Genomic DNA, 72,089 nt, shown 5'->3' on the forward strand with positions numbered 1-72,089 from the left:
ACCTCCAAGGTCCCTTCCAACTCTGCTATTGTATTGTATAACCAAATAAACATATTATATATATATTGATAACATGTTCCTTCATTTTTCAATTAAGAAGACAGAAAAGTCTACATTTTGAACAGAGAGAACCACTGGTTTGAAAGAGGGCTCAAAGATAAGCCGCCCATAAAGGAATGAAAATATGATATTAATAGTGTGCGATAGAATAATCAGCTTTGTTTCTGAGCAAAAGAAAAGTAAATTTATTATAAAGATGATGGTTGTTATGAAGAAGCAGGTGATTTCTCCTCTTGCAGATAGAAATATGGGCACTGGAAGTACTTACCGGTATCTGCTCATTCTGATCAATTGTTGTATATCTTCTTACTGACTCCATCTCTGTGACTTCTCAGCATCTTTCACATGAGGCCATGCATCCAAACTCTGCATGGGTTCCACAGGGGAGGCTTTCTCACACTAAACATGGGTGAGATGTGGCAGAGATAGCCACAAGATTGTTGTGGGCTCTGGCCTTTTGCTGTTTAGGTGCCCATCTATATGCAAGCACAGCTGAGTTACTCCTTGTATTGTGACCAGGCATTCCGTTTGTGTTAATTTGTGAAGAAATCTCATCTATAAATCTTTCCTGAAATTAGTCACTCAGGGCAACTTCATTCTGCAAAGGGTGTTTCCTAAAGAGGAGTGTGCAAAAGAGCTCCAAGGCTCAAGAGCAGGGTCACGGTTCTCAGCCATTTCAATGACCTAAGGTTCAAGAGTGAAATTCATACACAGGGATCACACTGTGTCATTTCCAGCAAAGAGAAGAGAGGGAACAAAGTCTCTTCTATGGGCTAACACTCCTCAGAGTGTTGCTGCAACCAACTGTCACTGATCGGAATCTTGACCCTGTTGCTAGGCAACTAACCTAATGGAAACTCCCCTTCTGCTCTCCTTTCTCCTGGGCCATGACATGTCAACACCTCAAGAGCCAAAATAAACAACAAAGGAATACAAAAGGCAACCTTGACTTGTCCCCTTCTAGATATCACATGGTTTAGTTAGATCACCATTAACCATAATTTCAGTGTTCCGACACTAAATTCCTTGAATAAAATTCTCAGCAAAACTCATATCCTCCAGAACTTTAAGCAAAAAGGGTCAATGCAAATTATCAAACGCTTTCTCTGCATCTAAGAAGAACTATGCTGCTTGTTTTTTTGTCTTTTGTCATTTAAGTAAAAAGCCAAATTGATCTTTATGAATAAACTCTTGGAAAATATTTTAAACTACCAGCTAAATTTAATCTGAACAGTAAATAATTACCATTCATAGGTGAATGGTGATACAATCATGCAATCGGCATCAACTTGGAGGTGATTTTGTAGGACTCAGAGGAAGATGCATCCCTCATGGCTCCTCCAGACCCTCCACCCAGACTCTCCCCAGCAGCTGCTGCTCCCAGTTGTCCCAAAGCCTCCACTTGGGGAGAATCTCTTCACAGCAGCCTTTTTTATTTGGGGGAGACCTTCTAAGACTTAAGCCTCTTCTTCTGCATTTCTGGGAGCCTTTTTCTCATCACCCAAAACCTTTTAATTTTATCCTTATTTGATGCCCTACCCTCCCTTGTCTGTATTTATTCAACATCTTCTCTATGCAGCTAATTGGTGGCTGAGTTCCCAAGCAACCATTGTCTCTTCCCCCCCCCCCCTGTTTGATTTGCTGCTGTTGGGTTGCCATGATGACGGTGGCAGACCAGGAATAGAGGCAGCCACTAGGGAGAGAGAAAGGTGGGTCTTTTGTTTCCCCTCAGAACTGAAGGATTTGATGGGGAAAATCATTTTCTCTTTTAGGAAACTCTGATTAGATGCAGCCCAGAATCAGAAGATTGGGGGGGGGGGGAATGAAAAAATATTTTTAAAATATTTTAAAACAAGGAAAAAAGCAAGACTTTGACACAGAGAAAATAGATAACAAAAGCAAAAATATAAAAGGTAAGAAGATGGAGTAAAATTGGACATTAAAGAAAATACAAGTGTATGCGGGGAAAAAAATAAGTACATCCTCTTTGAGTTCTATGGTTTTATATATCAGGAGAGAGTAAAAATCATCTGGTCCTCAACAGTTCTTAAAAGTAAGATAAATACAGAATCAGATGAATAACAACACCTGACATATTACAATCCTGCCATCATTTGTTTTACAAAAAGAAAGCCAAAATGGAGAAGCCAGGTGTGAAGAGAACTCCAAAGAGGGTATACATTTTTTTTCACATGACTGCAGTCGTAGACTGTGGATGAAGAATTTACAGAAAATAGCTAAAATTGAAAACAGTTTTAATATTATGATTAATTTTTCATTAGTTGAAAGCATTTGTAATTTACAATTCCTTTTTGAGAAAAAAATGTGTGAGCTTTTCTTTTGTGAAATGAAATTGTCTCCCCGGCTATTTCAGACAGAAAAGCCAAATCAGCTGTTCAGGTTTTCAGTGATTTTGGAGTATTGAGTCTGTACCCATTTACTTATTGGTGGTTCAAAAAAAGAAAAGAATAAACCTGAATTTTCAACAATTGGTGGCAGAGGTGGGAATGCCTCAGATTCCAGAGACCTCTAAGGGCCATTAGTGAAGAGGAAGAATTAATTTTCTGTTAGAAGGAGGGAAATTAGTCCAGGGAGATCTCAAACCTTCCAGGCACTAACCTCAGAAATCACCTGAGCTGCGACTAGGTTATGGCATTCACATAGCAGAATGCTGAAAGCTTCCTATTTGGGGACAAGAGGCTTGTTTGGATAAGGTTCGATACAGGTGAGAAGAATTGAAGGGTTCTTTTTAAGTATTCATTGGAGTCCTGGATGATGGGCCAAAGCTGGAAAATCCAGCGAATACTTTAAAAAAATCATATCCACAAGGAGGAAGGAACCTGATCTGGAGCTTAAATGAATAGAGGTGCTGAGAAGGAGAAAATCAGGAGGAAAAAGGAACACCAATCCCAGTTAGAGCTTGTTGCAACATCACATTGGCCTGATCAACCTCCCAGCCACCCCAAGTACTATCCAAACCTCAGAGAAATGAAAATACTAATTCCAAAAGAACCATGAAAGACCTTCTAACTAACTTTGAAGGAACCTGCCCTGTTTACAGCACTCCAAGACCCAGGTTGTAACTCACATGTGTCCACTCTGAAAAGTTGCCTAAATCAAATATGGATTAACCTGAGTGATGAGAAATGGGATGACAACCAACAGTTTTAAAGATGTGAACATTAATCATTCCATTATGTATTGTTTGATATTATTTTTGTTTAATATATGTATTAGCTTATCTGAGTGTTCTGAGGACAAGAAGGACAACCAATAGTTTAAAATACAAATAGTAATTATTAATTGTTTATTTAATGTTTGAGATTATTTTAGAGTTTAATTTAATTAATCATACACTAATATTTTTATTAATTTTGATTTCAAATATCTCTAATTGTAAATTAAATGAAAAGGAAGCATACAAGTCAATAATAATTACAATAAATAATTAAATGATACAAATCTAAGAAACAATTTATTCATCATTTTCCTATTTTTATCATTAAATGTTCCTTAGTGTTTAGCTCTGGTCGGAGGAGGATAATGTAACACTTGGGGAAGAAGATGCAACACAGCAGTCCAGCCCCAGAGGTCAAGATGGAGAAGATTTGAACAGTATTTTCCTTTGGTGCTCAGGTAGGTGGGCAGAAAGGAGACCCAGACACTGCAGAAGACCAGCATGCTGAAGGTGATCAGCTTGGCTTCATTGAAGGCTCCAGGCAGATTCCTGGCTAGGAAAGCTACAGTGAAGCAAATGGCAGCTAGGAACCCCATGTATCCGAGGACAACATAAAACATGGTGACTGAACCTTCATTGCATTGAAGGATGATCACTTCTGGCTGGGAGTGAAGATCAGAATCAGGAAATGGAGGATAAACTCCCAACCACATGACACAGATGAAAATTTGAACACCAGAACAAGAAAGGATGATGGAGTTCGCCAAGCTCTTCCCCAACCATCTTCTCACAGTGTTCCCCGGTTTTGTTGACAGAAAGGCTAGCACCACTGTGATTGTTTTAGCTAACACAGAAGATACGGCTACTGAGAAGACAATGCTGAATACTGCTTGTCGTAGAAGACAGGTGGCTTTCCTTGGTCGTCCAATGAAGAAAATGGAGGACAAGAAGCAGAGTATGAGGGAGACCAGGAGAATGAAGGAGAGATCCCTGTTGTTGGCTTTAACAATGGGAGTTTCTAGATATTTAATGAAGATGATTAAAACAAGGCTTGTGGTTAAGAATAAGAGTAGAGAAAAAGAGACCAGGATGATACCCAGATTTTCCTCAAAGGACAGGTAGCTTATTCCTTTGGGGATACATTGGACTCTGTCCTCATTTGGATATTGATCGTTAGGGCACTCGGTGCATTTTTCAGTATCTGAGAAAACAGAAAGTATGATTGCTTTTCTATCTCTTGTCATGTTTCAATAAATACCTTCTTTGGATGAGAGATGATGAATGACCGATGATACTGAGAGACAGGAAATCCATAGAAAATGGTTAAAATATATAACCTTTGTCTGGTTTCCTATCTTAAACCAGTTTATTGCAACTGAAAGCCCAACATAAAAACCCAAATATATACAACAATAAAACCAATAACAAAATCCCCCCTCTAAATATAATACCTTTCCCCACTATGTTTATTTATTAAAAGTTTAATATAGTTTAGCTTTAATTGAATTGCAGTTGAAAAGACAGTGGGAGTCTAAGGAGCTGACATAATAGGGGTGAATATAGGGAAAACTCAGCAAACTGCATGATATTGCATTCTGGATCATGAGTACAGTCTAGGTAGTCTTCAGCAGCAACCCTATGCAGAATACATTAAAGTACATTATGAATGCTATTCAGTACATAGGAAGTAACCAAAGCATGAAGAAGGCATCCTAAATCCAGGAGGAATGATCTGGATGAATCCAGCACCCTTTCCACCAGTATCACCCACCTTCTTGAATGGAGATAGTCCCTTCTGGACAAGGAACACAGTCATAGCAGCAAACTGGCTTTTCTTCCTGAGCTCGCTTGACAAATCCAGGGCGACAATTTTCCACACATTTGGACTGAGGCAGAGACTAAGAAGAAAAAGAAGAAATGTCAAAGAAAATATGTTGGGACTCACCATCCATGCAAAATTGTGGTCGGCATTAATATTAGACAAGTAGTTTTGGAGCTTCACTTAGATAAATATGAAATCTCTTTCAAGTTCCAAATGTTTTTATGAGATCTAAAATATGGAAAAAAAATATTATTAGTTATATTGGAGCCTCCTATTTGTCCCAAGAGACTTTAAATAGTAACCATAAATTTAAACAATATCAGGGTTCCAAATAGCATCCTCAAACAAATAAGGATCCGACGCTTGTGCTTCCTCAAAACTCCAATGTATTAATAGCTTCCAGGCCTGACCCAGTTGCACTGAGGAAGAAGAAGGGCCATGCTCTGTATCCTGAAGAATTGTCACCTGGAATTACATGCTGCGTATGGCTGAATCATCTTAAAATAGTGCTCCATGCTCCAGCATCTAAAGGACACTTGGCTAATAGTACTAAAGCCTACAAAGACATAGCAATAGCAATAGCAGTTAGACTAATATACCACTTCATAGGGCTTTCAGCCCTCTCTAAGCAGTTTACAGAGTCAGCATATCGTCCCCACAGTCTGGGTCCTCATTTCACCGACCTCGGAAGGATGGAAGGCTGAGTCAACCTTGAGCCGGTGAGATTAGAACTGCTGAACTGCAGATAACAGTCAGCTGATGTGGTCTGCACCCTAACCACTGTGCCACCACTGCACCACATCTAAGAAAAGCATAAGGGTTCTGCTCCCCACCTCAACTCTTAGTGAAGGTCATCCAGCATGGTGACAAGGCTTAGCCTACCTTAAATATGTTTTATGGCTTTGGAAAACAGAAACAGACACAAATATATATCACATACCTTGTTGAGCAACTTTAGACGAGACAGAGCATCTTGGTTGAAAATCAGCCTCTGGCTTTCAAAACTCCCCATTTGCATTTTGGGGGGATTCTTGTTTGAAAGAACCACCCAGCTCAGGATCTCCAGATCTGCTCTCACATCTCCATTTTGGTCCACATACAGTCTATCCAATGAAACATTGAAAAGCTCCTTCTTGTCCAGAAATTGATGAAACTAGGATTAAAATATTCACAAATATTAAAAGTAAAAAAACAAGTTTCTTAGAAATGAGAAACATGGGCAGATGAGGAAATTACACCTTTAAGTTTAAAACACAACTTGATGGTGTCTAAAAATTGGGTGAGAAAAAACAGAGAGGGGGGTGAAATGTTCTTCACCTAGAAGAAGGAAAATGAGAGGTAAGAAAAGAAGGATCATGGATATACTAAACTTGATAAATACATTTGTGAGAAGGATTGCAAAATAGTAGCTAATCACAAAGCGAATGACAATTGGCTATATGATGCTCATGGAAAGAAGGCAAATGCCTCCATGAGTTTCTCAGAAGTGCATGTTCTGGTTTGGGAAGACCCCAACTCAAGGATGATTAGGAGACTGGAGTCTAAAACATATGAACAATGGTTGCAGGAACTGTTCATGTCTAGTTTAATAAAAAGAAGAACTAGGATAAACATGATAGCAGTGTTCCGATGATTTTCTTTTAGTTTACTAATCCATTCTTTCAATTTAATCTTAGGGAATTGCTCCATTTCCACCATTGGTGTTAAAGGAGAGAGTCCTGGTATTAGCCGGTATCTCCATTTATCAAAGAGAGAAGCAATTTACAACTAAGGAGGAATTTCCTGACAGAAAAATTATTGACTCCAGAAGTTGTGAATGCTCCAATACAGGAAGTTTCTAAGAAGATGTTGGATAACCATTTGTCTTAAGTGGTGTAGAATGCCTACTCTAATCTACTCTACTCTGCTCTACTCTGCTCTGCTCTGCTCTGCTCTGCTCTGCTCTGCTCTAAGTATCAGGTAACTTTTCAGAATATAAAATTCGACCATAATTAATTGGAAACATACAAAAATTATTTTAATACATCAGAAATTTGTTGAAAATGCATATATCTTTTTAAATGTTGAAATGTTAAATATCAAAATATATCTGGTGCCAGAATCTTTGTAAAACATCTCCCGAGCAACTAGATTAGCCAAATCTGTTGTTGATAGGTTGTGATGGTTCTCCTCCTTCTACTTTTGATTCCTTCTCCAAAGGAACTAAGATTAATGGATTCTTGTCAGGACTCCATACCTGCCATGGCTGAAGCCTTGGAGCTTCCAAAATCCCTTTGTTCTCCTTCAGTCTCCTCCTGGATCTGGAGGAGTATGCAGCATTCAAGATGTGGCCCAGAGTCTTAACAACATTGTAAATTTTTATCGTAATTGGGATATTGATCTGTTTTGATTTCTCTTTGGTCTGCAGTGGTGCTTTCTGGGTGCATCTTCTCCGACCTTTGATAGAAATGATGTTCTTTGAAAAAGAGCAGTGAAAAGACTGATCTTCAAACTGGTGTTGTAGAAGGAAAGAATTTTTGATGATATCATCTTTTGGCTTTTTTCTCGTCATAATATCAAAGCTCCAAAAACTATGGACATATTTGAAAATTATGTTTTTTCTAATTGTCAGATACGCCATATGTGCTAAAATCCAGACTTTTCCTTCAATGGGTCCTGGCAAACTCATAAGTTTTAAGAAGAAAGGAAGAACTATCTCACCAAGGGAAACATATTCCATGAAGTAAACATAGACATTGACTTGCTTCCACTTAGAGATGGCATCTCCAAGAAGGTGTTTATAGTCAGTCATTGAGAATTGTTGCGATAGAACAACACAAACTCCATGCTTGACAAGCATAGGAGTAAAAATCCTCATGAAATTCTCTCCTTCATCTGTATCTGAAGTAAAGAGACCAATCAAGGTCCATCTGAAATGCAGGAGCAGCTGGACAATTTCTGGGTAGTAGAACCCTATTTTGGGGTGTGTCTGGTGGAAAAAAGGGAACTGACTTTTATCACTGAGAGCCTCTGAAACAATTCTATCACTGATCTGTAAAAGCAATGAAAAGTCCTATGTTATATTTGGGATCACATCAAGTCCAAAATATTAGTTATTAATAAATCTAAGTTTGTTCTCATGAACATATTAAAGTACCTTATTGTTGAGTAGTTATTAGGCCATATCAAGATACAGAATATAAAACACAAAACATTAACAAAGCCATACACAAATATTGAAAAGATGAAAGAATAACATAAAAAGAATAACAATAAAGAATGCAAATAACAAACCCTAGAATTTGCTATCATTAAACTTATTTATCAAATTGTGATGCATATCTTAACTGTTTGGTTTAAATAAAGGCCCATAATTAATAGCATTTTAAAAAATTTGAACACACAGGATCCCAATACATCATTTGTCTAATATGCAGTCCAATATACTGATCTAACTGTTATAAAATTGATATTCAAATAATAAATGCATTATGTCTTTTATCTCCTGAACTCTACAAATAGAAGTATCTTCTTTTTGTTAAATCTTCCATATTTAACCATTGTGTCCAGCTGCTCAAATTTTACACAAGTAAATAACACCCTAAGATGTTTAGGGACGTCTCCAATGAAATATGTGGCAATTTGGAAGGAACATTTCTAGTGGCACATCCATTTCAGAGTGCCAGCCTTACTAAGGATAGTTGTATTTTTTCTATGCTTTCATATCCCACATTATTTTTTCAGCAAACTTTTAACTTGGTTTCCACTTTTAACTTGGTTTCCACGCATACAAGAGGCAAGGAGCCTACAGCTGTTTATATATCAATGTATACAATTCAAGAGGTCTTTAATAGAATCTTGGGTACCTGTCATTTTATCATAGCTTTATTTTTATTCTAATAATTGTTTTTTGGCAATGAACAAATTGCCTAAATTTCCAGTTCAGCTCTAAGGGCATAAACTGAAGTCATTTTAAACCAAGATACTTCTTAGATACTGTAATTGAGTCTATATATATAGAATCAAAGTTTGATATGAGGCCACAAGCGTAACCTGTGTGTGTATGGGAGCAGGGGTCAACTTATTTTCCAAAGCACCAGAAGGAAAGGCAAGAAACAATGGATGGAAACTACTCAAAGAGAGAAGAAACCTGGAATAGATAGATGATAGATAGATAGATAGATAGATAGATAGATAGATAGATAGATAGATAGATAGATAGATAGATAGATAGATAGATTTTACACTTTTAGGGCCTTTCATTAGTCCTAGTAAGTTGATAATGTCTAGACTGAATAAAAATGATCCATCCTATCAAAAACAGTACTGTAAAAAACAGATTAGGAACACAAGTTAAAATAGGCAAGAAAATGGTAGTCAAGTTCCAGTCCACCCTAAACTAGGTCAAATCACCAGGACAAGATTAAACCCCAAGGTTCTGAAGGAACTGGCAGACATGATCTCAGAAACACAGAAATATTTCTTTCAAAGATCCTGAAGCACCAGGGAACTATCAGAGAACTGGAAAAGATCTTTAAAAAAGCGGTAAAATACATCCCAGAAACCTTAGACCTATCAGGCTGACTTCAATACCTGGGAAGAGTCTGGAAAAGATAATCAAGCAAGGAATCAGCAAACATCTAGAAACAAAGTCATAACCAAAAACCAAAACGGGTTTGGCAGAAACAGATAATGCCAGTCTAATCTTATTGCATTCTCTGCACTTCTTGACCAAGTGACAAAAATTATGGTACAGGGGAATGTTGTCGATACAATTTACTTGGGCTTCTGTAAGGCATCTGATAAACTAGACTACAACCTGCTACTTGATAAGGTAGAAAAATGTGGGTTAGATACCATCACCACCACATGGATTCATAACTGGCTGACCAGCTGTACTCAACATGTAGTCCTCACTGGAACTTCATCTATATGGAGGGAAGTATGTAGTGCCGTACCCCAAGACTTTGTCTTAGATTCAGTACTCTTCAACATCTTCATCAATGATTTGGATAAGAGAATAGATGGGGAAATCATCAAATTTGAAGATGACACCTAGTTGGCAGCAATAGCCAACACTCCAAAAAAATAGGCTGAAGATATTGAAGGATCTTTGCAAACTTGGGCTCTATCTAACAAAATGAAATTCAGTGTATGGTTCTACATTTAGGCAAGATAAACCAAATGTACAGGTCTGGTATAGGTTGCACATGGCTCAATAGTAGCAACTGTGAAAGGGATCTTGGAGTTCTAGTGGACAATCACTTACAGATGAACAAGGAGTGTTCTGCAGCTGCCAAAAAAGTAAGTTTTAGGCTGCATTAAGAGAGGGACTGAACCTAGAACTAAGAAGAAATTTCCTGACAGAACATTTAATCATTAGAACAGCTTCATTCAGAGGTTGTGAATGCTCCAACATTGGAGGTTTTTAAGAAGAGATTGGATAACCATTTGTCTGAAAACCTTTAGGGTTCCTGCCTGAGCACCAGGTTGGACTCGAAGACCTCCAAGGTCCCTTCCAATTCTTTTATTCCATATTTTGTAATGTTAATGGTCCCATAAGAGGTATAGTGTTTATAAATTATAATTAAAATAATATATTTGTGAATCTTTATTCTGGATATGATTATGTACAAAATATAATTTTTCCGTTATTTCTACATGGTCCCTTTGTAAAGAGGGCTCCTTGATTGGATATAGAGCCTGTCCTCCCACGCACATGTTGCAGCAGAAACCTCCCCAAAACCGAGATGCTTCATAAGAGGATATGTCTGGATGTGTTGCTCACCCACCATTACCCCACTCAGTTAACAGATAGAGAAACATTCACACAAACAGTGGGAGGCACTGTTTTGTGGTGGTTCTCCTCTTACCTCTCGGACAGGTCGCAGTCGGTGTTAGTTGGAGGGCAGAGATCGACCCCTAGGCCCCTAACATATGGGGTGCCGCAGGGTTCGGTCTTGTCCCCCCTACTTTTCAACATCTACATGAAACCGCTGGGTGAGATCATTCGGCGGCACGGGATAAAATACCACCAGTATGCGGACGATACTCAGTTGTATCTGTCCGCCCCGTGCCAACTCAATGAAGCGGTGGACGTGATGAATCAGGGCCTTGAAGCTGTTAGGGACTGGATGAGGGCTAACAAGCTTGTGCTCAACCCAGACAAGACCGAGTGGCTGTTGTGTTTCCCTCCCACTAATTCAGCAAGTATTCCATCTCTCAGGCTGGGGGGTCAAACACTATGCCCCTCAGACAGGGTCCGCAACTTGGGAGTTCTCCTGGACCCACAGCTGGCTTTTGACCATCATTTGTCAGCTGTGACCAGGGGGGCATTTGCCCAGGTTCGCCTGGTGCACCAGTTGCGCCCCTACCTGAACCGGGAGGCTCTCACAACAATCACTCGTGCCCTTGTGACCTCTAGGCTGGAGTACTGCAATGTGCTCTACATGGGGCTGCCCTTGAAGAGTATTCGTCGACTTCAGCTAGTCCAGAATGCGGCCACGTGAGCGATTGTGGGTGCACCTCGCTTCACCCACATAACACCTATCCTCCGCGAGCTGCACTGGCTACCTGTTGATCTCCGAGTACGCTTCAAGGTGCTACTTGTCACCCACAAAGCCCTTCATGGTAGTGGATCTGGGTACTTGAGAGACCGCCTACTGCCAATCACCTCCACCCGACCAATTAGATCCCATAGATTAGGCCTCCTTTGAGTTCCATCTGCCAGTCAATGTCGACTGGCAATCACGCGGAGGAGAGCCTTCTCGGTGGCAGCTCCGACCCTATGGAACGATCTCCCCATGGAGATTCGTACCCTCACCACCCTCCAGACCTTCCGCACAGCCCTTAAGATCTGGCTATCCCGTCAGGCCTGGGGTTAAAGACTGTAACCCACCCGAATAGTATGAATGTTGTGCTTTTAATGATGTGTCTTATGTGTTAAATGTTTGTTTCCCCCCCCTTCGAGTTGTAAGCCGCCCTGAGTCCCCCCAGGGAAAAGGGCGGCATATAAATAAACTAAGACTAAGACTAAGACAAACCTGTGGGACTTTGTAGGGGCACACTAATGTTGACATCTGGATGGAGGTGTCATCAAAAGCACTATCAAGAAGAGCCAAAAGATTGTCATTCCTTCCACAGCTGTAGTTGGGAACATTGGCTTCTCCAGTAGACACCATCTCCAGCAAGGCCTCTGAAGTGAGAGGTATGTTCAAAAAACTGTCATGAATGTTGTAGCCAAGTGTGAGATTGTGCAGGACCTGGAGATTCTTGTTCATCATTTCAATGGTACCAATGAATCGTATGATAGTTTGATGATTAAAACGTGAATCACTGTAAATAAAAGTTCACCTTATCATCATCAGGAATAATAAAATGATGTATTTGTTTCTTTTTCATCTCCTCAAGCCTACCCAGTTTTAAACCAACACTGATACAAACCTAAAAATTAATCAGTCAGCCATCACCATTTAATTTTTATGACTGTTGACAAGATTGGATAGAGATCATTTTTACCAGGTTCAATATTAAAATATATCAACAAATATATCATTACTTGTATTAGCACTATATTTTTCATTTTCTCAACCACAAGGATTAAAATCACCCAATCATTAAGGTAATTTATAAGTGATCAAGAAAACAAGTTAAAATAATCTCTATTTGTATAAGCATCAGTCACTGAATATCAATGAGCACTGATAAAAAATAAAGAAATAAGTATAAGAGCAACAGCAAACATTCAACAAGGTATTTTAAACAAAAATTACTATTTAAGTGATGAATTCAGGACTGGATTGGGAGAATAATTTGAATTTATTTCAGAGTTGTCCTGCCCTTTCTTTGGATTTGAGTCTCTTCCACAAAATAAGAAACAGGAGGGAAGCCTTGGAAATCAAATGATTCTGGAAAGCAGACAGTTTTTCCAATATAGGAGTCAGCGTAATAAGAACAAGAGAATGTTAGTACTTCAAATGGAGAGAATTAAACTCCATCACACTGTATGACTTACTAATGAATAGAAGGCGACACATTGAAGGGCAAGATTTCAGGTGACATTTTTGCTGCAGTGATAATCGTACTAATGAGATGGTCTCCTGGACTGTAGTAGCTCCATGGTCTTTTGCTGCCCTCCAAATTCAACAGGCATTTCATTCTAAGCTTCCCAGAGGCTGGCTGGGACACATGTAGCATCCAAAGCAGAAGCAAAAGATTCATAAGGTTAGGGTTAGGGTCAATCAATCAATCAATCTCCTTCACACTTCTAAACAAGAAAAAGAGAAGAATTGTAAGAGGGAGAGAATCAAGATCTTGTGAAGTGGTAGTACTACTTTACAAAGCCTTAGTAAGAGAACATATGGAATACTGCAACCAGTTCTTGTCACAATATAAAAAAAGATGTTGGGACTCTGGAAAGAAGGCAGAAAAGAGCAATAAAGATAAAGAGGGGGCTGGAGGCTAAAACATAAAGGAACATGCAGGAATTGGATGTGTCTAGTCTAGTGAAAAGAAGGACGAGGGCTGGCATGATACTAGTTACAATATTTGAGGGGTATCCACAAAAAAGAAGTGGGGGGTCAACCTATTTTCCAAAGCACCAGAAGTCAAGATGAAAAACAAATAATGGAAAATAATTGAGGAGAGAAGAAATTAGAGCTGAGGAGAAATTTCCTGACAGTTAACAATTGATCAGAGGACCAACTTGCCTCCAGAAGTTGTGAATGCTCCAACAATGGAAGTTTTGAAGAATAAAGTGAATAACCCTTTGTCTAAAATGATATAGGATTTCCTTCTTGAGCAAAGAACACCTCCAGGTTTCCTTCAAACTCTATTATTCTATGTTCTAATTCAAGGCACTCTCACAAGATGGAAATGGCCAAGGCTTCTTGATTTGGGCAGAGACAAAGTGAGCTTCAGCTGGGAAGGAGAAAAAGACACATTCAAGAGCCCAGCCCATGTCTGTCCCAAGACATGAGCCACACAGAGCACAGAGAAGTGGCAGAAAAGCTCTCAAAGACTGGGATGATGATAATAATTACAGTGAGAAGCAACTTCTCCTCTGGGGACCCTGAAATTTGTTTGTAGAATCAGAAAGTTGCAGATGTAGGGGAAAAGCCCCTTTCCTTATACCAACGTATTGTTCCATAAAAACCATGCCGTAAATTGTTTGTAAGCTACTGTTGTCCCCAAAACTGGGTTCTTGCTTGGTGTCAAAGCCAAAGTCACTGGACATAAGGGTTGATACAGAATTATACTTTTAGTTTGGTACCAAGAAGTAAGGGCCCCTATCTGAAAGCTAACCAAAGGGCCAAGATTAGAATCTTACAGCAGTTTTTATATTAAAGGGATGGTCGCCTTCAACCTTTTGCCTTTCCCCCTACTAATGAATGCTGAACAGATAATATTGATTGGTTATTTGGATTTCGGTGCCCTAAACCCTTACGTTTGTTATGCTAAATAGCTAAAGGTCATGTCAACTCTTTTTCACCCCAGGTCACGGGTATCTTGCAAAGTGTGCCAGCGATGTGGTTTTTGGGTGTTTTCTTATAAGCGAGCTATTCTTATTCCTAATATCCCAGCTAGTAACAGGTAAAGTGCTTAATTCTGTCTTGCTACGAATGTGCATCTCCCTCTTCCGATTGCAGAACAGAATGAAAGAACAAACAGTTTTGTCACCATCCCTACTCGCCCCGCGACCCCCCACCTTCCACAGAGAAAAGAAAAAGCAGTTTTAAATCTTTGTCTGAGGCCGCACTCCCCCTCCCCCAGGACCCCCACATCCTTCTGCAGTGAAAAGGACAGGAAGGAGCAAAGTTCTTAATTGTCAAGGCAAAAAAATGAAGACAAGGGAAAATGTTTGATCAGAATTCATATTCCTCACTCTCATGTCCATTCAGTCTATACCTAGGTCTTATCTCCACATATGACCCTTCCTCTGATCCACAGGGCCTCATCTGTAGATACATTCCACCATCTGATCCTTCACTGCTCAGAGTCACTGAGGGTGAGTGGGTAGCCATATAAATCCTCTAAAGAAACCCGTAAGTATATAATAATAAGATGGCGACTACCAAGTTTGTTCTAAGCTGGGATGATCAACTGCAGGAAGTTGCATGAAATTATTATTTTTATTCTTCACCCAAGAGTGATGACAGCTGTAATTAGGGGAGCGACCATAAGTTCCCCTCTATCCAGCACACCTTCTACACATTAACATCAGTCCCTACTTTATAAAACCATCCCCAACACCATCTCCTGTCCCGGCCATCCAATTCTCTCCTATATGTCATTCCATAAGAGGAACTTCCTGCCTTCATTGTTTTCTGAGAATATATTTATTTACTGAGAAGCCATCCTTAGAATAACAGAGTTGGAAGGGACCTTGGAGGTCTTCTAGCTGTCAGACCTGCAGCCATATTCCTTTCGGATATTTGTTCTGCCACACTTTCTATTATGCCTCTTCAATTGTGGAATTATGGGAGGGGGGATTGTACCAGTGGTGGGTTTCAATTTTTTTAGAACCTATTCTGTAGGCATGCCCTATTTTGTGTGTGTGGCTTGGCGGTCATGTAACCAGGTGGGAGAGGTCAACTTGTAAAATGTGGTGAAACTCATTTAACAATGCTCTTGCTTAGCAACCATAATTTGTGGCTCAATTGTGATCATAAGTTCTTTCTTTTTCTTTCTTTATTTCCTTTCTTATTTTCTTCCTTCCTTCCTTTCTTTCTTGTGTCCCTCTCTCCAATTTTATTTCTTTCTCTTTTCTTCCTTTTTCATTCCTTCTTTCCTTCTTTCTCTCTTGTGTCTCTTTCCCCCACTTTCCTTCCTTCCTTCCTTGTTTCTTGTGTCTCTCTCTCCAACTTTCTTTCTTTTTTCTCTTTCCTTCCTTCCTTTTTCCTTCCTTCCTTTCTTTTTTGTGTGTCTCTCCCACTTTCTTTCTTTCTTTCTTTCTTTCCTTCCTTCCTTTCTTTCTTGTCTCTCTCCAATTTTATTTCTTTCTCTTTCCTTCCTTTTTCATACCTTCTTTCCTTTTTTCTTTCTTCTGTCTCTCCCTCTTCCTTTCTTTCTTTCCTTCCTTCCTTCTTTCTCTCTTGTGTCTCTCTCCTCCACTTTCCTTCCTTCCTTCCTTCCTTCTTTCTTTCTCTTTCTTTCTTTCTTTCTTTCTTTCTTTCTTCCTTCCTTCCTTCCTTCCTTGTTTCTTGTGTCTCTCTCTCCAACTTTCTTTCTTTTTTCTCTTTCCTTCCTTCCTTCCATTTTCCTTCCTTCCTTCCTTTCTTTTTTTGTGTGTCTCTCCCACCTTCCTTCCTTCCTTCCTTCCTTCCTTCCTTCCTTCCTTCCTTCCTTCCTTCCTTCCTTCCTTCCTTCCTTCCTTCCTTCCTTCTTTCTTGTGTCTTTCTCTCCAATTTTCTTTCTTTCTCTTTCCTTCTTTTTCTTTCTATCTTTGTCTCTTTCTTTTTTCGTCTCTCTCTCTCTCCCCCCCTTCCTTCCTTTCTTTCTCTCTTTTGCCCCCCCCCCTCATACATATAACTTCCAGTTGGTGCAAATTTCTGTTTTGCCAGCTGAGAGGCTGGCAGAGAAGCCTCATTTTCCCTGCCACCCACAGCACACAGAGGAAGGAAGCAGGGAAACAAGCCCTAAGCCTCATCTCTGCCTCCTTCATTGAGAGCTGGCTTCGGAGATGGCCAGCCTCTCCCAGCAATGTGCCATTCACTTGCCTTCCACCCAGAGGCTCTACCGGAGGTCGCCTCCCAAGAGACGCTCAGGAGAGATGCACAAAAGACCACAAGCCTACTGGGGATGGTGGTGGTGGTCGGTGTTACTGCTATTGCTGCTCCCTGTAATGCAGGATTCTCAGAGAGCATTAAGTTGCAGGCGCACTGACTCCAGCAGCTATGTTTTGCCTTGAAACCTGCTGCCCCAGCAACCCGAAGGGGACATTATCCCAGTGGCAACTCTCTCAGGTAACTTTCTCTCTTGCTGCACAGGAAGCAAAGCCAACTTTATTAATTTATTTGGCTGGTTATTTCATGGACCATTGGGAGGAAATACTATGGTGCTTTTTGTGCCCACGGTGACCCATTTCATCATTTGTGTCTCGCCCCGTGGCTCTCACTTGAGATTCTGGCTGATTTTCTCCTAAGTAGCAGCCGTGGCCATGAGCACTGGGGAACCTTTCGCTCCAGCCTCTCCTCCCCTACTAAATTAAGATCCTCGCGCTTCTCATTCCTGCTAGAGGCACACAGCCCACATGAGCGAGCAGGCACATGAGGCCCCCCGATGATCTGAAGGTAGCCAGGAACAGCCAAACTGCACCAGCTGTCCTTACTCCCTCCCAGCTAAGGGTGGGAGTGCCTGAGACACCACTGGGAGAATGTCCCCTTCGGGACAGCAAGTTTCAAGGCAAAATGCAGCTGCTGGAATCGCCTTGTTTCCGATGAGGGGGCTCCATGCAGAGAGAGGAAAAACATGGATTTCTTTCCCCCAATTGGAAATGAGGTGGCTGAGAAAGAAAAAGGAATGGGCCACATAAGGCTTCTTCAAACAGGCAAAGAAGGAACAGGAGGGGAGTTTGGCGATTTGAAGAAGCCACGGCGGATGCATTCCCTTCCCATTGACAGTCACCTCATTTCCAATTGGGGCGGGGAGAAATCCATGTTTTTCCTTCCTCTTCATGGACCCCCCCAATTGGAAATGAGGTGGCTGTGAAAGAGAAGGGAATGCGCCCGACGTGGCTTCTTCAAAGAGGTGAAGAAGGAACAGGAGGGAAGTTCAGCTGTTGTAAAAGACGCACGTGGCTTCCTCAAATAGCTGAACTCCCCTCCTGTTCCTTCTTTGGTTGTTTGAAGAAGCGATACGGGTCACACTCCCTTCTCTTTGATAGCCGCCTCATTTCCAAATGTGGGTGGGGGAAAGAAATCTAAGTTTTTTCTCCTTCTGCATGGATCCCCCTCCCCAAATGGAAATGAGGCAGCTGTCAAAAAGAAGGGCAGGGCAAGTCTGGTGTGTACAGGGTTGAGCGAGCAAGTGAGCGGTGACTGGGCAGGTGGGGGGAGTAAGCAAGGGGGCAGGCAATGAGAGGGAACGTTCCGGTATGCTAACTCCAGAAGGACAGGTATGGGAAGACATGATAAATTTCACAAATGGTTACAGACATACAAGTGCATACTGGCTGAAACCCACCCCTGGATTGTAGAGAGTTAGATGCTATGTAGCCTAAACAAAATTCCTTTCTGAGAGCCAAGGTCATCCTTTGTCTCTGCACCTCTGCCCCTAACCGAAACTGGATGGGTGGAACTGCCAACATGGAAGTGGAAGATTTGACAATTTGATGGGCTGGTGGGTGTGGGGCAAGTTCGTGAACTTTCAATGGGGTGGGGAAAACTGGGAAACTTTCAGATTTAGGTTTTCCCAGATATGCCAACATGGCTCTCTTAATAAATTGGAACTTTGAGCAATACTTTGGCTTGGACTCTGCTTTAATTTTGGATGCTATTTGTAATCCTGATCTCACTTCCCTGAGTAAGCTACTTTCAAGGCTTGTAAAGAGTGAAATATAAGAAGCCCAGCAAAACATGGAAAAGAAAAATAGCAAGATATAATTTCTGATTCTTGATAAGAATGCAAATAACATTCTTTCTCACTGTTTTACCAACTTGAGAAAAAGAACAGTGAATGGCTGTTTTCTTCCTTTTAATTTTAATTTTTCTTACTGTAAATACTAAAATAAAGGAATGAAAAAGAGAGAGAGAGAATGAGCTGAAGGAGGCCAGACTGAAGAAGCAGCATTGTGGCCTTGTGATACGAGCCACACTTCCTGTCCTAAATTCATTGTGACATCACACATCACCCAAATGGGTGGAGCTTGCAGCCTGACCTTGTGATACTGCATGTGTCATTCTGATAGCACATGTGAAGCTAAGATAGTGAGAGTAACTACAAAATCCAAGTTTAAGGTGAAGACAAGGAGGAAAATGGAAGGGAAGGAAGCTGGAATTCTTTCTGACTCAATAGGAGAAGTGAGATATCAGTAGGAAAGAGAAAGTGTTATGAAAGGCTGACAAAAACAGGGGTAAACCCATAGGGATAGACACTCCTAAATGGGAGATTCACCTGGTACCCTGTTAAAAGAAGGTCCCAACATTAAAATTTTGTTGGTTAGCAGCAAAAAAGGTGGAAAACAGGGGACAAAACCCAAATTCCAGGAAAAAAAATTGCTTCTGGATAAGACATTGAAGAGAAAGCAATAGCAATAGCACTTAGACTTATATAGCACTTCATAGTGTTTTACAGCCCTTTCTATGTGGTTTACAAAGTCAGCATATGACCTCCAACAATCTGGGTCCTCATTGTCGATCATGGAAGGATAGAAGGCTGGGTCCATCTTGAGCCTGGTGAGATTCCATCTACCAAATTGCATTCAGTTGGCAGTCAGCAGAAGTAGCCTGCTGTACTGCATTCTAACTGCTGCACCAAAACAGCTTGTAGTTCCTCAGGAATATCACAAATCAGTAATGGAATTGCTCCATAGAAATCCATGGTTGGGATAGATGGGAAAGGACCATTTACAGAATTTTGGATTGATTCCAATGGCCAGGGTTTTGTGGAGAGTTGGCCCTATACTGTCAATCTTCCCCCAAGTCTCTGTTGGTAAAGCCAAAAGGGGAGCATGACAAAGTTGCTATGGAAACAGGACTTTCAGTCCACATTTCCTTTACCAAAACAGCTGTGGATATTGCAGGCCTTTGCCACAATCCACTGGAGACAATGAGTATATTCTGATTGTCTGTGACTACGCCATTATGTATTTGGAAGGAGTTCCATTAACAAATGTGACTGCTAAACGTATAGCAGAGGTGCCAGTAAAAATCTTCAGAAGACAGGCATAGGACATAAGATCCTGTTAGATCTGGGCATCAATTTTTAATCAGCACTGCTGAAATATCTATATGCAGAACTAGGAATAAAATGGATGTTTACATTGTGTGGGATATTTACTGTGCACAGGTGAGAAGAATTGGAGGATTCTATTTAAGTATTTAGTGGAGTCCTGAATGATGGGTAAAAGCTGAAAAATACAATGAATACTTGAGAAAAAAACACCCACAAGAAAAATGGAACTTGATCTGGAGCTTAAATGAATAGAGGTGCTGAGAAGGAGAAAATCAGGAGGAAAAAAGAACACCAATCCCAGTTACAGCTTGTTGCAACATCACATTGGCCTGATCAACCTCCCAGCCACCCCCAAGTACTATCCAAACCTCAGAGAAATGAAAATACTAATTCCAAAAGAACCATGAAAGACCTTCTAACTAACTTTGAAGGAACCTGCCCTGTTTACAGCACTCCAAGACCCAGGTTGTAACTCACATGTGTCCACTCTGGAAAGTTGCCTAAATCAAATATGGATTAACCTGAGTGATGAGAAATGGGATGACAACAAACAGTTTTAAAGATGTGAACATTAATCATTCAATTATGAATTGTTTGATATAATTTTTGTTTAATACATATCTAAGTGTTCTGAGGACAAGAAGGACAACCAATAGTTTAAAATACAAATAGTAATTATTAATTGTTTATTTAATGTTTGAGATTATTTTAGATTAATCTTACACTAATATTTTTATCAGCTTTGATTTCAAATAACTCTAATTGTCAATTAAATGAAAAGGAAGCATACAAATCAATAATAATTACAATAAATAATTAAATAATACAAATCTAAGAAACAATTTATTTATCATCTTCCTATTTTTATCATCAAATGTTCCTTAGTGTTTAGCTCTGGCCGGAGGAGGATAATGTAACACTTGGGGAAGAAGATGCAACACAGCAGTCCAGCCCCAGAGGTCAAGATGGAGAAGATTTGAACAGCCACCATGTATTTTCCTTTGGTGCTCAGGTAGGTGGGCAGAAAGGAGACCCAGACACTGCAGAAGACCAGCATGCTGAAGGTGATCAGCTTGGCTTCGTTGAAGGCTCCAGGCAGATTCCTGGCTAGGAAAGCTACAGTGAAGCAAATGGCAGCTAGGAACCCCATGTATCCGAGGACAACATAAAACATGGTGACTGAACCTTCATTGCATTGAAGGATGATCACTTCTGGCTGGGAGTGCAGGTCAGAATCAGGAAATGGAGGACAAACTCCCAACCACATGACACAGATGAAAATTTGAACACCAGAACAAGAAAGGATGATGGAGTTCGCCAAGCTCTTCCCCAACCATCTTCTCACAGTGTTCCCTGGTTTTGTTGCCAGAAAGGCCAGCACCACTGTGATTGTTTTAGCTAACACAGAAGATACGGCTACTGAGAAGACAATGCTGAATACTGCTTGTCGTAGAAGACAGGTGGCTTTCCTTGGTCGTCCAATGAAGAAAATGGAGGACAAGAAGCAGAGTATGAGGGAGACCAGGAGAATGAAGGAGAGATCCCTGTTGTTGGCTTTAACAATGGGAGTTTCTAGATATTTAATGAAGATGATTAAAACAAGGCTTGTGGTTAAGAATAAGAGTAGTGAAAAAGAGACCAGTAGGATGCCCAGATGTTCCTCAAAGGACAGGTAGCTTATTCGTTTGGGGATACATTGGACTTTGTCCTCATTTGGATATTGATCGTTAGGGCACTTGGTGCATTTTTCAGTATCTGAGAAAACAGAAAGTATGATTGCTTTTCTATCTCTTGTCATGTTTCAATAAATACATTCTTTGGATGAGAGATGATGAATGACCGATGATACTGAGAGACAGGAAATCCATAGAAAATGGTTAAAATATATAACCTTTGTCTGGTTGCCTATCTTAAACCAGTTTAGTGCAACTGAAAGCCCAACATAAAAACCCAAATATATACAACAATAAAACCAATAACAAAATCCCCCCTCTAAATATAATACCTTTCCCCACTATGTTTATTTATTAAAAGTTTAATATAGTTTAGCTTTAATTGAATTGCAGTTGGAAAGACAGTGGGAGTCTAAGGAGCTGACATAATAGGGGTGAATATAGGGGAAACTCAGCAAACTGCATGATATTGCATTCTGGATCATGAGTACAGTCTAGGTAGTCTTCAGCAGCAACCCTATGCAGAATACATTAAAGTACATTATGAATGCTATTCAGTACATAGGAAGTAACCAAAGCATGAAGAAGGCATCCTAAATCCAGGAGGAATGATCTGGATGAATCCAGCACCCTTTCCACCAGTATCACCCACCTTCTTGAATGGAGATGGTCCCTTCTGGACAAGGAACACAGTCATAGCAGCAAACTGGCTTTTCTTCCTGAGCTCGCTTGACAAATCCAGGGCGACAATTTTCCACACATTTGGACTGAGGCAGAGACTAAGAAGAAAAAGAAGAAATGTCAAAGAAAATATGCTGGGACTCACCCTCCATGCAAAATTGTCGTCGGCGTTAATATTAGACAAGTAGTTTTGGAACTTCACTTAGATAAATATGAAATCTCTTTCAAGTTCCAAATGTTTTTAAGAGATCTAAAATATGGTAAAACTTATTATTAGTTATATTGGAGCCTCCTATTTGCCCCAAGAGACTTTAAATAGTAACCATAAATTTAAACCATATCAGGGTTCCAAATAGCGTCCTCAAACAAATAAGGATCCGAGGCTTGTGCTTCCTCAAAACTCCAATGTATTAATAGCTTCCAGGCCTGACGCAGTTGCACTCAGGAAGAATAGCAATAGCAATAGTAGTTAGAGTTATATACAGCTTCATAGGGCTTTCAGCCCTCTCTAAGTGGTTTTACACAGTCTGGGTCCTCATTTCACCCACCTCGGAAGAATGGAAGGCTGAGTCAACCTTGAGCCGGTGAAATTAGAACCGCTGAACTGAAGATAACAGTCAACTGAAGTGGCCTGCAGTACTGCACCCTAACCACTGCACCACCTCGGCTCTCTCCTAGGGAGAAGGGCCATGCTCTGTATCCTGAAGATTTGTCACCTGGAATTCCATGCTGCATATGGCTGAATCACCCTAAAATAGTGCTCCATGCTACAGCATCTAAAGGACACTTGAGCAATAGTACTAAAGCCTACAAAGCCATCTAAGAAAAGCATAAGGGTTCTCCTCCCCACACTCAACTCTTAGTGTAGGTCATCCAGCATGGTGACTAGGCTTAACCTACCTTAAATATGTTTTATGGCTTTGGAAAACAGAAACAGACACATATATATCACATACCTTGTTGAGCAACTTTAGACGAGACAGAGCATCTTGGTTGAAAATCAGCCTCTGGCTTTCAAAACTCCCCATTTGCAGTTTGGGGGGATTCTTGTTTGAAAGAACCACCCAGCTCAGGATCTCCAGATCTGCTCTCACATCTCCATTTTGGTCCACATACAGTCTATCCAGTGAAACATTGAAAAACTCCTTCTTGTCCAGAAAGTGATGAAACTAGGATTAAAATATTCACAAATTTTAAAAGTAAAAAACCAAGTTTCTTAGAAATGAGAAACATGGGCAGATGAGGAAATTACACCTTTAAGTTTAAAACACAACTTGATGGTGTATAAAAATTTGGTGAGAAAAAACAGAAGGGGGGGTTGAAATGTTCTTCACCTAGAAGAACGAAAATGAGAGGTAAGAGAAGAAGGATCCTGGATATACTAAACTTGATAAATACATTTGTGAGAAGGATTGCTAAATAGTAGCTAATCACAATGTGAATGACAATTGGCTATATGATGCTCATGGAAAGAAGGAAATGCCTCCATGAGTTTCTCAGAAGTGCATGTTCTGGTTTGGGAAGACCCCAACTCAAGGATGATTAGGAGACTGGAGTCTAAAACATATGAACAATGGTTGCAGGAACTGTTCATGTCTAGTTTAATAAAAAGAAGAACTAGGATAAACATGATAGCAGTGTTCCGATGATTTTCTTTTAGTTTACTAATCCATTCTTTCAATTAGATCTTAGGGAATTTCTCCATTTCCACCATTGGTGTTAAAAGAGAGATTCCTGGTATTAGCCGGTATCTCCATTTATTTCTTATTCCATCAACTAATCAAAGAGAAAAGCAAGTTACAACTAAGAAGGAATTTCCTGACATAAAAATTATTCACTGGACCAACTTGCCTCCAGAAGTTGTGAATGCTCCAACACAGGAAGATTTTAAGAAGATGTTGGATAACCATTTGTCTGAAGTGGTGTAGAATGCCTACTCTACTCTTCTCTGCTCTAAGGATCAGTTAACTTTTCAGAATATAAAATTCTACCATAATTAATTGGAAACATACAAAAATTCCTTAAATACATGCAGAAATTTGTTTAAAATGCATGTATCTTTTTAAAATTTGAAGTGTTAAATATCAAAATATATCTGGTGACAGAACCTTGGTAAATCATCTCCCAAGCAACTAGCCAAATCAGTTGTTGGTAGGTTGTGATGGTTCTTCTCCTTCTCTTTGGATTTGTTCTCCTAAGGAACTAACGTTAATGGATCCTTGTCAGGACTCCATACCTGCCATGGCTGAAGCCTTGGAGCTTCCAAAATCCCTTTGTTCTCCTTCAGTCTCCTCCTGGATCTGGAGGAGTATGCAGCATTCAAGATGTGGCCCAGAGTCTTAACAGTATTGTAAATTTTTATCGTAATTGAGATTTGGATCTGGTTTGATTCCTCTTTGGTCTGCAGTGGTGCTTTCTGGGTGCATCTTCTCCGACCTTTGATAGAAATTATGTTCTTTGAAAAAGAGCAGTGAAAAGACTGATCTTCAAACTGGTGTTGTAGAAAGAAAGAAGGTTTGATGACATCATCCTTTGGCATTTTTTTCACCATCATATTAAAGGTCCAAAAACTATGGACATATTTGAAAATTATGCTCTTTCTAATTGTCAGAGACGCCATATGTGCTAAAATCCAGACTTTTCCTTCAATGGGTCCTGGCAAACTCATAAGTTTTAAGAAGAAAGGAAGAACTATCTCACCAAGGGAAACATATTCCATGAAGTAAACATAGACATTGACTTGCCTCCACTTAGAGATGGCATCTCCGAGAAGGTCTTTATTTTCAGCCATTGAGAATTGTTGCGATAGAACAACACAAATTCCATGCTTGACAAGCATAGGAGTAAAAGTCCTCATGAAATTCTCTCCTTCATCTGTATCTGAAGTAAAGAGACCAATCAAGGTCCATTTGAAATGCAGGAGCAACTGCACAATTTCTGGGTAGTGGAACCCTATTTTGGGGAGCGTCTGGTGGAAAAAAGGGAACTGACGTTTATCACTGAGAGTCTCTGAAACAATTCTACTACTGATCTGTAAAAGCAATGAAAAGTACTATGTTATATTTGGGATCATATCAAGTCCTCAATGTTAGCTCTTAATAAATCTAAGTTTGTCTTCATGAACATATTAAAGTAGCTTATTGATTCATTAGGCCATAACAAGATACAGAATATAAAACACAAAACATTAACAAAGCCATACACAAAAATTGAAAAGATTAAAGAATCACCTAAAGAAGAATAAGAATAAAGAATCCAAATAATAAACCCTAGAATTGGCCATCGTTAAACTTGATCATCAAATTAAGATGCATATCTTAACTGTTTGGTTTAAATCAGGGACCATGATTAATAGCATTTTTAAAATTCTGAACACACAGGAAATATATCCTTTCAATAAAAGGATCCCAGTACATCATTCATTGAATATGCAGTCCAAGTTACTGATCTCACTCTTATACAATTGATATTCAAATAATAGATGTATTATGTTTTTATCTCCTGAACTCCACAAATAGAAGTCTCTTCTTTTCGTTAAATGCTCCATATTTAACCATTGTGTCCAGCTGCTCAATTTTTACTCAAGTAAATACCACCCTAAGAGTTTTAGGCACTTCTGCAATGAAATATGTGGCAATTTGGAAGGAACCTTTGTAGTGGCTCATCCATTTAAGAGTGCCAGCCTTACTAAGGATAGTTATATTTTTTCTTTGCTTTGATATCCCATATTATTATTTTTCAGAATCTTTTTAGCTTGGTTTCCACATTTGCAAGAGACAAAGGGTCCACAGCTGTTTATATATTTATTTATAAAATTCAAGGTCTTTAATTTTCTTTGTTCTACAAAAATAGAACCTTGGGAATCTGTCATTTTAACATAGCTTTATTTTTATATATATTACGAAAGTTCAGGTTGACATGAGACCATGAGGGTAATCTGTGTGCGCATGAGGGGGGCATCAATTTATTTTCCAAAGCATCAGAAGGCAAGGCAAGAAACAATGGGTGGAAACTACTCAAGGAGAGAAGAAACCTGGAATTGACTGATTGCTGTATTTTACATCTTTGGGACCTTTCATTAGTTCTGGTAAGTTGTTAATGTCTATACTCAATAAAAATGGTCTATCCTTATCAAAAACAGTACTGTAAAAAACAGATTAGGAACACAAGTTGAAATAGACAAGAAAATGGTAAGTGAGCACAAGTAGACCCTAAACAAGGTAAAATCACAAGGACAAGATTGCACCCCAAGGTTCTGAATGAACTGGTAGACATGATATCAGAAACACTGAACTATTTCTTTCAAAGATACTGAAGAACCAGTGAACTACCAGGGGCTAAAATAGATCCAAGAAAGTACAGACCTATCAGGCTGACTAACCTAGAAACAAAACAGGTATAACTGAAAACTAACATGGGTTTGTCACAAACAGATAAGGCCAGACTAATCTTATTGCATTCTTTGACAAAGTGACAAAAATAGTGGACCAAAGGAATGCTGCCAATACAATTTACTTGGGCTTCTGTAAGGCATCTGATAAATTAGACTACAACCTGCTCCTTGATAAGGTAGAAAAATGTGAGTTAGACACCAACAGCACCAGATGGAGTCATAACTGGCTGACCAGCTGTAATCAACATATAGTCTTCACTGGAACTCATATATAGGGAGGGAAGTATGTAGTGTCGTACCCCAAGACTTTGTCTTAGGTTCAGTACTCTTCTACATCTCCATCAATGATTTGCATAAGAGGATAGATTGGGAACTCATCAAATTTGCAGATGACACCCAGTTGGCAGAGCAGCCAACGCTTCAGACAATGGGCTGAACATACTGAAGGATCTTTGCAAACTCAGGCTTTATCTAACAAAATGAAATTCAGTGTAAGGTTCTACATTTAGACAATATAAACCAAATGCACAAGTCTAGTATAAGGGGTACCTGGCTCAATAGTAGCAACTGTGAAAGGGATTTGGAGTTCTAGTGGACAGTCAGTTAAATATCAGCCAGGAGTGTGCTGCAGCTGCCAAAAAAGCCAGTTCTGGGCTGAATTAAGAGAGGGATATAATCAAGATCATGTGAAGTGTTAATACCACTTTATAATGCCTTGGTAAGGCCACACTTGGAATACTGCATCAAGTATTAGTCACGACGATATGAAAAGGGTATTGAGACTTTAGAAATAGTGCAGAGAAGAGTAAGGAACATTATTAGAGGACTGGAGGCTAAATCATATAAAGAACAGTTGAAAGATTTGGGTATGTCTAGTTGAAAGAAAAGAAAAACTAGGATTGAGATGATAGCAATGTTCCAATATCTCATGGGTTGCCACAACAAAGATGGATCCAAGCTATTATCCAAAGCATCTGAGGTCAGGACAAGAAGCAATGGATGGAAACTAATCAAGGAGAGAAGCAACCTAGAATTGAGAAGAAATTTCCTGACAGAACAATTAATCATTGGAACAGCTTCGTTCAATGGTTGTGAATGCTACAACACTGGAGGTTTTTAAGAAAAGATTGGATAACCATTTGTCCGGAAATGCATAGGTCTCAGGCTTGAGCTCTCTAAGGTCCCTTCCAATTCTGTTATTCTGTATTCTGTAATATTAGTGGTCCCATAAGATGTAAAATTTTTATCAATTATAGTTAAAATAATAGATGGGAATCTTATTTCTGGCTATCATTATGTAGAAAAATATGATTTTTTCATTGTTTCTACATGGTCCACTTTGTTCCTGCTGGCACAGCATTTGATCCATGTAATTCTCATCAATCGGTTAAAGAGCTTTCCAAAAGGGGAAAAAAAGTTTTTGCATTTTGCAAACCTTCCCAAAATGGCCCATTTTTTGTGGGAAAACGGGCTCTTTTTTTTTTTTTCAAATAAAAGGTATGGATAGCTTTGGGTGGGCTTGCAGAGTGCTCCTGGGGAGGGCGGGCAAAAACTAGCAAAAATGACCTTTTTCGGGAAACAGGCCTGTTTTTTGTAAAAAAAAATTGCATGCATAGCCTTGTGGAGGCTTATAGAGTGCTCCCAGGGGCTGGGTGTGTGTGTGCAAAATCGGTCTATTTTTTGCTCATTTCTGCCCTTCCCAGCCCCCAGGAGTTGTCTGAAAGCCTCCATAAGGCTATGCACAGCTATTTTGGTAAAGGGGGAGAGGCTTTGGGAAGGCAAAAAATGCTGTATTCAATGTATAAGGTGCACCCAGATTTTCAGCCTCTTTTTTGAGGAAAAAAGATGTGTCTTATACTCCGAAAAATATGGTATGTTTGCTTTGATGTTTGCTTCCTACTGAAGTCCAGAATCCCCAACTTTGACATGTACAATGGCCATGATGAAAAGCAGCTTCCAGAGATCATATAGTGTAATGTATTGTTCACCCACTGTAACCCCACTCAGTTAATAGATAGAGAAACATTCTCACAAACCTGTGGAACTTTGTAGGGGGCCACTAATGTTGACATCTGAATGGAGGTGTCATCAAAAGCACTATCAAGAAGAGCCAAAAGACTGTCTTTCTTTCCGCAACTGTAGTTGGGAACATTGGCTTCTCCAGGAGACAACATGTCCAGCAAGGCATCTGAAGTGAGAAGTATGTTCAAGAAGTTGTCATGGATGTTGTAGCCAAGTGTGAGATTGTGCAGGACCTGGAGCTTCTTGTTCATCATTTCAATGATACCAATGAATCGTAGGATATTTTGATGATTAAAAGGTGAATTACTGTAAATAAAATGTTCAAGTTATCATCATCAGCAATAATAAAATTATGTTTTTGTTCCTTTTTCATCTCCTCAAGCCTACTCAGTTTTAACCAAACACTAATGCAAACCCAAAAATAAATCACAGACAACCATCACTGTTTAATTTTTATGACTGTTGAGAAGTTGGGATGGGGACTATTTTCCACCAGGTTCATTATATTAATATATCAACAAATACATCAACAAATATACCATTACTTGTATTAGCGCTAATTTTCATTTTCTCAATAACAAGGATTCAAAATCATCAAATCTTTAAAATAATTCATAAGTGATCGAGAAAACAAGTTAAAAAAACCCTCTATACTTATAAGCATCAGTCACAGAATATAAATATATTTTAAAATATAGAAATTAGTAGGACCTAGCAAGAGCAAACACTTCAACAAGCTGTTTTGCACCAAAATCAGTATTCAAGTGATAAATTCCGGACTGGATTAGGAGGGGAAAATAATTTGAATTTATATCAGAATTGTCCTGCCCTTTCTTTGGATTTCAGTCTCTTACACAAAATAAGAAACAAGAGGGAAGCCCTAGATATCAAATGATTCTAGAAATCACACTATTTCTCCAATTTAGGAACAAGAGACTGTTATAACTTCAAATGGAGAGAATGAAACTCCATCACACCGTATGACTTACGAAAGGCTAGAAGGAGCCACATTGAAGGGCAAGATTTCAGGTGAAAGTACTGCTGAATTGGTAATCATACTAATAACATGGTCTCCTGGGCTGTAATAGCTCCATGGTCTTTTTCTGCCCTCCAAACTCAGTGGGCACTTCATTCTCAGCTTCCCAGAGACTCTTTGGGACACCAGTAGCATCGCAAGCAGAAGCAAAAGGTTCATAAGGTTGAATCACTTTCACACTTCTAAACAACAGAAGGAGTTAGAAGAATTCTAAGAGGGAGAGAATCAAGATCATGTGAAGTGCTAGTACTATTTTACAAAGCCTTAGTAAAATCACATATGGAATACTGCAACCAGTTCACATCACAATATAAAAAAATATGTTGAGACTCTGGAAAGAATGCAAAAAAGAGCAACAAAGATAGAAGGCTAAAACACATAACAACAGTTGCAGGAATTGGATATGTCTAGTCTAATGAAAAGAAGGACTACAGCTGGCATGATAGTAGTTACAACATTTGAGGGGTTGCCCCAAAGAAAGGGAGGGGGTTCAATCTATTTTCCAAGGTATTTAGAAGGCAAGACAAAAAACAAATAATGGGAAATAATCAAGGATAGAAGCAATTAGAACTAAGGAGAAATTTCCTAACATTTAGAACAATTGATCAGTGGAACAACTTGCCTCCAGAAGTTGTGGATACTGCAACAAAGGAGGTTTGTCTAAAATGGTATAGGATTTCCTGCTTGAGCAGAGGGTTGGATTAGAAGACCTCTAAGTTCCCTTCCAACTCTATCATTCTATGTTCTAATTCAAGGCACTCTCACAAGATGGAAATGGCAGAGGCTTCTTGATTTGGACAGAGAGAAAATGAGCTTCCACTCTAAATAAAAGAAAGACACATTCAAGAGCCCAGCCCATGCCTGTCCCAAGACCTGTGACACACAGAGCTTCACCTGAGGCATTTATCCTTTTCTGGTGCAAGTTCCCTTCTACTCAGTCTGATGTTTGATGTTTAAATGAAAAACAGTCAATGGAGAAGTAGCAGAAATGGTTTGAAAGACTGGGATGATGATAATTACAGTGAGAATTAACTTTTCCTCTGGGGACCTTGAAATATGTGTCCAGAATGAAGGAAGTTTCAAATATTTTTTTTAAAAAAACCTTTCCTGATACAAACATATGGATCCATAAAAAGCATGCAGTAAATTGTTTCTAAGCTGTCACTGAAAGTGAGTGGGCAGCCATATACATCCTCTAAATAAACCAGTAAATGTAATGATGATGATGATGACGACAACAACAACAACAACAATAATAATAAGTCCTAGGCCCCTGGGTGGCCGCTGTGATACAATTCTGTTGTTGCAACAACAACAACAACAACAACAACAACAACAACAACTCCGCCGTTGCTGGTCCCAAGCCCAGATGAGAAAGGAGGGGAGGGTTGGGGTCAGGTTGGCAACTGGCCCCATAAAAAAACCCACCAACCCATACAATATGGTGAAAGAAACTAATACAAATTCTATACTGCATCGGTCGTCGCGTGGGTTAACAAGGGTCACGGCGGATGTTGGGGTCCCTGGACATCCGTCGACAAGTGGGCTACAAGTGGACCAGCCAACAAAACGACAAAAATATAGTGCAGATGAAAACCGTGCCATAATGGCCTGTTACTACAACTCAGAGCCAGAAAAAAGAGGTCATTTAAAGCGAATGTATGAATTATGGAAAGAACAATATCCAGATTCAAATGTTAGTGAACAACGACTAGCAGATCAAAGGCGATTTATTATATGGAATAAAGTTTTTAGTGAAGTTGAACATGAGGAAATTCAGGCAAATTGCAAAACCCAAAAAACAATATCACAAGCGGAAATAACTGATATTCAAGACACAACTAAAGACATTATAGTAGAACTCCCAGAAGAAGCTGTCGGGGAGGAAATAACACCACCCCCACTAGAACCAGTTATCACTGAACCAACTGATGAACTAACTCAAAAACAAAAAGAATTGAAGGATAAGATCATGGAGCATTTTATGCTTAATGAGGAAAGGCAACGTTTACCATCACTAAAAACTGTGCCTAAGAAAATTTTGGCCCCTATCATGAAAATGGTTAATGCAGTGTTTTCAACATTTGAATCGGGATCCATCTTGGAAACAAACTAGTTAATGTACAGTGCAGCTGTAATAGTCACTAATGAACTAGGCATGAAAATCAAAGTACCTAGTCACACAACAGAAAAAGCATCAAAGCCAAAGTGGAAAATCCGATTAGAACAAAAAGTCAAAAAATTAAGGGCAGATGCTAGTAACTTAAAGAACATGCATGAGCAACGGATTAAAAACAACAAAACCATGGATAAGCTAATCAGAAGATATAGATTGGATACAAGAAACATCAATGAAGCTGTAGAGATTGTAAAACAGCGGATAACAGCAATATCTAGAAAAATTGAAAGATATGAGGCACGAATCATCCAATATAAACAAAATCAGCAATTTCGATCAGACCAACGGTGTTTTTATCAAACTCTTAATGTGAATGGTGACACCAAAAATAAAAAACCAGAAAAGCAGGCCACAGTTGAATTCTGGAAAGAATTGTGGGAAAATGCAAAGGACTACAATAAGGAAGCAAAATGGATACATGACTTTGAGAAAAGCATTGGCAACAAACAAATGCAAGTATTAGAAATAACAACTGAGATGGTCAAAAATCGAGTAAAAAGGGTACAGAATTGGACATCACCTGGAAAGGACCAATTACATGGTTTCTGGCTCAAATATCTGACCGGATAACATGCAATATTGGCCAGGCAACTGAATGAAATTTTACAAAAGGGCCAAATTGATGAATGGTTGACAACTGGAAAAACATACTTGATTCAGAAAGATGCAACTAAAGGAACAACACCTGAAAACCACAGACCAATAACATGCTTGCCAACAACCTTCAAATTACTTGCAGGCATTATTGCAGATAACATGATGGATTATTTGGAAACAAACAATATCTTGCCAGTCGAGCAAAAAGGCAACAAAAGAAGGAGCAGTGGCACAAAAGATCAGCTCCTAATTGATAAAATGATATTAGAAAATTGTGAGAACCGAAAAACGAACTTGAATATGGACTGGATTGGTTACAAAAAGGCATTTGACTCACTGCCACATAGTTGGATCATAAAATGCTCAGAAAGAACTGGCATTAGCAAAAATATTAAATCCTTTACTGAAAAGGCAATGAAACAATGGAAAACTGAGTTGGCAGTAGGGAATGAAAACTACCGAATGGTTAATATCAAACAAAGAATTTTCCAGGGTGATTCACTTTCACCTCTTCTCTTCATCATTGCCATGATCCCACTATCAGTAATCTTTAAAAAAATGAAATTAGGCTACCAAACAGCCAAAGAAGTTGAAAAAAATTTCTCATTTATTATATATGGATGATTTGAAAGTAGACTGTATTCTTGGGTAAATAGGGAGAAACTTACAGAAGAGATAAAAAAATATTTTCCTTGACTCTGTTGTTTTTCAATATTCATGGAAGACTCTGAAATCTGAAGTTTCATAGTTTATTAAATAAAGAATGGATGTGAAGTCTGCAGCTGAGATAGTGGTTTATATGGTGTGGCCTGATATATGGTGTGGCCAGATTTCTCCATTCCCTCTTCCCCCTTGGAGCTCTCCAATTGCCTTGATGCTGGCCTCAACTCCAACTCCACCTTCTCAGCTGATTCAGCAGCTGGAGTGGCCAGTGGCCAACAGGCCACAACACTCAGCCTTGTGCATGGTGCAGATGGGAGAATGGCAGTGATATCACTAGCAGGGGTGGGTGAAAGTGCCACCATGCAATAGCTGTTGCCAGCATCTGAGGTTGGCTACTAGCTTTGGATCCACCCATGTGGGTGTTGTTTCCCCAGGTGTTAGGTGTTTTGTGAGCCAACAGATTCACTGGTCCTGGCCAGAAGATCAAGCTGAGACAGAACTAGAATTTATTATTTTTATATATTTTTTTATTATTTTCATTGTTGTCTCCTCTTTGTCCTCTTCTTCCTTCATTTCTTCTGCTGACTCCTCCCTTTCTTGGGCGTCTTGGTCTTTGCTCATAATCCCTCATATGGTATTTTCCATTTTTTCCCATAATCTTAAATCCTTTCTCCATGACATCTATCTCCATCAAAATTCCACTCATTTCTTACTTATTAGTATCTTATTTTATTTCAACTTTTGTCCAACAGTCCAAGAGCTATTTATTCAGTCCTTCACTTACCCTTCAAGGAGTGCACTAGTCCCAATTTTTTAGGTCCCATAAGTAAACAATCAGTTCCATATAGATAGTCCCAGAAGTTATCAAAAGCCTCTTTGCATCCCCTTTACAGATTCAATCTTCTAGTATAATGTCTCTTTAATTAAATAGCTTCCTCATTTTCTTATTCAGGTCTCCAGAATCATGGGGTAATTAAGGGTAATCCAATGGATATTTACACTGCCTTTCATATAGGTCAGTATGGCTAAGCTTCTCTGGACTGAGTGCCCAAAGCACACATGAATGTTAACCCCCAAAATGCAATGTGTGCACAGCCTCCCGCATGAGCCCCACCCCCGTGTTTTGTCTGCGGCCCTGCTGCCTGCACCCCACCCACACCACGCTACCTGTGCATGCATGGCAGAGACCCAATGACCAGCTGGCCTGTGAGAGGCATGCACACATATGTGGTGGATCTGAACTGGGGTGATGGCTTGCCCACATGGAGGGTGGTATGTGCCACCTGCGGCACGTGTGCCATAGGTTTGCCATCATGAAATATATGTATTTCCCAATTTGTGATTTTTCCTTTCATCAGCAGGTAGCACTCTCTGCATAAATTTCAGTTTGCTAGTTGATTGTCATGTTGATTATACAACAGTTATAAAAGCAGAAAAGGTTTTGTAAGTTAATAATTCCAGTATTTTCAAATTTGAATGAAAAAGCAATGTTAATTTTTAAAATCCATAGTTCCAGCATTTTAAAATGCCTGTATTTTTAAAGAATAAATTATTTCACACACTGTTCACCAAGGCCCGCTCCTGTATTGTGCTTGGTCATCTGCTATCCCAGCTTTGTGGCAGCCCCCTTGGGTGCCTCTTCTTCCTGTCATGGCATAGAAGGGGGGGAAAGTCCTGGGTTTCAACAGGAGAGTTACGTTCTCTCCTGTGAACTCACAGGGTGCCATCCTTACCTTCACTGTCCCCACAAGAAAAGCTTTGGCTCCTTTCAGAGGCCACTAACAGGGAGAAGCCAGCACAGAAATGGAGTGATCCATTCTTTGTTATTGGTATCGTGGGAAGTTCCACCCCTCTCCAGAACTAGAGTTTATTGTACTTCTCTTGGGGATTCACTGAGCTTTAGATGCCTCTCAGGGTATTAGGATTGGATTTGCTCAGCCTCAGCCAAACCCAGCATTGGTGGGACCCAATAGTATCTCATAGCTGTATGTAAGGGCTTTGTATGAGTGTCTTGCTAGGTTCTTCACAATTCTGGGTACCCAGTAGAATTGAGCCAGAATTGAGCCAAATGTCATTAATCAGTACGTGAGTGTGTGGTCTCCTATAATTCCCCAGTGAAAAATAGTGGAGAAATAGTGGTGTAATGTTTGTTAACTGTACAATGCACAATTTCCATTGCAGTCTAAAAGTTTTGGAGGGCATTCAAGATTCTAGGGGATGAAATAGATGCCTCAAACCTCTGCCTATGCCCCCATTTTGCTTCTTAAACCTCACTAGAAAAATCATCATCCTTAGAACTTCCCACTCTGGGAGTGCTGAAAGGATTGAGAAAGAAACACCTGTTGCAATGATGATGTTGTGATCTTCCTTCCTCATATATCCTTCTTTAACCTCCTAAAAGGAAAAGTGAGCCATCAGAGACAATGAAAAATCTAGAAGAATGTTTCTCAACTTTGGCAACTTTAAGAGGATAGGATATATGTGGACTTCAACTCCCAGAATTCCATAGAATTAAAATACCATAATTGGAGTTGAAGTCCACACATATCCTAAAGTTGTCAGGGTTGAGAAACTTTTATCTAGAATAACTATTGGATGAATAAGGAATGAGTGTATAACTGCCTTTTATTCATCTGCAATTTTTAAAGCACATTTTTATTCAAAGAGATGCCAATTGACATTGAACTAGGAAAACATACCATGGGGAGATAAATAAGAAACCTGTGGCTACATCAACATTCATTTTAATTCATCTACAAGCAGTGTTAACATCTATATTCAATTGTTGTATCGCAAAATGCATTGTTCTGGATTTGCAGGACAATATGAGCTATAAATATGAAAGAAAGACAAACTAAATGCTTCAATCAACTTCAAACTGAACCTGGCCACAACCATCTCTCTGTTCGTCAGTTACCACACAGAGGGCGAATGGGGAAGGATGACCCAGAGATAGATAAGAAATATAAATATATAACATTACACATGATAACCGCTGCTAGGATCTCCTTTGTACAAAATTGGAAACAAAAAACTACACACATCCCAGATGATATGATAATTAGGAAGATACTTGACTCTGCTGAAATGGACAGGATGACTATGGAGTTAAAAGAAAGAGAAGAATCAGACTGTTATAAAATTTGGAGTACACTGTACAAGGGGCTAGAGAATAGAAGCCAAAATAAGAAATAAAAGTTTTAAAAACTATTGATTATACTATGAAGAAAAATGTAAATGTATATATGTAAAATTTGATTATACGCACTATATTATTATATTAAAATATAATTATTACATTTCCATTATAATTGTTAAAAACTATGAGTAGGCATTAATTGAATAGTAAATCGCAAAGCCAAAATATACAAGCTGATACGGAAAGATTATATTGTTACTCTGTTTTTATCTGTTTCGTATTTGTTTTTGTATTTTTTCTTTCTTGTTTTTTTAAAAAAAATGTTCAATAAAACTATTTTTTTTAAAATATATATATATTTGGAAATGGTGCTAGCAACTGGTAATGATTGTTCAGCATGATTTCCAGGAGCAGAACTCCAATTCAGCACATCCCATTTTGAGTTAGAAACAGTCTGCCTCGAACACATGGGAGAATGGCCTGTTCTGTGCTTCGACTGTGTCTCTCAAAGATGAAAAGAGCTGGAAATAGCTTTCTCACAGTCCAAGCAAGCCATTGCATGCAGTTCAAATCAGGACATTTTGCAGAGCATAATTTTGAGCAAAAAGAGATGCATCCATCCCCCAGCACTAATACTATGCAAAACTGCTTCTTTTGGAGAAGCCCAGAATCTGGAATGGGGAGGGACCATAGAAGATATCTAGTCCAGCCTCCCCAGAAATGAGGAGAACAGAAACAGTGAGGACAATTAACCAGGGGAACAGCTTGCCTTCAGAAGTTGTAGGGACTTCATCTGTCTGAAATGGGATAGGGTCTCCTGCTTGAGCAGGGGTTAAACCAGAACAGGGGTCATCAACCTTTCAGACCTCAGGGACCACTAAATTCATAATTTTAAATCCTGCGGACCACTAATATTATTTTTTTTAAAAAGATAAATGCAAATAATTTTTCTGCAGACCACAGAAATTTTCTCCTGGACCACCAATGGTGACCACTGTACTAGAAGACTTCCAAGATCTTTTCTAGCTCTACTCTTATTGATCCTGCTTGTCTCAAATCCAAATGACACCATTTCCTACAAACATCTGCAGCAATTAGGAAAATTCCTTATTCTGTTGATAGATTCATTCAATTGATCAGGCCACCTATCTGTCCCAGAAACAGAAATACAGGAAGTCCTTGACTTACCACCACAATTAAGCCTAAAATTTCTGTTGTTAAGTGAGTCATTAGTTAAGTGAATTTTGCCCCATTTCACAACCTTTGTTGCCACAGGTGCTAAGTGAATTGTTGCAGTTGACAAGTTAGTTAACCCAGTTGTTAAGTCAATCTGGCTTCCCCATTGACTTTGCTTGTCAGGAGGTCACAAAAGGTGATGACATGACTCTGGGAACACTGCAACCATCATAAATATGTGTTAGTTGTCAAGCATCCAAATTCTGATCACATGATTATGGAGATGCTACAAAAGTTTTAATTGTGAAAAATTGTTTCACTTTTTTGCTGTTGTAACTTTGAACCATCAATAAATGAATTGTTGTAAATTGCGGACTACCTTTATAGGGAAGAGAGATTTAGTAATAAAACACAGGTTGTATTACTGGAGCTCCTAAACTTCTCAATTCTTGATGACCAATTTGAACCTACGTTTGTTCATTCAGCCTTCGGAAAAAGTTAACTGTGGTTCTTGCAATTGTCACAACACTGCTGTGGTCCCAATTGCAATTTAGACTCTTGGTAGGCAGCTCACATTGACAGCTGGTTGCAGGGTCCAGTGATTGTGATTTGAAATATCTATTGCCAATTTCTGGCAAAGGACACTCTTTGGGAAACTGGATTCACTTAATGACTGATTTAAATAAAAACTTCCATGAAAATGGTCATAAATTGAGTTTGATTTTACTTGGGTTTGTAGAGACTTATGATGGAAATTTTGGTCACGACTGATATTTAGTGGGGAGGGAAATCCAAAGTCTGAAATTCTCCAGCAAAACTTATTTGCCTAAAGCCAAGTTCTGAACAAGAAAAGATTTCCATTTAGGCCTTCTGAGTCAGTGTGAAAAGTTAACTGCACTTGACTTGTCCCCCCTGGAGGATTTGGCCAAAGAGCTGAGCTAAAACTTTTCTATTATAATTCTCCCTGTCAGGAGAGATCCCTGACTCATTCAACTAGTTCTCAGACTCATAGATTGTTGTGCATTTCTCCAGAGAGAAATGAAAGGGAAATAATTCCCATATGGTTCATAATGATAGGGTAGAGCTAGAATCAAATTGGCCATCAAAAATTGAGAGATTTAGGAGCTCCAGCCTTGAAATTGGCCCCAGAAGGAATACACAGCACCTGTGACTGAAGTAAAAGAAATCTGGTATTTGTTGGCATAGTAGTCAGAGAAAACACTGGGGACTAGTTAGTGCCCAAGCAAGTCACTGATCTGAAAAAAAAACTCTGTTAAGTTGGAGAGCCAAAATTTACTGTACTTTGAAAGCTAATGGTCAAGAGCATCACCACAAAGGGGGTGATGCAATAGTGTGGCAAGTCCCTAAGAACAAAATCAAGCTCAGTCCAAAACTAGTCATTAAAAGTTTGCATAGTAAATATATATATATATAATATACACAAAGCGGGAAAATGTTTTTGTGTCATTGGAAGTGAGTTCTTGTTTACAGGGTCACTTCCAGGTCAGCAAAGGAGCTGTGGCAGGTGTTCCACTTACGTCTCCCCTGTAATTATGCAACTGCTGGGGATTTCTTCTTCCCTCTTTACTCTCCAGGGAATTTTCCTGACAGTTCGAACAATTAATCAGTGGAATGGCTTGTCTTCAGAAGTTTTGAAAAGCTGTAACTTTTGAAAACAATTCAGTGAATGGCTAATACAAGGAATAATGCAAAGTTATGTCCTGTCCTGAGCCAGAAAACCCTAAAAGATAGAGAATTCCTGGCTTGGCCTACAATTTAGTCCACTGTGTGTCTATGCATAATTTCACACTCTGGCCTTTTTTGTCTCTTGCTTCTTTTCTATGTAAAGACATGTATTGCAGAATGTGATAAATTACATTTTCAAGACTCATTTCAGTCTACATCCAGATGGACTTTAAAACACCCTTATTTTAGTTCATTTTGACTCAGGTAGCTTCAAATTTATAATCCAAGGCCTCAATGACCCCTTTGTTCTTCTATGGTGTTAGTCCATCCCAGATACATACCCTCTCTTCCTTCCCTCTCTCCTTTCATCTGCTGTACATCATTAATTACAAATGCTGATGAATCCATTATCTGGAGTAGAAAATGACCAAATTCAATAGTTCATGGTGGTCATAAGAGGAATTGTTTGATAAGCACTACAGCTTATTGCCCTTCATCCCAAATTTGCTAATTAGAATATTGGGGTTGCTCCATTAAAAGTATTACTTATAGAAGATCTATCCATCCTCAGAAAGTTACTCAATTAGAATGTATGCTGTAACACTTTCTTAGCAATGTTTCTGGATGGCTGAACTAAGATTGAGCTTCTTCTCAAACAGTCTGGCATGATATCAGTACTCCAGGTTCCTCAAAGATAAACAGATCAGTCAGTCCATTTCCTTCAAAGTCTTAGCAATGAATTTGTCTCTCAATTCATTGAGTTGAAAGTAAAAATATATCCCCTGAATTATTTAGAGGATTTTTATAGTCTCAAGCTATAGGTTTCTGCATTGGTGCATCACAACTTCTGGCAGAACACAAATTCTCTCGGTAGAGAAAACTGGGACCAACCAGAATAAAGCAGCTCTGCCTTTCCTTTGTTGTCTATTAGCAGTTTGCCATATTTCTTGATTCTTTTTTGTAAATCTTTCATTTTGAATATACTGAAAAGAGATCCATACAGGAAAATATGTATAAAATGAATAGATTGTGGAAAGACCTGTAGCAAGGACAGATCTGTTAAGGCAGGGGGTGTCAAACTTGATTTCATTGATGGCCGGATCAGCATTGTAGTTGTCCTCCAAGGGCCAGAGGAAGAGGGAAGGAAGAGGGGTGTAATTGGGACAGTTGAGTGGGCGTGGCCTAAGGGCATGACTATCTGGACATCACTCATGTGGGTGGTGCCTGTCAGCACTGGGTGGGGTTGCAGAGGGAATACAGAGATCTCTGGTGAGTAGGCAGGCTGATGGTGTCTGACAGCAGCTGCCCCACCCCCTGCTTCATCATTTCTTGGCCCACAGTGGCAGCAGTAGCTGGAGGCAGAGGCTCACGAGAGAGGCATGTGGTCCAGCCTGCTGGATGCACCGGCAGACACCTGCCCTGTCCCACCCACATGGGATGGAGCAGGTGCATCAGATGGTATGCAACATGTGCCTCCCCCACCAGACTCTGTCTCCTGCCGGTGCTGCCGCCATGCTTGTTTCTTGGAGGGCCAGCTACAGAGCTCCTGCTACAGGACACTTCCCCCCTACACAACCACACCTGAAAGGCTGTCAAATGCGGCTGTCCTGGAAATGGTAAGAGGCCAGCCCATGTCACATAGGCCCTGCTCATCCCATCCTGGCAGTTTTACACAGCATTAACACTGGGAGATGGATGCATCTCTGTGTGTTAAAAAATTATGCTCTGCAAAATGTCCTGATTTGAACTGCATGCAATGGCTTGCTTGGAATGTGAGAAAGACATTTCTAGCTCTTTCCATCAGTGGTGATATTCTGCCAGTTCACTCTGGTTCGGGCAAGCCACTAGTGGCAGCAGCGGGAGGCCCCACCAACTCGCTCAGACATCATCACAGATGCTCTGCGCATGCACAGTAGCTTCTGGCCATGTGTTGAAATGCTACATGAAAGCTCCCAGTTCCGAGGCAGTAGTGAAGGTAAGAGGATTTCATGCCTGCTTTCCAAAGTTGAAACATACAACATGCCATTCTCCCATGTGTTCAAGGCGGACTGTTTCTAACTCAAAATGGGGTGTGTTGAATTGACACACCGTTTTCTCTGCCTTCTCATCCCCAACAGCTAAGATGTTGGCCCTGTTCTAAAAGTTAAAAATAAAATGAATGAAAAAGATAGAGATTCTCACCAGGATATTCTCTGTAAAGTTAAACAATCTCCCTGCTTTTTTATCAGCATTGTAAATGTGAAAGAAAGAAATATTTAGTTTCTCTTTCTTTCATATTTATGACTCATACTGTCTGGAAAAACCAGGACAATGTATTTGGGGGTAGAATGATTAAATATAGATGTTAACTCTAAGAGCTGAGGTGGCGCAGTGGTTAAATGCAGTACTGAAGGCTACTTCTGCTGCCTTCTGGCAGTTTGAATCTCACCAGGCTCAAGGTTGATTCCGTTTTCCATCCTTCTAAGGTTGGTAAAATGAGGATCCAGGTTGTTGGGGGCAACAGTCTGACTCTATAAACCCCTTAGAGAGGGCTGTAAAAGCACTATGAAGCAATGTATGTCTAAGTGCTAAGTGCCATTAACACTACTTATACAACCCCTTAAAATTAATGGTGATAAAATTTGGTTGATATAGCAACAAGTTTTGTATTTATCTCATGGTATGTTTTCCTAGTTCTCTTGTGTGAATTGGCATCTCATTGAATGAAAATGTGCTTAAAGAATTACAAAAGGATAAAAGGCAGCCACTCTCTCATTCCTTATTCACCCAATACTTACTCTAGAACAGTGTTTCTCAACCCTGACAACTTTAGGATATGTGTGGACTTCAACTCCCAGAATTCTGGTATTCTAATTCTGGGAATTGAATTCCACACCGCTTAAAAGTTGCCAAAAGTTGAGGAACACTGTACTAGATTTTTCATTGTCTCTGCAGGCTCATGTTTAGGTTTAGGTTTATTAGATTTATATGCCGCCCTTCTCCCAAGGACTCAGAGTGTCGTACAACATTAAAAGAAACAGATAATACAAAAGTTAAAAAAAATTAAATGGAATATCCCAAACCCAATTAAAATTGACAATGACATTTTTTTTTAAAAAAAAATTTGAATTAAAATTAACAGTGCTCAATAATTTATTTTGTTTTGTTCAGGCCAGGCTGGCTTGCTGGAAAAGCCAACTTTTTAGTGCGCATTGGAAGGACCAGAGGTCGGGGATTATACGAAGCTCCAGGGGCATTTCATTCCAGAGAAAAGGTGCTCCCACAGAGAATGCTCCCCCTTGGGGGTCACTAGCCGACATTATCTGGCCGATGGTACCCTGAGGAGGTGAACTCTGTGGGATCGCACTGGACGATGGGAGGCTACCGGTGGCAGTAGGTGGTCTCACAGGTACCCTGGACCTAAGCCATGGAGTGCTTTAAACATCATGATTAGTACCTTGAATTGCACCCGGAAGACAACTGGCAACCAGTGCAGGCCGCCTAAAAGGGGTGTAACATGGGATCACCTAGGTGCCCCCATGGTAACCCACACAGCCACATTCTGGACCAGTTGAAGCTTCTGGGTGCTCTTCAAGGGCAGCCCCATGTAGACACCATTACAGTAGTCCAGGCCAGAAAGGACGAGGGCATGAGTGACTGTGCAGAGAGCATCCTGATCCAGGAAGGGGCTCAACTGATGTACCAAGCGAACCTGGTAAAAGGCCCCCCTGGTCACGGCCATCAGGTGTTCTTCTAAACTAAGCCGCATATCCAGGAGGACGCCCAGATTGCGGGCCCTCTCTGAGGAGGCTAAAATTTCTCCCCCTATCATCAAAGATGGAACAAGATGCACAAATCGGGATGATGGAAACCACAGCCACTCCGTCTTGGAGGGATTGAACTTGAGCCTGTTCCTCCCCATCCAGATCCGCACAGCCTCTAGGCATCGGGACATCATGTCGAGGGCATCGTTTGGGTGGTTTGGGGTAGAGATGAAAAGTTTGGTATCAACAGCATATTGATGATACCGTACTCCAAAACCATACACAGATGATCTCACCCAGTGGTTTCATATATATGTTGAACTGGAGGGGTGAGAGAACTGAAGCCTGGGGCACCCCACAAGTGATGCGCCTCAGGGTCGATCCCTGCCCTCCAGTCAACACAAACTGCGACCGATCTGACAGGTAGGAGAAGAACCACCAGAAAACGGTGCCCCCCCACTCCCAATCCCTCAAGTCGTTGCAGTAGGATACCATGGTTGATGGTATTGAAAGCTGCTGAATGGTCTAATAGGACCAGGACAGAGGAGCAGCCCCTGTCCCGGGCCCGCCAGAGATCATCGACCAATACGACCAATGCCGTCTCCGTGCTGTATCTGGGCCTGAAACCCGACTGAAACGGATTCAGGTAGACAGCTTCATCCAGGGACTGAGGAAGCTGACATGCTACTGCATTCTCAACAACCTTGTCTGCAAAGCAAAGGTTGGAGACTGGACGATAGTTGTCTAAAGAAGTTGGGTCCAGAGAAGGCTTCTTAAGGAGGGGCCTCACCACTGCCTCCTTCAAGGCGGTGGGAAAGAACCTCTCTCTCAACAAAGCATTGGTAATCGTCTGGAGCCAGCCTCGTGTCACCTCCCAGGAAGCCAAGACTAACCAAGAGGAACACGGGTCCAGCACACAAGTGGCAGCTCTGAGTCTCCCCATAATCCTGTCCATGTCCTCGGGGGTCACAGGATTAAACTCATCCCAGATGGTCTCCACAAGATTCATCCCCGTCGACTCGCCCAAATCTACCCAGTCAGAGTCCAAGCCTGTCCGGATCTGAGCGATTTTATCCTGCAGATACTGAACAAATTCTTCAGCCCTACCTTACAAGGGGTCTTTCCCAGCTCCTTGGTTAAGTAAGGAGCGGGTCACCCTAAACAGGGTGGCTGGGCAGTTATCTGAGATGCGATAAGAGTGGAAAAATGTTGCTGTTTTGCCGCTTTTATTGCCACTAAGTAGGACTTAATATGAATTCTTACTAGTGTTCGATCAGTTTCGGATCAACTGGCCCTCAGGTCGAGCGTATGTCCTCCATTATGGGTGGGGTCTTAAATTAACTGAGTTAGGTCCATAGCCATCATGGAAGCCATGAACTCCTGAGCTGGCTCAGATGTCTCGCCAATGGAAGGCAGATTGAAATCCCCCAGGATCATAAGCCTGGGGAAATCAACCGCCAAACCAACTAACACATTCAGCAGCTCCGGCAGGGCTGATGAAACGTAGCAGGGGGACAGGTACATAACAAAAAGGCCCACCTGAACTTCAAGGCCCCATTTCACAAAAAGGGACTCACACCCACCTATCTGAGGCACAATGACCTCCTGAGGTCTGAGACTTTCCCTAATAACCACCGCCACCACCACCGCCGTGGGCTCTCGGCTGGTGAAATGCCTGGAAGCCTGGTGGGCATAATTCAATAAGGGGAACACCCCCCTCATGGCCCAACCAGGTCTCCGTAATGCACGCCAGGTCCGCTCTACCTTCTTGTATGAGGTCATAAATTAGGGGAGCCCTATATACCACGGACCTGGTGTTAAGCGACACCAGCTGGAGACCAGACCACCATGTTTCCTTTTGGAGGTGTCAAAGAAGTATATATGGGGGAGGAAGATCACAACAACATCACAACAGTTGCTTCTTTTGCAATCATTTCAGCACCCCCAGAGTGGGAGGTGGATTGCAATGGAAATTCTGCATTATGCAATCAACAGTGATTTGCACCAGTATTTCTCAACTTTAGCTGACTGTGGAATTCTGGGAGACTGCACACTCGCATAATGGTTAATAGAATTTGGCTGCTTCATTCTGCTGGGTACTGAGAAACATCAACAACCTAGGAAGATATTCATACAACACCCTTACAATGGTTCTGCCATGAGATACTGAGGGGGGGAATCTCACCAATGCTGGGCTTGGCTGAGGCTGGTCAAATCCAAACTTGATACCCCGAGAGGCATTGAAAGTCCACTGAATCTCCAAAAGGAGTATAATAAACTCTGGTTCTACCTTCACCTGATCTTCTGACCAGGATCAACTATTGTGTCAGCTTCCAAACACCTAATACCTGAGGGATCAAAAACTACATGGGTGGGTCCAAAGCTAGTCAGCCAAACTCAGATTCTGGTAAGAGAGGTGGCATGGCAGTACTTTAACCTGTCCATGCCAGTGATATCACTGCTACTTTCCTACACCTATCATATATGAGCAGGCCGCTCCCTCACAGGATAGATTTCTGACCATGCCTAAGGCTGCATTGGGTGAGGTGGGGGCTTCATCTGGCTTCCTCTCTTTCAGCATGCCACTCTACCTTCACCAAGAAGGGACATGGACCTCCTGCAATATCTTGACGCTTAGGATCACCCCTGCTTCATTACCCCTCACTGCCTTCATGAGGACATTAAATTTCCTCTCCTGATAATGATTGAAGTTTCCTGCCAACTCTGCACAGCACACAAGTTCAAAAATCTGCCCATTTAGTGAGTTGGAGACCCCTTGGCTGGGATTACAAGAACAAAGACAGGTGTAGTGAGAGCCTCAAACTCAGCCAACTATGTACAAAGATTGTCAGGAAGGGACTGTTGGAGCTGACCCTGAGATCTTGGCAATTTTTTTTCAGTTTGCTATTGCTTCTTTCCTAAGGATCTGAGAGAGTAGATGGCTCACAGTTACCCAGTTTTGTGCTCAAGGAAGGACTATTGGCTGCATTCACACTTGTAACTTTTAACCATGTTTTTGATCTGTTGGCCAAAAAATCAGTAAATTATTGGAACCCTGAAGTACAGTGAGATGAACAATAATTTGTAAGTGAAGTAGGCTGGGGACACGTTTCTTCCTGCAAGGATTCACATAACATACTTCATCAAGTCAGATAAATTTCTCTTAGCTACCCTAAGACAAAAACCAGGTTGAAGCCCAATCTCTTAAGAGATTGTAACAAACCACAGATGACAATAGCCACAGCCTCCTCATCTTCTCTGGGCTCTTCCCTGGGGAAAAGCCACAAATCAGTGAGGATACATTTCTGACCGAAAAGGGGATTCCACAACCTAGCTTCAGTAAGATCCTGCATGCAGATGACATCATGGATGAGAGCAGATTCTTTATGCATCAACCTGGCATTCAAAACCAGAGCTGGAATTTAGAGCCAGCAAAGATCCGATAGCCAGACACTGAGAGTAGAAGTTGAAGGCCATATAGTGGGACAACTTTCAACTAGTGGAACCGTGATATAAGCCCTCCTCTGTTCCTCGCTTCAGGATGGACCTGCCTATCCCCTCAGCTTCCTCCTCTCACCCAAATCCCCAGTTCTCTTTTCAGGGCCAAGCTGTACATATCAATGTGTTTCCCTCCAGGTAAGAGATTTAATCCCAGCAATTGACCACCCAGATAAATCAGGAACACAAGACTCTTAACTGCACCTTGGAGGCCTTTTTGGGGGGGAAGGGGGGAATATCACACAAAGCCTGAGAGATGGGAATGTCAAAAGATATCCATCCCATCAAGTGCATCCATACAACCAGAGAAAGGGCCATTATGTACCCCCAAAACATTTTCTGGGTAGATGTATCAGGAAATCAGGTTGCACTATCTACCAAGCTGTCAGCACCACCACCATCTCAGCTGCACATTCACACCCATTCTTTATTTTTTAAGCTATGAAGCTTAAAAATATATAGGAGAGTGACAAAGAAAAAATAGGTATCCAGTCTGTACAATTCTCTATATTAACCCAACAATGCAATCTCCGCCCTGTAACTTTCCTGCTTCTTAGTCAGCTTTCATCCAATATTGTATATATCTAGATGGGAAATAAAATTTCAGGTGGAAGGAATTTTAAAGTCAGCTCCAGTTTAGGATTAATATATGGAGATCTCAAAGAAAAGAAAATCCCAAATAGGATCTTCTCTTAACTTTAGGCAGGGTTCAAGGGTGCAGATGGTGTTAGAAGACAGAGAGCACTAGATTACGTGTCAACAATCTAAAATGGCACCAAGCTCCAGATTGTCTTCCCCAGCAGTTCTCTGGAGACAATGTACCACAATGGAGAACTGCAGAAGTCAGTTCCCTGGGTCTTGTTGAAGTATCATCCTCCTATATAATTTTCTGAAGATGTCCTGATAGGAGGGATGACAATCACCGAGGGGTGTAATTATCATGATCCCAGCCTTTGAGATCTCTTCTGCTACTTCCCCAGTGACTACCTTTGATGTAAACATTGGTCAAAAGCAATATAGAAAGGGTCTTGCATCAGAAAAAGATAAAAACCTCTACTCATGCTGATGTTTTGCACATGATTTAGGATGGGCAGGGACTGTGCTTTTGAATGTACCTTTCTCTCCTTTTCAGATGAAGCTCAGTTTGTCTCTGCTTGAATACGGAAAAATACTGGGTATTCCATTTTTTGAGAGACCTTTGAACTCATCTAATTCTTCTTTAGAAATTAGAAGGAGATTGATTCTTCCCCATGAACTATGGACCTCCTGCTTTTGATACTGCTGTTATCCCAGTCAGTTGCTGGGAAGCTAAGTAAGAAGTGCTTATTGAATTTGGAGCACCAGAATAGAAACAGACCATGGAGCTATTACAGGCATGGAGACCATCTTGTTAGTATAATTATCAGTAAATCAACAGTAGTACGTGAAATCTTCAGTTTCAACCGGGCTCCTTACATGGTTCGCATGTAAGTCATTCAGTGTGATGAAATTGTATTCTTTCCATCTGCAGTTCTAACATCCTTGTTCTTTTCTTCATATTCTACTTACTCTCTATTGCAGGAACTGACTAATGTCTTGAATTTTTCGGATTTACATGAGTTCTCTCTTTTGTCTTATTTTGTGTAAGAGATAAAAATGCAAAGATGGGGCAGAAAAATAACTGAAAGCAATCCACATTATTTTTCTCTTCACATCTAAACCAATTCATGAGTTAATACTGACTTTTCTTTAAAGTAACTACTGACCAGTTCATTTCTATATTTTATAACTGCTTTTACATTATTTTATATAGTTTTAGGCTGATGAATATTAGTACTGCTACAAAAATGAAGGACTATTTGTAATTATATGCCTTGGTGTATTATCTCCATCCCATTATCTCAACATGGACAAAAGTTAAATCATTTGCCTCTGGTTTTGGATCAGTATTTGTTTCAGACTCAATAATCATAGGTTGACAAAGAGGATATAATTGATAAATGATACTATATTATTGCTGCTTATCATGCTGATATTAACTGAAACTTTTTTCTACATTAGTCTAGCTTATGCTAGCTCAGGAATAAAACCCTTTATTTTCACCACTCAAATGGTCAACAAGAATACACAACTTCTGACAAATCTCACACTTGGCTACAATGTCCATGACAACTGTTTGACCACACTTGGCACTTCAGATGCCCTGATGGATATACTCTCTACTGGAAAGGCCAATGTTCCTAACTACAGCTGTGGAAGGAAGGACAACCTTTTGGCTCTTCTTGATGCAGCTTCCAGGGACTCATCCATCCAGATGTCAACATTAGTAAGCACCTACAAAGTCCCACAGGTTTGTGCATGTGTTTCTCTATTGGTAAAGTGAATGAAGTGGTAGTGAGTATGTGATAGATCCAACCGTATGTTATCTATGGAATTCAAGAAATGCTTTTCACTATGGCCATTATAAAATGTTATGACTCGGGATTTGGATACATAGTGGGGAGGAAGCAAGGATCGAAACAGACATATCATCTCATGATACCATCCCTATTGCTTTGAGGGCTTCTTCTACACACCTGTGAAGGTGAGAAGAGGCTCTGTGTTCAATCAAAAGGTTTTATGTACAATTAGAAGGTATAGCACTGATCAAAAGCTTACATTTTAAACATCATTTTAGAAAATATAATAATATTCATTGCTGAACAAATCCTATATTCATGAAAAGAATCTTCATCTTACCTGCTATTGCTAAAAATATTTGTCTTATAGACTCATAACCACTACCATTGATGAACTACTGTGTTAAAAAAATTGCAAGCATATTAACCAACAGGACAACTATTTTTTACCCAAATATATTCATGATCAAATTCATCATAAAATGCTTGAGGAGCAAGGGAATCCCAAGAGTGAACATTCTAGTAACTGAACTATTTTAAAAAAATACCCCATGTTGTGAATCTCTCTATTGGCAGGTTATGCATGTTTATATACATATGTAATGGCAATAAAAATACAGTAAAATATATATTGTCTGCTATATCTAATGTAAAAGATGGGGTATGAGGGAGTAGGATGAGTGGGTGTGGAGGTGGGATCTGTTATTTATCCGTTAATCATCTCCAGTAGGACACTTCACATTTGGGGCCCCAAGCAACTGGCAGAGCCAGGCTTTCAGTCTCTTATGGAAGGTCAGGAAGGTGGGAAATGACTTCTGTCAGGGAGGAGGCAAAACATTCCAAATAGCATGAGCAACAGCAGAGAAGGGTCTTGGACCCCACTGGTTGGGATTCTATGACTTAGGGGATTCTGCTGCGTGGCTGCTCTGCTGGCATGGATGAAGGGGGCAATTTTGATTTTAGTGCAGTATTTGATACACTAAACAGAGAACTATCATGGAGAAAATTGATTGCACTTTAAATGGAACTAGGCTCTTGTTTCTGATCAAAGCCCTTTCTATAAGCATTTGTTTGAGTGGGTGGTTTGGACTCAATTGTGCATTAAGAAGAAGGATTAGTGCTTATCAGTAGGGATGAGAGAAGGGAGAGAACCACTGTTATTATGTCTAAATATTAACTACTTATCTCCACTAATTAAGGAACCTGAAGTATTATGGTTAAAGCTTTAAATACCTATTGTAACACCTTGTTCAGTGATGTGCTGTGAGCTTCATGGCTGGTGAGGCAAGCGCGAAAGCCCCCCCGGCACCGTGTCTGCCATAGAGCGGGACCAGGACCCACTCTATGGCAGATGGAACCGGGACTTTAAAGTCCTGCCGCCGGGGCCCTGCCGCCACTTTAAAGCCATGCCCCCGGGCATCAACTGCTCCAGCGAGGCTTACAGCTCCATCCCGGCGGGCGGAGAGGGCAAGGGAGGACTGGAGGCAATGGGCGGGCGGGTGGTGAAGCGAGGCTGCTCGAGCGGCTGAGGCTCAGCTGCCCCTAGTCCATCAGGCTGGCTCTGCTGAGCCCGCCCGCCCACCCGTCACCTCCAGTCCTCCCTCGCCCTCTCCGCCTGCCGGGATGGAGCTGGAAGCCTCATTGGAGCAGTCGTGCCCGCCCTGCCGCCACTTTAAAGCCATGCCCCTGGGCGGGCTCAGCAGCGGGGTGGCGGCATGCACTTTAAAGTGCCAGCGTGCCTCCCTGCCACAAACCAGGACATGTTTTGCTCTATAGCGGGCCAAGGAGGCATGGCTTTAAAAAATAAAAAATAAAAATAAATGTGCCAGCCTGCGTGCCAGCAGAGACGAGTAAACACACACACACACACACACACACACACACACACACTAAAAACAAATTACAATTACTTACATTACAAATAATTTTGAATTCCTTCCCCCTGCCCCCTCCCTCTGACCCACATACTTTCCAGCTGCGTCAAAAATGCAAGATTTGGTCTAGCCAGGCCAGGGCCAGGCAGGCTAGGATAGTTGCTGCTAGAGTCACCACGTGAATGACTCTGCTTAACTGTTTATAAAAAGCCTCTAAACAAAGTGCCCTCTGCAGGAGGAGGCGAGAGAACTATGGGCCTCCTTTGCATAATGAATTTTTTGCCTTTTAACCCTTGGTTAACCCTTGGTTAACTCTGAGCAATGGTTAAAAGGCAAAAAATTCCTTATGCAAAGGAGGCCCATAGTTCTCTCGCCTCCCCCTACAGTTAGCACTAAGCAGACTCAGAGTCACTGTGTATTGGAGTCTGGCAGCAACTATCTTGGCTTTTTAAATTATTTTAAAAATTCTTTTCTTTTCCTCATGAGACTGGTGAGGCCCCACCTCCCCTGCCTCCCCTGAATGCACGTCCCTGTATATTGACAATATATTTTTCTCATACTTACAATTTGGGTTGTGTAGGTGTCAACTTGTAAAGCATCGCCATGATGCTATTATCAGGTTGGCATTCGAGGGAGGATTCCATGCATACCTTCGGCTAGAGTCGGATCTCATATTTCTACAACTTAGTTTGTGAATATGAGTTATGATGCACGAGAGAAGGGAGGAGATAGAGGGGTAAAGTTTAAATGCAATTAAGCAGAAGCCAGTTTTGGCTACACAGGAGTACATATCAGAATGTTGATACTAATAAATGAATGGATTTCTTTTGAACTTTGTTTTGAGGCTCATAAATTCATTAGGTCATCTTCTGGGAACTTCACAGAGAGCCAAAACTGACTTTTAAAATCTATGAATATTTCTGGGCTTCCTGAATCCTGGGCTCTCCAGTCACTTCCTGATATTTGGGGTGCTTGGAGGGAAAATCAGGCAACCATGGAAGAAAGCCTGATTTCAGCTGAAGGAATTTGGCCAGCCCCCGACTTCAAAGCTCTAGTCTTCCATGCAGTGATGTCTTTTCCAGCAGCAGAAGCAAGAAAGGATGAGTGCTGGTGGAAATTAGCCCCTAAGGCAGCTGAAGTAGAGTTCTGTTACCCCAATTTCCAGATACAGGGAAATGTCTCAAGCAAACTGGCAAGGGTGGACTGGAGGTGAGATGGGAAACAAGCCAGGCTCCCAAAGCCCCAGATATAACCCCTGGGGAGTGCAATAGAGCAACTGAGGGAGGATTTTGACCGGGCCACCCTTCATGATGAGGGGTCATCATGCTGCCGAAAAGAGAAGGGAGGGACATCTGATCCTGCTGCAGGGAGGAGATGCAGACTGGAGCACAGCCCCTCTCCCCCAACCAATAGAAAGAGAAGGAGCCCAAAACGGCAACCAGTGCCTCTCCCATGCAGCAGGCAGGTTTCCAAGAGCAGGAAACCCCCTCCCTCTCTCCAAACTAGGGGTGAAGAAGATGACCAGCCATATCAGGTGCAAGCATACAGAGGCTGACAGGAGGTTGGAAGAGTAGGGATGAATGACCCAGCCCAATTCAGTGGAAAGTTTGACAGAGACTCAGACCAGCTAGCTCTATTCCTTGATTCAACTGATATCCACCTAGAATGCTATGGGCACCTCTACCCATCCCCCAGAGCCATTGTGAATACCATCGCAGAGGGTCTAGAGGGAGAAGCAAGGGAATGGCTAGCAGCCCTCCACAAGAGGAGAGCTCCTCAACTACAAGACATAGATGACTTCCTGCAACTGCTAGAGGCCAGGTCTGATGGGGGGGGAGGAGGACCCATATGCGGAAGAGGAACTCAGCAACCTAAAGCAGAGGGGCCACCCCATCAAAGACCACATCCATGAATTTAGGAGGGTCATAGGAAGGCTAGCCCCTTTACCAGAGTGGCTGTTGGTGTATTTTTGCAGAACAAGCCTGGACAAGCAAATTGCCCAGGTAACCATATACTGTGACATCCCAAATTGACTCTCAGAGTGGTTCCGAGTAGCAACAAAACTCGACAGTGGGCTGCACGCCAATGACACGAGAAAGCAACTGGACAGAAAAGAGAGAGGTCACCTGATCTGAAACCACCCAGCTGGTGGGGAACCACAGCACCACAGCAGGCCCTGAGACCAGTCCTCCCTCGTAGCCTACTGAAATGCTACAAATGCGGGGTGATGGGCCACATGGCAGCTGCATGCCCAACCCCAGCCCCAAAACTAAGGCCAGACCCACCACCCAGGACATGACCAGAATGAGGCCCCAAGCAGACCACCAACACATCTGGGAAATCTGTCCAGGCTGCAGAGGCCCCTTCCCCCTCAGGCGAAAGTGGTGGAACCTCAGGCAATGACAACCAGTCATCCAAATCATATGACAGCGAAGATGAGGGAGAAAATGACCCAATGGTGAGTGAACCAATTCACCCTTTCCTTTTTTCAATACGCCTCACAGCCCCAAAAACAGGAAACCAGGAGGATTTTCAAACCCTAATAGACTCAGGCTGCACAAGGTGCTTGATCAACTTAACCACAGTCCTGAAACTGGGGATCAGAGAAAAAAGACTGGCCCACCTGATCCGGTTCGAGTAGGTCGATGGGTCCCTAATGGGCGGAGTCTATGCCACCCACCTGACTGAACCAGTGAGGCTATAGCTAGCAGATCACTGGGAAGTAATTCAATTCATAATAGCCCCCAAAATGACAGACACAGTCATACTGGGACTTTCCTGGCCAGACAAGTGGGGACAGACCATCTGGTGGAAAGGGGGTAACTTCAGACTTAGGATATCAAGGGGTCCCCAATCTCTCCCACACTAGTTAACAGAAACACCACCCACACAGGACCCCCCCCAAAAGACCCCACAAGAACAACTGGCAACCACATCTGACAAAACCCCAGAGGCTGAACTGATTCTGATAGAATATCAGGACCTTGCAGAAGTATTTAGAAAACTACCCAAGCCCAAACTGTATGCCATGACGCCCCGGGAATTACAAGAGATGTGCAAATACATAGACAAAAACCTAGCAAAGGGGTTCATTGAACCTGCCAAGCCACGGGTCGCGGCACTAGTTCCATAGATGGAACTATGAGATTGTGTGTGGACTTTCGAGAGATAAATGGGGTGTGCATATACAACATAGATCCCCTCCTCCTCATGAAGGACATGCTACCTCCTCTGGCCAAGGGAAAAGTCTTCACCAAACTAGACCTCAGAGAAGCATACTACCGAGTACGTATCAGAGAGGGAGATGAATGGAAAACAGCATTCATCTGCCCCCTTGGGATCTTTCAATTCAAAGTGATGCCTTTCAGACTGCAGGGGACCCCAGCAGTATTCATGCAGTTAATAAATGAGGTGCTGCATGAGTAACTCTACAAGGGGGTCCTCATCTACATGGTTGACATCCTTATCTACACTGAGACCATGGCCGACCACATAACCCTGGTCTGCCAAGTACTGGAAACCTTCTGGCAGCCAAATTGTATGTCAAGGTATCAAAATGAGAACTCCACTGTGCACGGTTAGACTACCTGGGTTACCGAGTGCCAAATGAGGGGATAGAGATGGACCCAGCCAAAATACAAGCCATCTTAGGCTGGCAACCCCCTCGCACCTGTAGACAGCTACAAAGTTTCTTAGGGTTTACAAACTTCTACAGGCAATTCATTCCCTCCTTTGTGAAAATTGCCAAACCCCTAACAGATCCCCTGAAGATGGGAGCCCAGGAACAAAATCTTGTCTGAGATAACCCCTACAGTGGGACCTAACCTGCCAAAAGGTGTTCAAAACACTAAAAGAAATGTTTGCAAAAGAGCTGGTGTTGAAGCATCCTGACCCCGAGCAACCCTTCGTGATCCAGGGAGACACCAGCAACATGGCAGTGGGAGTGGTGCTACTCCAAAGAAACAACCAAGGAAACTAACAACCCTGTGCCTACACCTCTTGCAAGATCACAGACACAGAAAGATGATGGGCCACATGGGAAAATGAGACTTTTGCAGTAATATGGGCACTGCTAACCTGGAGACACCTGTTGGAAGGGTGGCGGAAACCATTTGAAATCTGAACTGACCACAAAAATCTGGAGGTGCTTAGGACCCCACGGAAACTATCACCCAAACAAGTCCGATGGGCTCAATACTTCAACCATTTTGATTTTGTTTTAAAGCACATTCCATGGGGGAGGAAATTTCTAGCTGATGCCCTCTCCTCCATGCCCCAGTACAAATGTGAACGGGAACACGTAGTGGATGCCATCATTCCCGCTACTCAAACTGCTGCCCAAGTGACCACCAGGAAGCAATGCTGTGACTGGCAAAACCAACCCACAAGCGATTTAACCACGAGGCTAAAAACTGAACTGCTAGCAGACACCTGGTTCCAAAACAACCAACACGTCTTGATGAAAAGAGATGACTTTGCATGGAAAGGGATGAAACTCTACGTCCCAGAATCTTTATGCACCCTAACTTTCCAGAGGAACCATGATACCAAATCGGCAGGCCACTTTGGGTTCCTAAAGACTTTACACTTAGCTTGGAGGCAATTCTGGTGGCCTGGTATAAAGAAAGATGTGGATAGTTACGTGAAAAGTTGCACCATCTGCACCACAATGAAGAGACGACTGGGAAAAAACCCTGGACTGCTGCAAACAGTAGCAGAGCCAACTAGGGTATGGGAGGAAATCGCAATGGACTTTCTAGTAGAGTTGCCAAAAAGTGGGGGAAACATGGTGATTTGGACTGTAATAGACCTGTTATAGACCTGTTCTCCAAACAGGCACACTTCATACCCTGTAGCAGACTACCCTCGGCTCACAAGCTGGCTAAAGCCCTTCATGGTAGTGGATCTGCGTACTTGAGAGACCGCCTCCTGCCAATTACCTCCTTGCGACCAATAAGATCGCATAGATTAGGCCTCCTCCGAGTTCCATCTGCCAGTCAGTGTTGACTGGCAACCACATGGAGGAGAGCCTTTTCAGTAGTAGCTCCGACCCTTTGGAACGATCTCCCCGTGGAGATTCGTACCCTCACCACCGTCCAGACCTTCCGCACAGCACTTAAAACCTGGCTATCCCGTCAGGCCTGGGGATAAAGACCACAATCTGTCCCCACCCGGATGATGAATGAATGTTGTGTACTATTTTACTCTCATGTATTGTTTTATGTTTATTGTTTTGTACCCCCCCTCCCTATTTTATGTAAGCCGCCCTGAGTCCCCTCAGGGAAAAGGGCGGCCTATAAATGTTAATAAAATCTAAATCTAAATCTAAATTGTTCAGGAAGCATATCTACCGACTGCATGGAGTACCTCGAAGAATTATTTCAGACAGAGGGTTTCCAGTTCACGGCTATGTTCTGGGGGGAGTTCCTGCAGTCCATTGGGTCATCGCAGGGTCTTAGTTCAGTTTTTCATCTGAGCACCAATGGGGCAGTAGAGAGACTGAATACCATGGTAGAGTAGTACCTGAGGTGCTACGTGAACTATCAGCTGTCCAATTTGGCAGAACTTTTATCTTTTGCTGAGATTGCATACAATAATGTTCACAGGAGCACGGGACTCACGCCATTCAAAGTAGTGAGTGGCATGGACTTCATCCCAATGCCTGAATATCCAAGGGATCCCCCCTCCTCAGTCAGCTTGACTGATTGGATGTCAATGCTGAAAGCAACCTGGGAAAATGTCAAAAAGGCACTGGCTAAAGCAGCACAAACTTATAAGAAACAGGCAGATAAACATCAAGCTCCGCAACGGCCATTCTGGGAGGGAGAGAAGGTTTATCTATCCACAAAATATTTGAAATTAAAATTGCCTAGCAAGAAACTAGGGCCAAAGTTTATGGGACCATTCCCCATATTAAAGATCATCAACCCAGTCACAGTGCAATTGAAACTGCCTTGATTGCTGGGGAAGATACACCTGGCGTTTCATAGTAGCCTCTCAAAATCTGTGATCAGATCCACTCTGAGACCCCTACCCCGGGAGCCCCCGGGCCCTTTGGTCATAGGGGGCAAAACCCATTATGAAGTTCAATGAGTCCTTGATTCGAGGTGGCTCAGGAGACAACTCCAATACTTAATCAAGTGGAAGGGCTACCCCTTATCAGAGGCATCTTGGGTAAAAAGTAGGAATATCCAGGCTGATCACCTTATAGCAAAATTCCATGAAGAAAATCCAGGCAAGGCTGGGGGAGGAACACATCCCTAAATTATATAACTATACTCAAATTGTCTTTGTGTCACACAGGTCGCTTTCAGAAAGTGAGGGGAGCCAGATGTCAACTTGTAAAGCATTGCCATGACTATTATCAGGTTGGCATTCGAGGGAGAATTCCATGCATACCTTCGGCTAGAGTCAGATCTCATATTTCTACAACCTAGTTTGTGAATATGAATTATGACACATGACAGAAGGGAGGAGATAGAGGGGTAAAGTTCAAACACAATTAAGCAGTAGCCAGTTTTGGCTACGCAGGAGTACACATCAGAATATTGATCCTAATAAATGAATGGATTTCTTTTGAACTTTGTCTCGAAGCTTGTAAATTAATTAGGTCATCTTCTGGGAACTTCACAGAAGGCTGTTAAGAAGACTTGGATTCTACTGTCATAATAATTATCTGATTCTTAATAAATCAAACTCAAAATGTATGGTCTTTGGAAAATGATACCAAAGCCATAGATGGCAAATCGATGGTAAGCTAATAAAGTGAGTAACATCTTTATTTGCCTAAAGGTAGTTTTCTCTTGAATTCCTCCTCATCAAAAGAGCTTAGAATAAGGACAAGAGCTAATCTAAGGCTTAAATAAAAAAAACCTCATAGATATTCAGCTTCTTTATCCTCAATTATTAAAATATATAAGACCAAAGTTGTCATGTTCTTACAGCAAGATGATGTTTGGGTCTTCAAATAGATATCACTATTAAAACAAACCCAATCCCAGCATTTGAAAATTATTTTGAAAATTGATAAAAGGACTCAAAGCTGAACTGGGAATTTATACTACTTCTTATTTGTCTAAAATCAGGCCATATAATTATTGGTGGAAACTTAAAACTATGGAAATCAAAATTTAAATAGAATATGGCCCTTCATTGGAAGAATATACTAACATCTGCACACATGAGTCTAATTCCAGTAAATTGTAGAGGTGATAGGGAAATATAATTCATATTTTTATTGTTATTCTTTTTTTAACTTAATGTGTTTCTTATATCCTATTTCATATATAGTAGTTAATATTCTGGATTTAATATTTTAAACAATGGCCAATCAACAAACTATTCTAATATGTTCATCAAAACAAAGTTGGATTTATTCAAAGCTCATATTTTGGACCTGACCTGAACCCAAATATAACACAGCATTCTTTATTCCTTTTTCAGATCAGGGACAGAGTTGCTTCAGAAGCTCTGAGTGATAAAAACAATTTCCCTTTTTTCCATCAAATGTTCCCCAAAGAAGGGTTTCAGTACCCAGCAATTGTCCAACTGCTCCTGCATTTCAGATGGACCTTGATTGGTCTCCTTGTTCCAGAAACAGAGGAAGGAGAGAATTTCCTGACTACTTTTACTCCTGTGGTTGTCATGAATGGAATTTGTGTTGTTATATCACAACGATTTGCACTAAGTTATCAACCAATACCCCTTGGGGATTCCAGCGCTAGGTGGAAACAAGTCAATGTCTTTGTTCACTTCATAGAATATGTTATTGCTTACCACACATTTTATTGTTTCCAAACAATATTTAAATATTTGTCAGGACCCATTGAAGGGAAAATTTGGATCACCACAACTTTGGGGAAATATTTAATGTTTCCTCATGGACAAGTAAAATACATTCATAGTATTTGGAACTTTGATTTTCTGCGAAAAAGAAGTTCAAAATTCCATGATTTTCAACCCTACATCTTTATAGATCGCCAATTTGAAGAGCACAATTTTCACTGTGTTTTCTCAAAGCATGTTTTTTCTGCCAAGGGCCGCAGAAGATGTATCCAAAAGAGGCAAGTGAGGACCCAAGAAAAAAGGAAAAGTGAGCCTGTTTATGTTACCTTTATGACTCTGGCCCATGCCTTGAAGGTTGCATATTCAGCCAGATCCTGGAGGAGATGGAAGGAGGCCCAAGGGACATTGGGTTCTCCATGGCTGAAGCCTTGGCAGGTATGGGGTCTCAACAAGAATCCAACAAACTGAATTCCTTTGGTGAAGGGATCCAGAAAAGAAGGAGGGGAAGCATCTCCTTGTGTTACAAAGGCCCACAGATTTGTCCAATCTAGTTGCTCAATGAATAATTTACTAAGGAGCTGGCACCAGATATATTTTCATATTAAGCATTGCTCATTTTAAAAGAATGCTTGCATTTTTAAATATATTTCTGTATGTGTGGTTTGTGATTAGCAATGTAGAAGTTTACTTTTATACATTTAAAGGAGAACTTGAGTCCATCTGATGGCCTGAGCCTCAGCTGGCTTCTGATTCCTGGTGTGACTGCTAATGAACCATGCTGGAAAGATTGTAGAGATTCTCATTCATCAGGTCATAGTTGTCCCAAAGGTGCTTTTTCAGCTATCTGTAATTCCATTCCCATTATCCTGCTGGACCTGAAGAAGCTTCTTAGACGAGAAGTGAAACATCTTCAAAAGAAAAAAAGAAAAAAGTCCAGTTGCCTCCTGAAAATGCTCTTTGGGACATGCTGGAAAGAGGAAGGCAACTTTCAGCTGTTTATTCCTGGAGAAATGGATAGCCTCACAGATGGGACAGAGGTCTAGTGCTTTAAATAAAAGATGACTCGATATCTAAACAAAAAATTTATTTTGCCATTTATGATCTATCTATGTCAGAGGTGTCAAACTGGGTTTCTTCAAGGGTCGGATCAGCATTGTAAATCACTTCCATAGGCCAGTGGCAGTGGTGGTGGGGATATGAGATGGAGCCAGGACGGCTGCCTCCTACAACACCCTGCCAGCCAAAATGGGGTGTCTGTGCGCAGCCCTCCATGGCCTCCTGAAGTACTCTGCTGGCCAAAAATGAGCCACACACAGCCCATTTTTGCCCCTGTTTTTGCTCCATTTTCAGGACATTTTCACCCTATTTTCAGGTCTGTTTTCACCCCGTTTTCAGCAGGCAGAGTGCTGCAGGAGGCCATGGAGGGTGAAAATGAGGTGCAGGGGGTGCACATGGCCTGTTTTAGCTGAGTTTCACCACCCATTGATTTCAAAATGATTTTGATTCACTAATATTCTTAACCAAGATTGGTCGTCCTTTTTCAGTACATTATTGAAGTTCTTGTATAAAATATCATAGTTTTAAAAACTAAACATTTTTCTACTGGACTTTACTCATGCACCTCTGTCAGGAATCACTGGTTTTTGGGGGAGGGGAAGGTCAAAAAAGGTCAAAGTAGCTTTGTCTAAGAATTGGTGTAAATTGAATCACAAAATAATGCTTTACCAACTCTATTGCTAACGACAATATGTAAGAATAGATGACCAAGGACTAATTGTTATTTAGTGCTTCCTAGTTTTATGAAAAAGATTAAAAAATATTTGAATTTTATCCAGTTAATTATCATAACATCCAGTCCTCAATAAATTTGATTCCTAATCGTCATATAATGAAATATTTTGCTAATATTTCACTGAAACCAAGTTATACCACCATTATTCCTATAACCTATTAAGGAAATGTAATGATATGCAAGAATAACTTTTGGGAAAGGGAGAAGATATCCTGTCCACAGAATGATCAAATATGTGTGTTTGTGGGTGGGTGGGGAATTGCCTGCAATTGCATAATGGCCAACAAAAGAAACTCAGAAATGATATTTCCTAATTTTATAATTTGAAAGAAGAATTACTGGGCCATTTGAACTTTCAGACTTGCAAAACTCTTAATACCACTTCAACAAAGTAGAATTAGCCCATATGGTCATATTTCCAGTCAGGACTACTTGAAAGAAGTTTAGTTTGGAAACTTTCATCATGAAAAATCCATGCTTTCTGGTAATCAATTTGTTTTGAAGGAATTTATGAATGGTATTTTTTGCTGTTCTTCAATACATGTAAATATCAAACCAGTTAACAAACCAAGTTTACAGCTTTTAAAATTCCTGGGTGTTTCCATTCTAGTTCCATCCCTTTCTGGAGAAGAATGAGTTCTATAATCTTTCTCTCTGGAATCTGTACCTGGACCAAAATGGAGAAGTCACTGCAGATATGGATATTGAGTTCTTGGTGGTTTCACCCAAGGGGGATTTGATCAAAAGGAAAGTGGGGAGTATTGAAAGACAGAGACTTCTTATCAACCAAAGTGCTCTTTCATGGCTAAAGTTGCTTAAAAAGGTGGATAAAATATTGCTGTGTTTTCTCTTTTTCCTAGAAGTTACAAGCCATTTCAACTGTGTTAATTCTAGTCCTCATGGTGGGTGATTTTAATTGACTGTCATCTGAATGTACAGAGGAGAAAAAGTATAGTTTTCTTAGACTGCTTGTGAATGAATGAATGAATGAATGAATAGCAGTAACACTTAGAATTATATACTGCTTTCCAGTCCTTTCCTGCCCTATGTAAGTGGTTTACAGAGTCAGCATATTGCCCCCAACAATTTGGGTTCTTATTTTACCAACCTCGGAAGGATGGAAACAAACAAAAAAACAAACAAATAAATAATCTCCTTTAAAATTAACAACCATAAAGAAAGGGGTTTTTTTTGTTTATGTCTTAAAGGAAGGATAGTTTTGAACTACTATCAAAAGGGTCTGGCTTTGCAATGTTTTATATACTCCAGAAGAAACCCCTCCAGTTTCTACTGATCAGAAATTTCTTTCTTCACCAGAGTTTTATTCTATTTTAACAAATATAATAGAAGAATATGTATTCTATATTAATAATATTTTTTTCTATGATATAATATAAATTCACCATATTTTAAACTCCTGGATATCTGAAGAATGGAAGAATGCAGCAATGATGAGAGGCCATTAGTTGCCACTTAATGCTTAAATCTTTTCTCAGTACCATCCTTCCACACTTTATTAAGTAGAAAAGTCCTTTATTGCCCTGAGGTATGCCAGAAGTAAAAGGGAGGAACTAAATGTATCTTTGAATGGTACGTCTCCTGCAACAATTTGGAACTAGGTACTTTGGTTCTGATTTCTCTAAGTGAAGCCCAAAGAATACTTAGCTAAATTTCATATCTGCCTCCATTTTCCATGGATGCTTAGTCAAGACATGCTTTCTTTAGCAATCCTTGCTTTTCTCCTTAGCCTTTGCCTCAGTCTAAATGTGTAGAAAATTGTTATCCTGGATTTGTCAAGCGGAAGCGAGAAGGAGAGCCAGTTTGCTGCTATGACTGTGTTCCTTGTCCGGAGGGGACCATCTCTACTCAGGAAGGTAGGTGACATCCAAGAAAAGAACAGATTTGTGGGATTTATCCAGAACATTTTAATGGAAGTCAATGTTAAAGGATGTGCTGAAATTGAAAAGTTTTCTTGTTTACTTTCAAACTGCACAACTTCTTATCTAAAGGGGAAGAATAGCAAAATCTTGAAGGAGGAACAGGATAAAGATAGAAGCGTATGGCACTTTGGGCAAGATTAATTACTGCCAGAGAAATATTCTTCTGCTTTTTATTTTGGATCTCTCCAAATTTATCTTTTTTTATGAACATCTGCATTCTTTAAAACTTGAGGAATTGCCTTATGTTCTCCTGCTGAAAGGATGAGTACAATATAATCTACATGGGCATCCCCTTATGAATCAATAGAAGTTATTGCTGGCCTATAATGACATGGCATGAAAGTTATGGGTTCACCTCATTACAACTATATTACAACAGGTTGTGGTAGCCATTCCAGATTATTTGCAGGACTAGTTTTCTCTCCCAGACAAACAGATTTCAAAAGATTGGCATCTTCTTAATCCTATATATTAAGAAGTGCCATTTGGCACAACTCAAAATGTTTGCCTGGATTAATTTATTCAATATTTAGCTGTGGTAATGTAGACATTATTAAAGACTATGAGGAATCTGCACATTACACAGGAAATCCTTCAGGGCCCAAGGTTTTCCCCAATTTCATAAGGTCCTAGAAATTTTGCTATGTTAAAAAAGTGATATTCTTCTTATCTTCTTTCTCTGGAGATATTAAGCAATGCATCTTGTAAAAAGTTCCTGGTTTCAACTGATGTCCCAAGAAGGTATTTTTTGAAAGATAAAAGAATAAAATATTAAAGAAATGTTTCTTTTGGATTTTTTTTCAGATACAGAAAAATGCACCAAGTGTCCAGATGATAAATCTCCAAATGAGGATCGAGTCCAATGTATACGCAAAAGAATAACCTTCCTGTCTTATGAAGAACATCTGGGACTCATTCTGGTCTCTTTTGCCCTACTTTTGTTCCTAACCACTGGCCTTGTTTTAATCATATTCATCAAATACCGAGAAACTCCCATTGTCAGAGTCAACAACCGAGATCTCTCTTACATCCTTCTGGTCTCCCTCAAGTTTTGCTTCTTGATTTCTTTTCTCTTCATTGGTCAACCCAAAAAAGCCACTTGCCTTATCCGGCAAACCATTTTCAGCATCCTCTTCTCCATTGCCATTTCTTCTCTCTTGGCTAAAACAATCACAGTGGTATTGGCTTTCCTGGCCACAAAACCGGGAAACCAAATAAAGAGATGGTTGGGGAAGAGTTTGGCCAACTTTATCATCCTTTCTTGTTCTGCTGTCCAAATTATCATCTGTTCCATCTGGCTGGGAATTTCTCCTCCATTCCCTGACTCTGACTTCCACTCTCAACCTGGAGTGATCATCCTGCAATGCAATGAAAGCTCTGTTGTCATGTTCTACATTAGCCTTAGCTACCTGGGCTTCCTGGCTGCCATCTGCTTCACAGTGGCTTTCCTGGCCAGGAATCTGCCTGGGGCTTTCAATGAAGCCAAGCTGATCACCTTCAGCATGCTGGTCTTCTGCAGTGTCTGGGTATCTTTTGTGCCAGCCTACCTGAGCACCAAAGGGAAATATATGGTAGCTGTGCAGGTTTTCTCAATCCTGGCCTCCAGTGCTGGTCTGTTGGGTTGTATCTTCATCCCCAAGTGCTTCATTATCATTCTGAAGCCAGACCTGAATACAAAGCAGCAGCTTACGACCAGAAGAAATGTAGAAATGTGAGACAGAGGAATGTCAACTTCCAACATGTTCCAACAAGTCAGACCTAGAAAATGCTCAAAGCTGTTCTTCATGGAAGACTTTAATAATGTTTTTGCTTGAAATCATTAAATGGCAACTGCAAGATAGAATTGTTAGGAAATGAAGTTCTTGGAGTAGTGGGAAAGCTGTAAGAGGCTGGAAATATAGAAGGATTGCATGTGGCAGCCATGACACCCTTAATTCCCATTACATTTTATGAAAACTGCCGTGACAAATATGTTTCTTTTTATTTAAACAATAACTCTTACTTGAGGATAGTAACAATATCTCAGTGGGAAAACAATGAGGCTTGTTAATTATGAATATTCATGCTTGGATCATGTATTAAACAGGCATTTGTATGTTTATTGTTTTATCTGCCTTTTCCTTTGAAGTATGAGTGCATCCTGTTGTCTGTAGGATTTCCTCCCACTATTTTCTATGTACACTAAATAAATAATATGCATTGCATCCTGTTTTTGTTTCTAAAGAAACTTGTGTCAGCAGTGAGATTCACAATCTAAATCCTGGTGGACTCCATGTGATCCCAGACGTTCATATTTGAACCCAGGTCTTGCTTGTTTTCTCAAATTGTTTGGTCTGCCTGAGTTTATTGAATGATTAAGGAGGGAAATGGCATGGGGGATGTCCTCCTATAATCTCACAATCCCTTATTTTGTAGCAAAAATAATTTTTTTTTTTTTTGCTTTTTATTTATTTATTTTCTTTAAAAAAAACAACACAAATATGTCATCATTTGTCAATCATTAAGACATTGAAGTACAATTTTTTTTGTGTGTGTGTACCCCTCCCTCCCTCCACCCCCCCACCCCCTTCCTCCTTCCCCCCCCCCCCGACTTCCCAGAACCCGTACCCGGTATGGATTTTTAACTAACACAGTCTAAAATCTATTGAGAAAAAAGAAATAAAGAAATTAATGACATTCTAGATTGACCTTAGCTTCTTCTTACTGAACTGACTTTTAACAGTTTAAATCATTTCTGATCTTAAGCATAGGCTAACTGGAATTTCTTAGTCCCATATTTATTTTGTATATAGTCAATCCATTTTTTCCAGTCTCGTTTATATCTCTCATTTGAATGATCTTTGAGATATGCCGATATTTTAGCCATTTCAGCTAAGTTTGTTACTTTCAATGTCCATTCTTGGATTGTAGGCAAGTCTTCCTTCTTCCAATATTGCGCCACCAACAGTCTTGCTGCAGTTATCAGGTGCAGAATCAAATTGGTCTCTACCACTGTAAAGTCAGTACATATACCTAGTAAAAATAACTGAGGACTAAACTTTATCCTTCTTTTAAAAACATTTTGCATGACCCACCATATTTTTATCCAAAATGCCTTAACCTTTTGGCAGGTCCACCATATATGATAATATGTAGCATCGAGAGAACCACACCTCCAACATTTAGGCTGTACATTCGGATACATAGAAGCCAACTTTTTAGGATCTAAATGCCATCTATAGAACATCTTGTAAAAATTTTCTCTCAGATTTTGAGCTTGTGTAAATTTCACATTTCTTACCCAAATTCTTTCCCATGTATCCAACATTATTGGTTCCTCAATATTTTGAGCCCATTTTATCATACAATCTTTAACTAATTCTGTTTCCGAATCCATCTGTATTAATACATTATATATCCTCTTTATATGCATTAAGCTTTGATCTCTTATTTGTTTAAACAGATTATCCTCAACTTGAATAAAACCAATTTTTTGATCTATTTTCCACCTAGCCTGTAATTGCCCATACTGGAACCATGTTTGAACTACCTTCTCCTCTTTTAATACCTCTAAAGATTTTAATTGTAATACCCCCCTTTCCGAGGTAAGAAGCTGTCTGTAGGTAATTCTGTCCTGTTTTTGTGCTGTATTCATATTTTCAATTGCGTGTCTAGGAATTGCCCACATGGGTATCTTGTCATTTAATTTATATTGGTATTTCTTCCAGACCCGCAATAAAGCATTTCTTAAAATATGACTTTTAAAGTTCTTATCCAATTTTTTGTTGAATAACAAGTAAGCATGCCAACCAAATAGCAGATCGTGTCCCTCAATGTTCAATATTCTATCATTGGTTAAGTGAATCCAATCACTAATTACAGATAATGCCACTGCATCATAATATAGTTTTAAATTAGGTAGTTTCAATCCTCCTCTCTCACGTACATCTTGCATTATTTTCATCTTTACCCTCGGCTTCTTTCCTGCCCACACAAATTTGTTGATACCCTTCTGCCATTCTAAAAGGTTCGCATCTTTTTTTAATATAGGTAACATTTGGAAGAGAAATAAAAATTTTGGTAGAATGTTCATTTTCACTGCCGCTATCCTACCCAGCAAAGATAGGTGCAATTTCTCCCATTTTTTCATCTCTGTCTGTATACTATGCCAAAGTGGTTCATAATTATGCTTATATAGTTTCCCATTTGAAGTTAAAATGTTAACTCCAAGATATTTGACTTTTTAAACTACCTCACATCCTAGCATCACTCCTAATTCTTCCTTTTGTTTAATATTCATATTTATAGCTAATATTTTGGTTTTTCCTAAGTTTATTTTAAAGCCCGACACTTGACCATATTGATTAATCATATTCATTAAAACCATACTAGATTCCTGCGGTTGTTCCAATATTATGACCAAATCATCCGCAAAAGCGCGGACTCTATATTCTTGCTGCCTAATCTTGATCCCTTTTAAACCATCCAAGCCCCGTATTTTATTCAACAATACTTCCAAAGTTATAATAAACAATAATGGGGACAAAGGACAGCCCTGTCTTGTACCTTTTCCAATTTGAAAAGAGTCTGTTAGACTTCCATTGACTATGATTTGTGCTGTTTGCTGTTGGTATATTGCTTTAATTGACTGTAAAAAGTTATCTCCTATCTGCATTTTTTGCAGTATCTTCAACAGAAATTGCCAGTTAACTCGATCAAAGGCCTTCTCAGCATCCAAAAATATAAACGCAGCTGGAATCTGGTTGTTCTTTCCCAAATATTCTAATGCATTAATAATTAATCTAACATTACTTTTCATCTGTCTCCCTTGTATAAAACCTGTTTGGTCCGTATGTATCAATTGTTGAATGACCAACATTAACCTATTTGCTAATATTTTAGTAAAAATTTTATAATCTACATTCAGTAATGAAATAGGTCTATAATTTTTGGGTTGAGTAGTATCTTGATCTTCTTTGGGTATCAAAGATATAAACGCTGTCTTCCAAGATGGAGGAACTTTACCTTCGATTTGAATCATATTAAATAATTCTCTAAGAGGTTCTACCATTTCTAACTGTAAGTTTTTATAGTAAACCGCTGTCAAGCCATCTGTACCTGGTGCTTTCCCTGACTTTAATTGCTTAATTACCTGCAGGATTTCCCCCGAGGTTATTGGTTGATTCAATTTTTGCCTGTGTTCTTCTCTAACTGAAGGTATTTTCTCTTTGTCTAAATATTTGTCTATGTCTAAACCATTAATTTTATCCCCTTTATACAGTTCTGTAAAAAATTCCCAGAAAGCCTTTTGAATCTCTTCCTGTTGAAACACCTCCTTCCCTCTGTAAATCAGTTTAGATATATTTCGAGTTTTCCTTTTTTTCCTAATCTGATAAGCTAACCATCTGCCAGGTTTGTTTGCATTACAAAAAGTATTGTGTTTTGCATATAATAGATTAGTAGCCACCTGGTCAGAGATCAACATGTCAAATTGAGATTTTAATATGTTAATAGCTTCCTTAACCTTTGTATCGTCTGGGTTCATTGTTAACTCCAGCTCTTTTCTCTTAATTTCCTCTTCCAGTTCTGTTCGTTTTAACCCTTGCTTATTTCTATGTGTTTTATTTATATTCATCAAAACTCCTCTCATATACGCTTTGCTTGCGTCCCATACAAATTCCATAGATGTACCCTTATTCATATTCAAAACAAAATATTCAGATAGTAATTTTTTACAATCATTAATATACTTTTCATATCTAAATAAGTTTTCATTCAATCTCCAAGACCTTCTTGCCTGCACTACCCTTCCCAACTCCATCCAAACTGGGTTATGGTCCGAAAGGATCCTAGCTGCAATCTTTGTTTTCTTGACCCTAGAAAGCAAATCATTAGTGGTTAGAATAAAATCAATCCTTGAGAGGGATTGATGCCTGTCCGAGAAGAAAGTGAAGTCACATTCCTCTGCATTTCTTTCTCGCCAAATATCTCTCAATTCAAAATCATCCATAATGTCAAAGAAAGATTTGGGTAACTTTGCTCGCATCTTGGTATTTAGGCGGGAAATCTTCTTATCTTTCTTAGTGTCTATCACTCCATTCCAGTCACCCAATAGTATACAGGAACTATAGTCCCATTGAACTAATTTAGCATGGAGATTTCTATAGAATCTATCTTGCTGTTGATTGGGAGCATAAATTCCCAAAAGTAATGTCTTTTTCCCTTCTAAGATTAAGTCTAAAGCAATATATCTTCCGAAGGGATCTGCTTCTATTAATTCAGCTTTCATGTCTTTTCTTAAGTATACAACTATACCATTCTTCTTTTCCATAGCAGAAGCTACAAAATGTTGACCAAGTTTTGAGTTAATCAAATATTTTTGATCAGTTGACTTGATATGAGTTTCTTGCAAACAAATTACATCGTTCTTAAACTGTTTGAGATAATGAAATATTTTCTTCCTCTTCTGTGGAGAGTTCAGTCCGTTAACATTCCATGTTAAAATCTTAGTTGTCATCTTTGGTTGGTTGAAGCATTTTTAGAGCTTCCTGCACGGCCTGTTTAACCTTAGGTCTAGCTCCTCCCATTGCTTCCAGATTTGTTGTTGTAGATCCTTGATCGATGGCCGATGATTGTTGATGCTGTTGCTTTTTAGCTTGTTTCTCCATGCGTCTAGTAGTCATGCGGCTAGGTCTTGGTTCCATAGCACCTTGCACTTCTAGAGAAGAGAGATGCTCCATCTTGTCTGGTGGTTGTATAGTTTGCTGTCTATCCTGTCCTTCTTGTGGTCTTTCTCTAGGTCCAGATGGTGCAGGGTGTCCGGCCTTCAATATATTATAATAAAAATCTCGGGCTTTCCATACAGCGTTGAGGCGGTATCTTTGCTTATCAAATGTAAATATGATGCCAAATGGTGCATCCCATCTATACTGTATCTGACGATTTCTGAGTTCTTCGACCAAAAAAGCGTAGTCTCTTCTGGCTCTTAACATTTGAGGTGGTATCTCTTTCAAAACAGCCAGGTCTTGACCGCCAATTTGAAGCTTAGTGTTATAAGATGCTTGCAGTACCATATTTCTAAACTCTCTTGTAGTAAAATATATAACTATGTCTCGAGGAAGCTGCTTCTGCTTTGCCAGCCAGGAGTTAACGCGGTAAGCTTTGTCAATTCGCCAATCTTGATTGGTCCCTGGTCTTCCCATCAGGCGGTCAAAAGCTTCCGATAGGATCTGTTTCAGGTTCTCCTGTTTCTCCTCACGCAGCCCCCTTACTCTTAATGCAAACTCCATTTGTCGGTACTGTATCATAATAATTTCTTTTTCAGCATTTTCCACTTTTTGTTCCACCACCTCTGTTTTCACTGTCAAGTTAGCATTGGCATCATTAAGAACCTCTAGAGTATCTTCCACTCCAGAAATATGTTCTGTTAATACAGTTACAAGACTCAGCATGTCGTCTCTAATTTTATCAACCTTAGCCTCAAATTTCTCATACAGCTCCTGTTTAAGTCCTTTTATTTCACTTTTAATTTCTTCTTTCATTTCTTTTATTTCCTCTTTTCTCTCCTCTCTATTATCTCTAAATTTATCTTCCATTTTAATTGTCTGTGCATTAAGAGCCTCGCTTAGATTACTCAGGAAAAATTCTTTCGTTAACACATCCCCAGCAGGGGGCGTAGGAAGCGGAGGCTGCAGCTTTGTGCCAGGCACTAAGGATGTGCCCCTGGAAGTAGAGGGTGACGACTTCAAGTTAATATTTGGTTTTGAGGCCATTTCAAAATTTATCTGCCTGCAGTTAATAAAACTCTAGTGCCTAAATATGCAGCTTTAAATAAAGAGGCTTTTATTTTGAAGTTTAAGGCTTGGCAAAACTTTCAGTGAGTAAACATTGTAACAAGACCATTCAGCAGATTCATCACCATTTAACTTCCAAATAAGCAAGGTTAATGAAGGAGTAAAATTCTTCTATTGTGAAACCAAAACAAGTGATAAGCTATCTCTTTTGTTTTGAATTCTTGTGAGGATTAGCAGAAAGTGTTCGTTATTACCGGAGAAACCAGCCTACTCGGCGCCATTTTAGAAGCCTCTGAGTAAATAATTTTTCGGAGGAGAAAAAAAAAAGAAGCTAAAATATTGATAAGCAATTATTGTCCACAGTAAACGGATCCAGCTCGTGATAAGAATAAATCAAACAAAACTTAGAGCAGAGTGGGAGAGACCTACTTTGTCCTGCACAAGGCAGTTTGAAGTTCCCAGCACGGACAGCCGTTCTGCCTTGGGCTAGCCCCCCTTTCCTTGCAAGCACAAAAGCTGCAAAAATCGAAGAGCATTTGCCAGCAAAACAGTTTCTTCTTTCCTTCTTGCCTGAAGGATAAGAAAACCTGATAAGACGTCAGATGGAAGATCCTCTAAACAGGTACGTAGCCAGGAATTCGGAGGCAGCTGATTTTTTGCTGCCTCCACCAGTAGGCTCCTCCCAGGAAGTCCGCAAAAATAAAATATTTTATGCTCAACCAAATAGGCAATTTTATAGTTATTGTATGCTAATTATAATTGCACTTTTTGTTAATTTGCAGCATAATTGCTTGGAAGAAATTGATATGTAGGTAGAGGTAACAAAAAGGAACATAGGATAATAAATAAGTATATGGTTTAGGTTTTCTAGGTTTTATTCGACTTGTATGCCGCCCTATTCCCGAGGGACTCAGGGCGGCTAACAAAACTAAGGGGGGGGGGAGGACAGTACAAAAGGAAAAGCCACAAAAACAAACAACAATACAAAACAGTCTAAAAAGGTCTCAACACGCATACCCATTCGAGTAGGGGATGGGACTCAGCAGCCCCAGGCCTGCTGGAACAGCCAGGTCTTAACGGCTTTACGGAAAGCCTGCAGGGTGGTGAGGGTCCGAATCTCCATGGGGAGATCATTCCAAAGGGCTGGAGCAGCCACAGATAAGGCCCTCCTCCAGGTGGTTGCCAGCCGACATTGGCCGGCCGATGGAATTCGGAGGAGGCCTAATCTGTGAGATCTAATGGGTCTTTGGGAGGTAATCGGCAGGAGGTGGTCTTTCAAGTACCCAGGTCCAATACCATGTAGGGCTTTATAAGTGACGACTAGCACCTTGAAGCGTATCCGGAGACCAATAGGTAACCAGTGCAGCTTGCAGAGGATAGGTGTAATGTGGGTGTACCGAGGCATACCCACAATCGCTCTCGCGGCTGCATTCTGGACCAGCTGAAGTCTCTGAACACTCTTTAAGGGCTGCCCCATGTGGAGCGCATTGCAGTAGTCCAGTCTTGAGGTCACAAGGGCGTGAGTGACTGTTGTGAGAGCCTCCCGGTTCAGGTAGGGATGCAATTGGTGTACCAGGCGAACCTGGGCAAATGCCCTCCCTGGTCACAGCCGACAAATGATGATCTAAAGTCAGCTGTGGATCCAGGAGGACTCCCAAATTGCGAACCCTGTCTGAGGGGCGTATAATTTCACCCCCAGACTGAGAATTGGAGAACATCGCCAATTTTGGGGAGGGAACAACACAAGCCACTCGGTCTTGTCAGGGTTGAGAGCCAGTTTGTTAACTCCCATCCAGACCCTGACAGCCTCCAGGCACTGACACATCACCTCAACCGCTTCACTGAGTTGGCACGGGGCGGACAGATACAACTGAGTATCATCTGCATACTGGTGATATTTTATCCTGTACCGCCAAATGATCTCACCCAGCGGCTTCATGTAGATGTTAAACAGGAAGGGGGACAGGACCGAACCCTGAGGCACCCCATATTTAAGGGGCCTAGGGGTCGACCTCTGCCCTCCAACCAACACCGACTGTGACCTGTCCATGAGGTAGGAGGAGAACCACCGAAGAACGGTGCCTCCCACCCCCCCTCCCATAACCGTCGCAGAAGGATACCATGGTCGATG

General features: G+C 40.6%; 1 protein-coding gene across 1 annotated transcript; it reads right to left on the bottom strand.

Moving 5' to 3' along the window:
• Window positions 1-3,573: 3,573 nt before the first annotated feature.
• LOC148047075 (vomeronasal type-2 receptor 26-like) lies at window positions 3,574-28,951 on the bottom strand. Its single transcript, XM_087707726.1, has 8 exons — window positions 28,715-28,951; window positions 23,242-23,454; window positions 8,052-8,091; window positions 7,761-7,940; window positions 7,297-7,496; window positions 6,001-6,213; window positions 5,010-5,136; window positions 3,574-4,439 (listed from the first exon to the last, which is right to left on the bottom strand). Exons 1-8 carry the CDS (start codon window positions 28,949-28,951, stop codon window positions 3,574-3,576), a joined length of 2,076 nt encoding a protein of 691 aa, XP_087563852.1.
• Window positions 28,952-72,089: the final 43,138 nt, after the last annotated feature.

Source organism: Thamnophis sirtalis, unplaced genomic scaffold, assembly GCF_051295495.1.
Source record: "Thamnophis sirtalis isolate CommonGarterSnake01/CBP01778 unplaced genomic scaffold, rThaSir2_p1.2 scaffold_3, whole genome shotgun sequence".
Taxonomy (NCBI): domain Eukaryota; kingdom Metazoa; phylum Chordata; class Lepidosauria; order Squamata; family Natricidae; genus Thamnophis; species Thamnophis sirtalis.

What these genes read in the sequence shown, in the direction of transcription:
- LOC148047075 (XM_087707726.1), bottom strand. Translation starts at nt 28,951, where the DNA reads ATGAACAAGAAGCTCCAGGTCCTGCACAATCTCACACTTGGCTACAAC. An exon ending in AGAGGCTCTCAGTGATAAAA is followed by an intron (nt 7,941 to 8,051) that starts GTCAGTTCCCTT and finishes TCTTTACTTCAG; the next exon opens with ATACAGATGAAGGAGAGAAT. An exon ending in GACTATCTCCATTCAAGAAG is followed by an intron (nt 4,440 to 5,009) that starts GTGGGTGATACT and finishes CTGTTTTCTCAG; the next exon opens with ATACTGAAAAATGCACCGAG.